This window comes from Electrophorus electricus, chromosome 9 (assembly GCF_013358815.1).
Source record: "Electrophorus electricus isolate fEleEle1 chromosome 9, fEleEle1.pri, whole genome shotgun sequence".
Taxonomy (NCBI): domain Eukaryota; kingdom Metazoa; phylum Chordata; class Actinopteri; order Gymnotiformes; family Gymnotidae; genus Electrophorus; species Electrophorus electricus.
Window position 1 is genome coordinate 16498658 of NC_049543.1, and position 72089 is coordinate 16570746.

General features: G+C 39.7%; 2 protein-coding genes across 2 annotated transcripts; one reads left to right on the plus strand and one right to left on the minus strand.

Annotated features, from left to right (window-relative positions):
* Positions 1-10577: 10577 nt before the first annotated feature.
* Positions 10578-29520, minus strand: npy1r (neuropeptide Y receptor Y1). The gene is made up of 3 exons (XM_027024039.2): positions 29449-29520; positions 15955-16799; positions 10578-11835 (listed from the first exon to the last, which is right to left on the minus strand). Exons 2-3 carry the CDS (start codon positions 16669-16671, stop codon positions 11416-11418), a joined length of 1137 nt encoding a protein of 378 aa, XP_026879840.2. The 5' UTR covers positions 16672-16799; positions 29449-29520; the 3' UTR covers positions 10578-11415.
* Positions 29521-31517: 1997 nt separating this feature from the next.
* med28 (mediator complex subunit 28) lies at positions 31518-33680 on the plus strand. The gene is made up of 4 exons (XM_027024022.2): positions 31518-31689; positions 31904-31970; positions 32059-32171; positions 32556-33680. The coding sequence occupies exons 1-4, from the start codon at positions 31543-31545 to the stop codon at positions 32751-32753; spliced, it is 525 nt and encodes a 174-aa protein (XP_026879823.2). The 5' UTR covers positions 31518-31542; the 3' UTR covers positions 32754-33680.
* Positions 33681-72089: the final 38409 nt, after the last annotated feature.

The window sequence follows — 72089 nt, forward strand, 5'->3', positions numbered from 1 at the left end:
TCCTTGTTGCTAAGCAACAGATTTTGCCAATGAAACCTGTATTCTTCGGTTAGAAAAGATTTTAAATGATCCAATTCAACTTTAACCTTTTTATTACAAAAAAACCCAAAACAAAACAACAACAAAAAAAACCCCAGTAGGACAGAAGTGTCATAATAATAATAATAATAATAATAATAATAATAATAATAATAATAATAATAATAATAATATTTTATATTAAGAATTAAGTGAACAAATAAGCAAATAAATAAACCTATTACATTTTTACAAAAAAGAACCAGATGCATCAGGATAATTGTACTTCACCTCAAAATTCATATGGAGGGCTTAAAACAAGGGTTGTAATAAATGTGTCAAAGCACATATAAAAACGTGTGCTATTGGCAATACACTCTACAGTCCCATGTTACTATAAGCAATGTCCCACAGTGTAAATGTACTCACACTCATGCTTGATTAATTTGTCACATATCTGCTACTTGGCCAATAATATTGCATACCATGCCACCACTATTGTAAGATTCAGCATTATTCAACATCAACTATCATTGCTTTCCTATTATTAATTACCTTGACAGTAGGACTACACATGCTAGTTGCTGTCGTTAGAAGATAACAAAGTGTACTCTGATCTAAGCTTTCTTGCTATAAAAAAGAGCAATTTATTCCTTATATTAAAATCAAGATAGGACTTCATTTTTTAAATGGCTTCAGGTGTTTTGTTATTGTTTTTTAATTTATTTAATGCATAATGTGTCTGAGCATGGATCTGTGGTTAAAATAGATCCAGGAACTGAATCTTCACATTCTGGACTGGAGCCACTTCCACAAATTGTCACTTCTGGAGACACTTTAACCAAAATGCCTGTGAGTAGATGATAATGATGGGAATGTAACACTGTTTATTTTGGGCAAAGCCTCCACATTATGTGCTGTAAAGGTTATGCACAGCTCGAGATTTATGATTTTTATCACTCTCCCTACCATGTCTACATGCGTTCTTCCTCTCCATCTCAAAGATCACTGGCCCCACCCCCCACATGTGTTTCTAATTGTCTTCCCCTATTTAAAGGAATAAGTCATCAGCTCTGTTTGAAATAGCCTACTACATACCACTCGAGTACTGATTAGGCCACAGATCAGTAAGCTGTATGCTGTATGCATCCAAAATAAATTTTTCCAGCATGCAAAAGGTACCAGGATGACATACTACTTCAACCAAACATTCCAGCATGCAACCAGAGCTATCTTCCTGGTGTACTGCATCCCGTCACGCAATGGTTGTGGAAAACCTTTCCCAAGTGGGCGCAACCTTCATACGTTCACATGACCTTCTAGTATGGTTTGTGTTTGTCGCATACTGGATGCTATTCTGCATACTACTATGGGGACCAGTATGCAGTATGCAGTATATACTGAGTGCAGTATGCAGTATACAGTATGTAGTAGGCTATTATGTACATAGTCATTTTTCCAATTGTTCTTCATCACATTATGAAACAGACATTATACTGACACCTAGTGGACTGGATGTTTCAGAGATTCCGTACTAAATCTATTTTAAACCTGGCCACCCATTCTGTGGATCATAAACTGCTTCATTTGATGATTACAACGCAATTTAATTCTTTATCTCATGTGAGCACCATGTTATAGAAAAATATAGAAAAAAACAATTACTTCAAATGTTTACTACATTCTGGTGATAAAAATGACTTATTAACCCTTTACAGCCCTGTTGCATTTGTACCTTTTACAAAGTCATTTGTCTTTGCTACAAATACTGAGCCAAGCCAAAACAAATAGTAATGCTACTAACATTGCTATTGCCTTGTCTGTTTTTGACCTGTGTAATGGTGTGTATGCGTGGTTGGAGTGGGAGGGCCAAGGGTAGGAGTAAATGTTTTTTATAATAGAAAGTATATTTATTTTACAATTGCATCTCCCAGGTATCCAAGTGCCCCAAAAAGAACAAAAATCTTTAAAACATTCAAAAAAGAAGGCAAGACCAGAGTAATTAAACTCCACTTCTAATGTGACCTGGCTCTGCAGTCTCTGTTTCTGTTCCTCAGACCAGTAGCTGAGTTAAAGAGTCCGTTTTCCTCTTTGAAAGTCTGACTCCTATACAGGCGCCATGCACTCTCTTACTGGTCACCTCTAGAGGATTCAATCTACCATTCAAGTTAGCCAACTCGCATAATAGGCTATATGCCTCCTTTCTCCTCTCCTGGCGTCACGGTATGACCCCTCCTCCCAGACGTCTACCTCTGTGCGTGTGTGTGCGCGCACGTCAGTCTGTATGGCCACGCCCTCCCTTTGTTTCACACCTGCTCCTCATTGTGTATCTTTAGCGTGCATGTATATAAGTCTTGTGTTTTAATGTGAATGTTGTCGATGTTTGAGCTCGCTTAGCCTGCTAGCCACACATTCGTCTTTGTTTTGTGTCACAATAAACGTTTCGTTGTGTTTGACATGACTCATTCCTGCATCCTGCTCTGCCTCCTCATGTCACACCCAGCTGACTGGTTGCCTGGCTTTTATATGTTGGTTCTCCTGCCATTTCTTTGAAGGTTGAACATTAAAAACTCCTCATCATAATTATACATTTAAACAGTATTTGAATGTAAGTGATACAGCACAATATAAAAACCGCTTAACTTAACACAACAGTTTTTCTGGCTTTGGTTGCATTTTCTATTCAGTGTTTTTGTGTCCACGTCGATGGTCTCTTCCCCTCCTTTTTAGTAGAGGATGGTTCGTCCTTCGTCGATTAGAGAGAAGACGCAGGTGCACATTCCTGCTTTGGACCCCGTTCTCTGTTGACTGTTGTCATCATGTCATGTCATGTGGTGTCATGTCGTGTTATGTCGTGTTGTGTTATATCATGTCCTGGGACATTGTGAGGTAAGTATATTTTCTTTTCTTTGTTTCATGTTGCTGTCTGCAAGTTAGGGTGAGATGCAGATGATGGCAACTTGATCAGGGCCATCGTCACACCCCCTCCCTTAACATCATCAGTCTTCTCGCTGACAAGACAGGTAGTCCTCAATCAGGTTCTGAGGTCCTGGCCTATACTAGACCTCAAATTTGAGTGGCTCGAGTGAGAGATACCACCGGGTGATCTTTGCATTGGTGTCTTTCATGCACTGAAGCCATTGCAGGGTCCTGTGGTCCATCTCTTGTGTGAACTTATTCCCTGTTAAGTAGTAAATTAGTGTGTCGAGGGCCCATTTCACTGCCAGGGCCTCCTTTTCCATGGTAGGAAGGATTCAGCCCTTTCTCTTGCAGGAAGCTGCCCAGGTATTTGTGCAGTCTCTTGTAATCTCAAAGCTAGAAGACTGCAACTCACTACTTACTGGTCGTCCTCTAAGACCCATCAGACCTTTACAACTTGTCCTGAATGAAGCTGCAGTTCACATGTTACTCCACTGCTGCGCTCCCTTCATTGGCTTCCAGTAGCTGCATGAATCAGATTTAAAACCCTGATGCTTGCTTAAGAAGCAAAAAATGGACCAGCACCTCCATAGATGATGTCAATGGTCAAAGCCTGATCCGTACCTTGAGTACTTCGAACCAGTTACTGAAACTAGCACTTATTGTAGAATATTGTTTATTGTACTGATGTTGACTGCTCCTTTATTGACTAACAAAGTCTAGTAAAACTCTACCCATATTGTTGACTGAGATAGGGCTTATGTATTTTGCACTTCTAGGCATCAGCAGTAATCCCTGTATTTCAAAAGTATTCTGGTTCATTGGTATATTAGACTCTAACCTACTGTACTGGCTAGGATATATTCTATACGTAAATGACAAAGCACTTTTGTAAGTTGCTCTTTTTTTGTAAGAGCATCTGCTAAATGCCGTAAATGTAAGTGTAAATGTATCAGCCGGGCTGGTATCCTGCAATATGTCTGCCTGATGGGTTCTGATGTTTGGAGATGTATGTCGTGTGTGATGATGTCTGTCCTTCCTGGTTCTTGTTTGCAAAAAACATCAGGTACCAGGTATAGCAGTTCCTGCTGCCTTGAGGATGGTTGGTGTTGTAGGTCCAGCGTGTATCTACTGGTGCTCTACACAGGGAAGTACTGTTCCTGTAACTCCTCCTCATCTCTCACCATTCTTGCCCATAATTGTTCTGCTACAGTGCCTGTTCTCTCTACCCATTATCTCAGCAGGTTTATATGGAAGACTTGCAGCTTTTTCCTCCTCTTGGGCATGTTGATTTTATAGCTTGCCATTCCCATCTTCCTTGCGACCTAATAAAGGTCTTGCCATTTAGCCAGCTGTCTGATGTTCATAGAAGAATGAGGACTCTTTGGCCAGGCTCTAGGCTTCTCTTTCTCGAGGACTTGTAATAACAGGTCTTTTGATGTTTCTGTGCCTTTGACAGGTTCTCTTTGACCATGGAAATCATTGAATCAATCTTCTCCCTTAGCTTTAGGACATAGGTGAGTATGTTCCTTTTTTTTTGTGTTGGTGCCTTCCCTTTTTGGGACTACCAATTAATCAACTGTGTCTGTAAAGTCTATTCTCCATGATAAACAACTGTTATTTCTCTGACATACCACTTATTTCTGCCTCATTGATGAATATGTTAAACAGGGGTTTTAATGTCTCGTCCTGCTTCTGAAACTCTGCTGTATTGCCTGGTATTGAATTGTTATTGTTTTGGGCTTTGGACTAGGACCATTCCCACTATACTTCCCTCCAAACTTACCAGCTTGGCTATAGTTGAGGTGCCGTTGTCCTAGCTGGTTGCTTTGGAGGTTTCTTCATGCAGCGATTTGTGACTCAGATAGCTCAGCTGCTTGTCTAGATGTGTCATACTGCCCAACTCTCAACCAGACTACACTACCCAGCAGCCTGTTCATCACCCAGCCAACAACTCAGAGGCATTCAATCAGATTGTCCTCACCGGAGTATTGAACTCACCTGTGTGTTCAGAGAGATTGTGTATATAAGACTGTTTCAAACACTCAATCACTGCGAAATATTGCCTCTAGAATTTTCCAAGCATACAGAGTGTTATTTTTTTTTTTTGACTAGTTTCCTGTGTACCTTACCTTTGCTTTGTTGTTCTCATTGCTGATTTTGCCTGACCCCTTTTGGATATGCTATCTGGTTTTTGTATTGCTCTTTTGGCTTTGGACATGGACTTTGACCTCTTTATGATTTGGATTTTCCCTTTCATTACTCTTTCGATTTTTATACTGAATTTATCTGATACCATCACCTGGAACGTTAATAAAGTTCCTATTCTTAATTTGCGAGCGTCTGATTCTACCTGGCCCGTTACAGGATGATGCTGGGTTGTGCTCTTGGATCCATGTTCTTAATTCTAGGTTGATGCCTTCCATGAACTGTTCTATTATGACAGTGTCATTGATTTCTTCTTTTGTGTGGTGTTTTTGTGTCATCCACTTCTCATAGATCTTTGAGTCATCTGTGAAATTCTTTTAGTGTCTCGCTGCTTGGAACCACCTTTGAACGAAACCTTAGGTTTAGGTTCTCTGTTGATTTTGAATTTTCAGAAAATGGTATCTTTTACTTGTTATTAGATTGTTCGTAGTTCATAGCGACATATGCTGTTTGAGCTTTCCTGATCAAAAGAGGAATAAGATGCAGAGTCCAGTCTTCATATGGCCATCTGCATGCATGTGCTATTCTTTCAAAAGTTGTCATCCTTTTCCTGTAGGGGAGACCTTTTAGGGCCTGTCCAGCCCATACATGGTGTGCGTTGCAGGGTCTGTTTCTGCATAATCTGATTGCTGTGAAGGGACATCATCTTCATCTCTCATGCACCTTATAATGTGATTGTAAGGCTGTGTTTCTTGTAGAGCTTTGCCCCTCCCAGTAGCTGTTGCTCTTGCCTAGCATTTTGTAGTTGCTCAAATTGATGGTGTAATGTATGCCATCTATGCTCCCGTTTATGGATTTCTCTGTCCATTCTTTCCTCCTTTACTTGCTGAGCAGACATAAAATCTTTTAGGAGATTATTAAGTTGCGACACCTTATCTCCTTCTACAGTTTCAATAGCAGTGATTGAGGGCTGATCTGCATTCACGGTCTGGCTTTCTTGAGGTTGGGTGTCAATTGCACTTGGTCCTTGTTTCCTTGGGGGCATTTTCTTTTCTCCCTTTATTTTAAATGGTTCCCTCCTGGACTGGATCCTTACACTGCTGCCACCATATGTAATGGTATGTATGCGTGGTCAAGGGGAGGGGCAAGGGTAGCCACAACTTCAGGGAGTAAAACTTTCTTTTTTGTTTTTATAATGGAAAGAATATTTATTTTATAATCCCATGTACACAGCGCTCCCAGGTATCCAAGTTTAAAAAACCCCCAAAAATCTTTAAAACATTATTCCTTCACTCCCCCTCCCCCCGCCATTTCTCTGAGGGTTGAACCAATAACAACAACTGTACAACCATTAAAAACTCTCCATCATAATTATACAGTTAAATGGTATTCTAATGTAAGTGATACACTGCAGTATAAAAACTGCTTAACATGAATTACATAACTGTTTTTCCAGTTTTGGTTTCATTTTCTATTAGATGTTTTAGTTTTTTTCCCCCTCATTTTTAGTGGAGGAGGTTCATCCTTTGTCGATTAGAGAGAAGACGCGGGCACATGTTCTTGCTTTGAACCCCCTTCTTTGTCGACCGTTGTCGTCATGTCATGTCATGTCATGTCATGTCGTCATGTGGTGTTATGTTGTGTCGTGTTATATCACGTTATGACATGACTACCAAGGACTTGAGTACTACTTTGTTTCATGTCGCTGCCTGTAAATTAGTGTGAGGTGCAGGTGATGGCGACTTGATCAGGGTCGTCATCACCTGTTTTGTTTTTCATCTCATAAATCTTCTTTGGAATACCCTACTTGTTGTTGATTTCTCATCACCTGACCCTCTGCCTTTTCTTTTCAGCTGATCCCATAAAGTCTGCTTCTTGTTTTCATATCCTGTTTGCAAGTGTGATGTTTGACAATCTTTTAAAAAGCAATGTTTACAGACAGCAGACAAGATGACATAGCATCGAGAGACACTGTTTAGTTTAGTATCACTACTGTAACAGACGTTTAATTCAATGATTCAAATGATTTTTCATATCATTAATGATTATTTTGAGTTTATAATATAATTAAAATTGACTAAGGTATGTAATATAACAACAAAAAATACCATTAACAATGTTTCTAAAATGTACCTCTTTAAATAATGTGTCGGTTAAATATGAAGTGTTTAATTTAATGTGAAGTTCAATTGGTCACATGACTAGAGTTTAGTTCATAAACATGTATAACAGAGTACTGTGAGTCAGAACCAACATGGATGCATAGAAAAAGCATACAGATCCAAAATAACCATATTTTTTATATGTTGTAGTTTTCACAGTGTCAGCTGAAGAATGAGAAAGGGAGAGAAAATACATTTTATGATGCAGTGTAGATAAGGTACACATGCAGATATTTCAAGATGTCAGGACTTGTATGTCAATCTGTGAAGTTTGTAGCCCATAATACGAAGCCTCTGTTGGGTTTTGAATGGACCTGTGGCAGTGAATGGAGAGAGACTTTTATAATAATAATAATAATAATAATAATAATAATAATAATAATAATAATAATAATAATGATGATGATGATGATGATGATAATAATAATATAACTACAACAACAATATTCCTATTACAATTCTATAATAATAATAATAATAATTATTATTATTATTATTATTATTATTGTTATTAATATTATTGTTAGCAGTTGTAGTATTGTTGTTTTCCATTATATCTTATGTTTACCAAGTTAATTTCTTCATCAAAGCTTTGGCAATACAAATATTTGCCATGCCAATAAAGCACCATTGAATTGAATGGACCTGTGGTTCCTCCTGTTTCTGGTGGTGACTGTTGTCATGGTTTCTGTTGTTAGAGATGCTACCAAAAGCTTTTGCTCATGTGCTGCTCAAAGACACAGGGAGATTCTCACAATGGAATTTAGCTCCTTACCCTCTCATTTAGCTCCTTACCCTGATCACACTTGCACGCGCACACACACACACACACACACACACACATACATAAACACACACACACACACACACACACACACACACACACACATATATATATATATATATATATATATATATATATATATATATATATATATAAAATATATATATATATATATATATATATATATATATATATATATATATATACACACACACAGGCAGGCTCTCCTGCTCTGTGAGTCTGTCCACACCTTGGTCTTTCTGAACTGCATTGTGGATTATGAGATGGGGAGCAGGTGTTTGATATTTCACAAATTATTGCATACCAACATTACATAATTATTGTAACTGTGCATCTTGCACATGCTGTGACCCCTCTATGGCTGCAGGATTAGTTTTGAGTGGCTTTTACATGTCACAGAATATAGTGACCATGTATCACTCTTACAATGCTGTGTGGATCACTCTTATAATGCTATATTGTACATGTTGCATCACTACAGCATACAGGATTGTGCCTGTTTGTGTGTGTGTGTGTGTGTGTGTGTGTGTGTAAATGCATTTGTCTTTAAAGGGATATTTAATCTGTTAAAAGGCATTCTCTTCTCTCCAGTCACACAGAGCCTGGATAAACCTTTCCTGTGTAAACAAATGAAGGACGTCTGGTCATAGAAAGACAAACGACCAAGACAGAACAACAGGGGAACACACTCAGGGCCATACAAGAGTGAAAGCAGTGGATGTGTACATTTGTATAATGGTTTAATGTCTGTACCATTTCTTTAATATTAGTAACCGCATCAGCGACCTAGGCCATCACATAATGCTTGCTGTCATGCTGTGTTTCTCTGTCAGACTTGATACCAATCTGAACATGGTAAGTGAGTCAGGCCACAGCTGTGTGTGTGTGTGTGTGTATGTGTGTATACTCACCTGTGTGAGACCGATTAAAAATAACCATATTGCATTGAAAAGAGATGTTCTTTATTAGCCTACATCTGTGTGAATAAGGTACAAAGTAACAGAGAGACAATATATAAAGTAATGAGTAGAACATCACTACAGTATCCACAGAAATCTTACACTAGGGGAAAACCACTGAAATCCACACTGTGGTTGAAATATACCGTAGAAATCTGCACTGTGGTATCTCTTGTACCATGGAATAAGAGCCACTGGACCATTCACTTACAATTTCTGTAAAGAGCCTGTGAAAAGACCTTTGAGGGTCTCGTCTGATGAAGACAGGAGATGAAAAACTCAGCATTACCATCAACTACATCATGCTTACGACCTCAAAACATACACATACACATACTACCCCCCTTCTACACACATACGTGCACACACACATTCCCTCCAAAGAAAGTCTGTCTAATATGACAGTATATATTAGGAAACTTTTATCATTGTGTGTCTCAATGTCACTAAGCTCTTGTGGCAAGGATAAACAGCTTCCTAATTCAGCAAGCCATCTTAAGAAAATCATTAAATATATTTTTCATATCACTACATATTAGGAATCATTACCACCTACAGGACGGTTTTGGAGCTACAGAAATAGAGAGCAGAAGCTCTTGGCAAAAAAGCAATACTATAAAGATCCACCACACAGTATTAGCAAAAATTCTGCTTTTCTCTGTGCCAGAGACCCATGGAGACCCATGAAGACCCATAGTTGGTCCTGTAAGTATACAATGTTTGGAGTCATACATTCTACATACTGTGACACTGCTATCTCTACAGCTGATATGCCTTGTTGTAGAGTGAACATTTTGGTCAAATTGAGCCAGTAAGGAGGTATTTATTAAAGTTAAACTGGTTAAACTGGAAATTCTACATTTTATCCTTTCTGAACCTAAGAATTATATAAACATATCTCTAGCCCCAGATCTATATGATACATATTTCAAGATAATGTGAAAAAGTGACTGTAAGTCCAAATTAGTTATCTAAAGGTTTACAGAGTCGACAATGAATGAGATGACAAATAATTTCTGACATCAACTCTCTAAATAACAATCAGATTTCTAATGAATGTTTTTTTAACGACAGCACTCAGTTCATATGTCATTTACATTCATAGCTGGTTACAATAAATAAATACCAAATTAAAACTATTCCACATTATTCCACAGATTTCTGTGTCTTTATAAATCAGTTTTACAAAAACATAAAACAGATTCTTGTAACAGATAATGGCCACGTATTCTTGAGCTTTTACCAAGTTAAATCAATGATAACTGTTGTGGCAAACTGAAACCCACTGTTCAAAATTGATGAAAAGAAAAAAGGAAAAATAGGAGGAACATACACACACACACACACACACACACACACACAGTCACACACACACTCACACACACACACACACACACTCACACACACACTCGCGTGCACGCACACACACACACACACACACTCACACACACACACTTACACACACTCACACACACACACTTACACACAGACACACACACAGACACACACACACACACACACACACACACGCATACACACACTCACATGCACACACAGACACACACACACACACATATTATATAAATTATTCTCTTTCCTTTTGCACTGTACATATATACCGGCTTTAGGTCTGTTCACTTTTTGGTTTTAGGGCTCTGGAAGTCTTGTCTTAAACCCAAATCTGTTTTAGTCAAAACAACCACATTAGTTAATACTAAGGTTGTTACTGAATGTTTAAATCCACTCCTGCATTAGTAGCATCTTCAAAGGACTGATGGAGATTCAGGATGACATGTTACTGTAAGATGTTTGAAAAAAGTCCAACACTGGCACAACAACCTCCTAGGGGAGGCTTTTCCATACGTTTTCAGTGGCCCTCCATGACTAGAAGGCTGTCCAAAGCATTTTTGTAAGGCTCTACAGATTTCCTAATAAACCTGTCCTGTCCCCATGTCTGATACCTTCTGGGAATCATCTTGCCTCTATCTTCTTACAAATGAATAATGAAGTTCAGAAAAAAATAATATGTAAACATGCAGTAGTTCAGTCATAGGGAGTCTAACTGCTTTACATGAGACCCCCCTATATTTTTTTCATACTTAGGTTTCAAGCATTGGCAACTACCACAAAACAGCTTGTTTTTGTACTTTCTCATCATCATTAAAGCCCAAAGAATAATGTGCTATAGCTGCAGTCACGCACATATGGCTTTGTCAAACAATTCTGGCACATTATAAACACTTCAGCCCCTTAAGCGCCAAGCAGGTCATTGAGTTGGGATGGAGATGCCATTTGCCAGAGGTTCAAGGCACCTGTTATACGAGCACCACTGCCTAGCCAGTTGGTGGGCCACACTCTTGGTCCTAGTGCCCTTTTGTGGGCGGCGGGGGGCGGTCCGGCTGCCCTACATATCTGGACTGCCAAGCCTCAAGGGTGCCTTGGATAGGTCAGTGTGAACGGTGGACATGGCGACAGTGTCGCCCTCCTCCTCGCGGGCAGTGGACAAGCGCTTGCAGAGGCGAAATGCGCGCAGGTCCCGCTGGAAGTTCCGGTTCAGGAAGCCGTAGCACACTGGGTTGACGCACACGGAGCACATAGCAGTCAGGTGGCAGAGTGAGAAGAGCGGGTCATGCGTGCAGCTCATGGCCGCCTCGTGGTGCCAGTCAACAACGGCGTTGAAGATGTTCAGCGGCAGCCAGCAAATGGCAAAGGCCACCACGATGGAGAAGAGCATGGCGTTGATGCGCCGTGTCTCATCACTGCGCTGCCTGCTCTCCCGCAGGCGTTCCAGGGCACTTTTACGCTTCCTCAGACGGATGTATATCTGGTCGGAGCAGGGTTGGGTCATAGGGTGGGGTTAGGAGTTCAGGAATGGAGTTGGGTGGAGAAATAGACAGAGAGTTGTGAGTAGAGTTCACAGTGTATGCCAGTTCTGCCTAAGGTGAGGTCTGTACCATAGGCAGACAGATGGGCAAAACCTGCACAGACAGATGGATACAAACACACCATACACAGACACACACCCACACTGTCTGGCTTAGAGGAAAGAAATAATTAAAAACACAAAGAGGAGAAACTTGCTTTGCTGGCATGTCATACTGATTTATGCATGTGTGAAAGTGGGTGTGTGTGTGTGTCTATTTGTGTGTGTCTGCGACTGAAAGAGGGCAGATATGCATTTTCAGTCTCCCTGAATAGTGAGTCACCAGATTCTGATAGCTCTCTCCTCTCTCTCCTTCCTCCTCCACTATCACTCTCTCCATTTCTCTCACAAACCACATAAAGAAATCAAAGATGACTTTGTTTCTTATCACACCTGCCACTTGCCTGACACTCCATGTGAAGCTATTCAGTTCCTCCACACTTTCCTGGTAAATGTCTTAATTTCAGCGGTGTGTGTATGGCTTCATATAAGCATGTGTGAGAATGAGTATTTGTATGGACCACCACATGTTGATGTGTGTCAGCATGTACCTGCTACATGTTTTAGTGCAACTATGCAAACGTCAGGAGAGGCGATATCTGTACTCTGTGCCTTTTAGCGTAATGATCAGAAAGCCTTTTAAAGCTTGTTTCTCACCCAGATAGCTCCCAGCCGCCTTCTGTTTTATACACCCCTCACCCATGCACTCTCACGTCAGTTTGATGATAATTTGAGCGTTGGCCAACCTTCCAGCACTGACAACCAATCTTGTTTTCTGAAAAAACTGCTCAGCTTTGGCAACAGTATGTATCTGTGTTCCTGAAAGTGTGTGGGTGTGTGTGTGTATGTCTGAGAGAGAGAGAAAGATAGACAAAGAGAAATGACTGATTTATACCTCAGGCTAAGTTGTTTCATTCTTCTGAAATCAGCCTCTCTGCATGATGCTGTGGAATAAACAGGCATGCATTTGTGCACTTGTGTGTGTGCAGATGAGACTATGTCTATGTATTTCATTAAACCTCACAATATTTTGGTATCTTCCCCTCAGTGGTATTCAAATGGAGTTAGCCTTGTTGTTGGTATTGTGTGAAGTGATACTGTGTTTTCTGAGTGGTTTTGTATTTTCCTTTAATGTTGTCATTCAGACCTTCCCAAGCTGATTAGGACTGCTTCATGAAGTACCATAATGTGACAGGTCCTGACCTTGGTGGACATTTGGGTCTCTCTGATCAGGACATCCAGAATAACATAATTTGTCAAATTAGTACAGTAAATAAATACTTAAAATACAACAAATAAATAAATGAATGGCATGAAAAGGGTCATTTAAAGTGTGAGCTTGAGGTTATTTGAGAATAAAAGTGACAAACTTCTAAGACTAATGTAAGTACATTCATCACCTCACCTGAATACCAAATATTTCTAAAGAGCACTTAACATTTTGATGCTGTGTTATCAATCACAGTAATAGCAGAAGGCACACTCCTCAACTCATGTCCTCATTTTGAATACTTTCTTGTTCAGTAGCATAATAATCTGCATATTCCACTGATTAATCTACATATTAACAAGCCATATCTTTCCCTCTGTTGTTTCTCACCTGCTCAGAATGGATGTACATTTCAGATGGGGGAAAGTGCCCCTCTTTTCCCTTGTCTGATCTTTTCATTGGTGCTTTCTCAGCAAGCAGTTTGGCTCAAACTTCGCCTTGTGGTGTGTGTGTGTTGTGTGTGTGTGTGTGTGTGTATGTGTTTCAGAATAACTGTTAGTAAGCTGACGTACCAGGTCCATGTTGGCTGCTAGTCATGTTCAGTCAGGAACACACACTCACTCTTGGGTTCCAGCAGAGAACCTCAGCTACATCATTTCTAACAATACAGCAGTCCTTATGATGCTGGCCTGTGTATACTTGTATGTTCTTGTATGGTCTGTCGTATGTATATCTAGCTTCTCTGAGGAGAGTTGTGTGTGTGTGTGTGTGTGTGTGTGTGTATGTGTGCGTGTGTGTGCGTGTTTGTGAGTGTGTGAGAGAGAGAGAAGAGAGAGAGAGGACAAAGAGAGAGAGAGAGAAACATAGAGATTTTGATAGGTGAGTGAAAAAGAGAGAAACACAACACACACACACCACACACACACACACACACACACACACACACACACACACCACACACACCACACACACACACACACACACCACAAGCTTGTTCAGCTAACCTAATAAAAAAACCAAGTCAGTTATGTTTCCAGAGACAGGCAATCGGCTGGCAATCAACAAAAAATACTTATTTAGATTAAGTGTATATTTGGCAAATTCTGAGAACATTTTATAATCCAGCAGTACAAAACAGACTGTTGGTTTTGCAAATGTATTTATGACATGAAAAGCTATTTAAAAATAAGTTATTACACCACCAATACATTTTAAACAAAGCAATAGAGTTTTTTTCCCCTCAATGTCAACAGCCATGTCAGAAGTCACTGCAAGATGATTTTCAGGTGGAAATATGAGTGCATTTGTAGCCAATCTGAATTATGGATATGGATAAATTAAAATATATAATTAATAAAAATGCAGACATAGTGAGAAATGCAATGAGAGAAAGTGAAGTGTTAATGGAACTAAGCAAAATTAACAATTAATGACCATCAAATTAATTTATGCACTAAGTACATCAATTGCTTAGCTGTGAGCCCTTGATGTTTTTAAACACATATTTTTAAGGTTCTGTGACTTCATGTGGACTACTTTATCCCTTTATTTTAGCTTCCTGCGCAGAATAGTTTTCACAAATTAACTCAGTCATCATAGGTGACAAACAGCGTGCTGTTAAAAATAATAATAATAATAATAAAAAAAAAAAACACTTTTTTGCTTTTCTATAGGTTTTAAAAGTGTTTTAAAGTTTTGTTTTATTTCTTGTTTATCAATAATGTGATATTTCCTTGTGGTTATGTTTCGTGTTTGCCTTGGCAAAAGAATATGTCAATACTTTCCTAGTCATTATTTCAATATTGGCAATATTGCTATTATAGTAGGCAACAACATGCAAATGAGCCCTATAACAAGCCATCCAAGTTGTGTGCTGTGAGCATCCTCACCAAACCCAAATGTTCCTGATGAGTGTTTTTGTGTCAAAATAATGCAGGCTTGTTTTTAAGCATACCACATCACAGGTTTTACAATTTCCTAACTGATATAAAGGCAATATAACATTTTGCCCAAATCTTACAGCTGAACTCATTAAGTGCATCATAATTAACTGATAGGATGATTCTGCTTGGGATTCCAGCAAAACAACCATTCATTTTCTGACAGTCCAATGGTTCCTTTCTACTTAAATGAACTTTGAACTTATCAAATCCCCGCCAGGGGAGATTTACACACAGGTCTCACTTTTCAGCAGTAGCTACACTGTGCTAGATTCTAATCACCTTTTATGCATAGTTTTTTCCCATCCTGTCTAGTCTTATCCATTTGCTCATCCTTGCCCGTAGCCAGACAGTCTTGGGCACAAATGCGCCTGCTTGGAGCATTCTAGGAAAAGAGTGTAATCCATTCATTGTCCGAGCATGTCTGGCTGCCTCAGCTTGTAAAGCAAAGTTACATGGCAAGCTTTCTCCTGCTGAATGGGAAATGCACCATTGGCATTTCCTGCTGAAGCCTCCTAACATTTAATTTTAGGTTGTCTAAGAGAAATAAGGAAAAAGCCACTTTTTAGCATTTGTAATGAAAATATATATTGGATACTGTCATTTGAAAACCTTTTTAGGAGAAGTAAATTTGCTACTGGACAAGACTGATTCTGTGTAATTTTGGGCCATTTATATTGTTCCATTCATCAGTAAATTTAACCACAATGGGCAGTCAACATTTTCAAATGTTTAAATCTAATGTGTTAAAAAATGGACAAAAATGAAGGTACAAGGTTTTCTTATAACAACCAGTTTGAACCACAAGACAAAGTCAGCAAATGCTGTTTATTTGGCCACCCCTCCCCCTCTATTGCTCTCCTTCTTTACCTTTAGGTAGCAGATGAAGATGAAGGCGAGCGGTGCGAGGTACTGCAGCAGCAACATGCCAGTGGTGTAGGTGAGCTTGAACTCACGGGACGGCCATTCCTCCACGCACACCACCTTGCCCCGGTAGTGCTCCTGGAAGAGGGCGGGCAGCTGGCGCAGGGGCGCATCTGTAACGACGGAGAATAGCAGGAAGGGCGTGGCTGTGAGCAGTGCCAGCCCCCAGGTGAGGGCTACTCCCAGCCAGGCTTGACGGAGGGAGGGGCGCCAGCCGCGAGGGTGCAGGATGAGCTGGTGGCGCTCCACAGCAATCAGTACCAGCGAGAAGGCGGAGACAGAGACGGAGCAGCACTGCGCCAGGCTGTTGAGCTTGCACATTGCAGCTCCAAACACCCAGTGGTCCATGAATGTGTAGATGAAGGTGAACGGCAAACACATGAGTGCCACCAGCAGGTCGGACACGGAAAGGTTGGCGATGAGCACGTTGGTGACGTTGTGTAGCTCGCGCTGGTGTGCGATGACCATCACGAGTGCCGTGTTGCCGGCCACGCCCAGCAAGGCCACGGCGCTGTAAGCGATGGCCATGACTACAAACAGCGGCTGGTTGCCATGGCACTCGTCGACGTGGGCAATGGCGGAGAGATTGCCGAGCGTGCAGTTGAAGGAGCAGTTTAGAATGGCCAGTGGTGGGATGGGAGGTAGCGGAGCAGAGCCTGGCATTGTTAGCCCTCCTCTTTTACCATGCAAACCTGATTGGCTGGATCGAGGGACGAGGTTATGTCAGGTCATTGCAGTCTTTCTCTCCATCGAATGGCCAGACTTCGAAGTTTATGACACAGCTGTAGGCACTGTTTGTTAAAAAAATAAAATAAATAATGATTGGGGGGCATAAGCAATATTATTATATGCGTAAATCCTTTTCTCTCTCCTCTTCATTAAAGCTTTGTTTGTTTACAGAAGCAATCAAGGCAGAGGTAAACTCATAAAAGTGTCTCTCTGGTTTGTTTGTGAAAGAATTAGCATATCATTTTAACACCCATAATGTTCCTCAATGCCCTCCAGCGCATTACACTCAGTCTCCTTACCCTGTAGTTCTATCTCCACAGTTCATAATCTCAGTATTATGAAGCAAAAAAGAATATGCCACACGTCATGTAGCATTATCTACATTAATGTCCCATCTATGATTGTCAGACATGTAAATAAATAAACAAACAACACAACACAACACAACACAACACACACACACACACACACACACACACACATATACTAATATTCATGGTTATGACATCAATCATAACTCTGGTACCAATGATGTAAGGAAACCTACAGACAAAGACCTGTACAATCAGAACTTTGGAATCCCTTGGAAATGCACATTATATTTTAAACACTTATCAGCTGTTTCACCGCCTACAACTTCAGAAGAGCTTTGTTTGCCCAGCTGACGTGTGTCCAAAATGCTCTGCCTACATATATCTAGCAGATATAACGGACCATGTGGGATTGCACTGTCCTGCTGAGATGGCATTATTAAGAGTCAGATGGATAGTGGGCAGTTCAGTGTCCCTCAAACACTGATGATACAGATGAACAAAAAGGCTATATAAATGTGTTTGTTGTGTACTCCCTTGGTTTAATGCTGAAAATGTGAAAAAAACCTTCTAATGAGAAAAATAAAACCTTATAGAGAGAAAAACCTCTCAACACATCAATGTGATTAGCCCCTCAGTATATAATGCTTTGCTCACCCTCCATCCTATTTCCAAGATTTTTTCATAAAGCTGGATGAAGTGCACATGTAATTACATCTTCCACACAAAATCCCATACATAGTCCCAACCACCCCAATTGTCATCTAATTGTGGTTATAGAAACCTGGTGACCCAAGGATGCCTCCAGCACTTGAAACTGACCCAATGTGATCTTTGGAGAAAGTTTGAACATGAAGAATGTGTATGTTTGGGTCCTTTTTCGGATGGGTTCATGCCTATTGTTTGAAACTTCTTACTTATTGCCCAGGTAGGTATTTTCATGTGTGACGGAGTATTTCACAGCCTTTACCTTATTTATGGAGAAAAACATTTGTATTGTTTAATTTGTGTTTGGTCTGTGTGTCACCCCATATTTATAACCAAATGAAACAGATATTATATATGATTTAATGGTTATTAAAAATGTATGTGTTTTTATACAAATGTAAATATAAATTGGAATACACTGTATTGCCAAAGGTATTCACTCAGCCATCCAAATAATTGAATTCAGGTGTTCCAATCACTTCCATGGCCACAGGTGTATAAAACCAAGCATCTAGGTATGTATACTGCTTATACAAACATTTGTGAAAGAATGGGTTGCTCTCAGGAGCTCAGTGAATTCCAGCATGGTACCATGGTAGGATGCCACCTGTACAACAAGTCCAGTCGTGAAATTTCCTCACTACTAAATATTCCACAGTCAACTGTCAGTGATATTATAACAAAGTGCAAATTATTGGGAAGGATAGCAACTTAGCCATGAAGTGGTACGCCACATGAAATGACAGAGCGGGGTCAGAAAAACCTGACTGGCCTGCACAGAGTCCTGACCTCAACCTAAGAGAACACCTTGGGGATGGATTAGTGCAGAGACTGTGAGCCAGGCCTTCTCGTCCAACATCAGTGTCTGACCTCACAAATGTCATTCTGGAAGAATGATCAAAAATTCCCATAAACATACTCCTAAACCTTGTGGAAAGCCTTCCCAGAAGAGTTGAAGCTGCTATAGCTGCAAAGGGTGGGCTGACATCATATTAAGATTGGGATGTCACTCAAGTTCATATGCGTGCGAAGGCAGACAAGCGAATACTTTTGGCAATATAGTGTATATGTCACCTAGGCTGTCAGTTAAACTGTCTTTCAAGGAATGTCAGTAACTGTCTTTGGGGAAAATGTTTTTAATTCACAACTATTTCATCTTTGAATAAATTTAATCTCACTGAGATGTTACATTTTTGAGCTAATATATTTCTTTCACACATTTCTCAGTCTGCTTTCATTCATCTTTACCAATGTTGCCAAGAATTCAGGAGCATACTATGCCATTGTTGCTGCCAGTCTGTCTGTAAAAGAAACTTGTGTTTTTTCTTGCTGAATGTAAACATCTTTTCTTTTCAGCTGGCTGTAATAGTGCCATTTGTTGAGAACATCAATATACAGAGCAGTGCGATCTACTGTTTAAATACACCAAGATAATTTTGTGTATATACACTTTAGAAACATCTTGTAACTGGACTGTTAGAGTCTATAACCTGTTGCCATTAACAGTCTGCCTTTGCCATCCTCTGGCCTTCTATCACTGACCAAAGGACCAGATGGATATATTTTTTGAGTGCTGTTCTCAACCCAGCATGATACTAAAAAAAACAGTGCCACTGCTTTGCGTATCAGACACTTGTATCAGTTAAACACTCACTATAGTGTCAGTATTTTTCATGTGTTGAGAAATAATATTTGCTGTCTGGTCCTGTGGTGTGAAACTTAGTAATGCTGGAAGAGGTTTGGTGTGTCACGGTTGGTCCCTCCTAGTGTTCATATTTCTATGGTTTCCCTGTCTTGTGTTATTGTTTTGCTACTGTTCCTTAATTTCGTTTTCTTCGCACCTTGTCTTGTTTTCTGCGCCTGTCATTACTTTCACCTGTTCCTCATTTCCAGTCCTTACTTTGGTTTTTGCTGTTCATGATTTGCACCTGCGTCTGGTTTAGTGTTTATTAGTTCATGTATTTAAACCCTGTCTTGTCCCCTGTGTCTTTGCTGTTCATTGGAAGTCTAGTATGTTCATTGTAATCCTTGCCTTGCTTATCAGAGCCTCCATGTATGTAATCCCATTTTGAAGTCTAACTGCTCTATGTAAACCTGTTCTGGTATTAGATGTTTGTATTTTCCTAGCCTTCATTTATCCTAGCTTCTGTATGTAATTTCCTAGCTTTTATTTGTGTTATGGATTCTCAAACTCTCCATATTGCTAAATTTACCATCCTAACTTTGGAGTTTCCCCTAATAAATCTCACTCTTCTCTGCACACGCGTCCGCCTCCTTACCACTAACCTTTTACATGGGGTGACTAACCTCTAACAGGAAGTGGTAACAGATTAGCTAAAGTCCATGACTGTACAACACCTAATAAAATGTTCAATGTTAGTAGGTGATGTAATGCATTTATGATTGTATATGCAATGTGTGTCTTCTTGTGTACAAAGGAGATTACGTGGTTAATAATATATACTTCTTCTCTGTTTATTTATTAGTCTGTTTAGAGTTATGTCATCTTCTCTCACTAAGGAACTGATAAAGTGATTCAAGAATGCATCATGTGCCAGAGAATACCAATTGGGTTGTCAAGGTAACAGCAGTGATTAAAATACTGTTTTTTGTTTTTTTTTTAGGTCTGCAATTCCGTCACTTTCTCTCTCCCCCTTTCTTTGAGCTTGGCTAGGCCACTGTGACTCAGTATGATTCTTATAATTGCTTTGTTTCATACCTTTAAAATGATTAAATTAGGCAACGGTGGTTTTCTTTCCTGAGGTCGCACCAATCCATGAGGTGTCCTGAGGGGCTGCGCATGCACACATTACAGGCTCCTACAAGCTGGCGCCATGGTCTCAGAGTTAGCCATTCGAAATTAATAACTCACACTCAAACGCAACATAAAGGATTCTAATGGGGTTGCATTTGGTTAGATGGTAATAGTGTAAAGCCAGGGCTGTAATGTAGTGTAAAGCAGAGTCCCAGTCTTTACCATCAAAGCCATTTTGGAGCAAAAAAGGCAATGGAAAAACCCCTTGACTATTGATCCCTCTGTATTGTATTAAGGAGAGGGAGGTCTCAGCTACCAAGAATTAACGTGATCGAGACCTCTTCTACTTCCCGTAGGCTGGGCTGCATGCCTGCAAGTTCAAACTTTTGTTTTATGTGAATCATAACAAGGTAGTAATAAAAATAACAATAAAACTATATATATGAGTAATAAAAACATAAACAGTAAAAATAAAATGAAAAAATTAACACAATGACATCTGAAAAACAAAGTGGGATAAAGTAAACAAAAGTACATTAGATATATTAAATCTAATGTCAAATATAACAAAATACAAAAAGTAAAAAAAAAATTACACAAATTTTTTAAATAAAATAAATGATTATTATTATTATTATTACTAATAATTATGTTTTTCTCTTCTGGTTTTAGTTCACTACTTGCTTAGCTTTGTCAATTCTGTCTTGGTGTGATAATTAGTAACTTGTCAGTACTGTGACGTTGAGGAGTTATAGCAGGATGCGGGGATGAGTCACATAGAACTGAAACATACGTTTATTACAACACAAAACAACTCAACACAACGAAGACGTAGCACGCAGGCTAAACTGACAATATTCACATTTAGACAAAAGACATATACACGCACACACTAATGATACACAATGAGGAGCAGGTGTGAAACACAAGGAGGGCATCACCATACAGACGAACACACAAACACACATACACACGCGCGCACACACGGGCAGACATTTGGGAGGAGGGGCCGTACCGTGACAAGTACATGTGCAGTTTAGGTGTGAATTGTAGGGGCAGGACTAACACCAGTAAATTAAGAGTGTAGCCACTCATGAAACAGTCTGCAAAGCTAAGAAAGCCCAGCAGTGACTCCTGAGGAGGCTGAGGAAAGTTAATCTCCCTCCCACCATGCTCACAGGGCCACAACAGAGAGCATCCTGAGCAGCTCCATCAGCTACATGCCTGGTTTGGGAATTGTTCCCAAACTTATATCTCTGATCTCACGCTTAAAAACGTCCACTTGCTTACCAGATTTGCTGCCCCCACACATTGTTAAGGACATTCTACCTGACATTCTATCTGACCTAAATGAAATTTAACAAACTATGTACTTAAATTATTCAAATTAGCAGTAATCAGAACACTTATCAAAACATCTAACCTCAGTCTATGTCAGCTGTCAAACTACAATCTCAAACCTTCCATTTATTTTCAAGATCCTAGAAAAAAGCTGTAGCTCAGCAGCTAAGCTCATACCTGAATCAGTATCAGATACATGAAGTCTTTCAGTCAGTGTTTAGGCCTCATCATAGTGCAGAGACAGCGCTGATTAAAGTAGTTAATGACCTGTTGTTGGCTTCTGACCAGGGTTATGTCTCTTTGCTTATATAGCTTGATCTGAGTGCAGCATTTGACACTATAGATCACAACATTTTACTAGATTAATTTTACCTCAAAAATGTTGTTGGGGAAAAGCTTTTTCCTGGTTTAAATCTTATCTAGCCAATCGCTACCAGTTTGTCAACATAAAGGGAGACTTTTCAGCCTTTCTCCACCTTAGGAACATTGCAAAGATTAGAAACATACTTTCTTCACATGATACAGAAAAAGAAGTTTTTAGAGTTCCCTACAGTTTCCATGTTGGCTCTATGACCCTGGACTGCCTAAACGACAAAATTTTGGATCTGGCCATAATAAAGCCTCTCTGTACGTGCGTCCGCCTCCTTACCGCTCAATGCTACAGTCTCAGCTGCCATAGCGCCTCCCGCCACCCCCAATGCCAATGACTTCTCCTTGCCCTTGACAGACATTCTCATGGAGGATAGGTTTCGGATACGCGCACACCGTCCAAACAGACATTCATTGCTTATTTCTTCATTTTTTTATTATTATTATTTTCTCTACCACTACTTATTCTGCTCTTTATTGTTTATATTGTTACTATTGTAGTCTGTTGTGGGCCAAAGTAGGATGTACCCCCCCCCCCCCTTGAGTCTTGGTTCCTGTGTAAAACACCCCTGTAATCCCATAACATGTAAAAACACCTTGTCCCAGTGGGGACAGAGGATGATCACAGATTATCACAGATGATTGTAATCAAAACCAAGCTCCATATCTGGGACCTCTCTTCTCCATAGTCTATCACATGGAAGACCTTTATAAGAAGCTATGAGTAAGTATTTTGAAAGTATGGTGACTAGATCTTTAGGACCTTTGTTGACAACGCTTAACTCACAGCGTGGGTACCATGGTAACAGCTTATTCCATGAAACCCCATAAGTTTTGAGAGTTTGCCTGTGACCATGTTTGCTGTAGATGTCACTCATCACAAGAATGCTCAACACTGGTGGTAGTCCAGCTACTTCTCCACTGGACTACCACCGGTTAGCAGCTTCTTGTTATAAATGTTATATTGTTATATTGTGTTATATTGTTATAAATGTTATATTGTGCTGTGATGTCACAACCATTGAATGAAAGCTTTTTCTGTCCACACGTGACCCAACTGGGCCAAGCTGTAGCCGATGTTGTTTAAGAGAAATATTTGCATATCCAACATTGTGGTGTTAGAAACTATGACATAAGCTCAAAATTTAAAGTGTTTGCGACATATGCAGATGTTTCTTAGTATATCTAGTATTGTTTGCTAGCAGCTACCAAAATATTATTTCTTTTAAAGTATTTCAGCCATGGAATTTCAAAGAATGCTTTGAAAAGTGCCTGGGACTAAAATGTGGACCGGGTGTGGCATTCAAGTCAGCTCCCAATCAAATCAAGTCCTCAGGCATGCACATTCACTGAAAAGAAATCAGTACTGGTCAAGCCTATCAGCATTGAATAATACAAGCGCTATAGTTTAAAATATATTTGTAGTACAATTGTTTTCTATTTATTTTGATGAAAAAATTCATTTTCATATCACAAAACGTCAGTTGTGCAGATGTTTATTATGTGACATAAAATATAACCTAAGCACAAATGTTTTCTTATTCTGTGATTTATTTTCCACAGCTGTTTGGACTAGTATCTGTAGTTAGTTGTTATATGAAATATTTTCAGAGTACACTTTCAAAACATGGAGAAAACAAAGTCAGCCATTTGAGAAAGTGGTTGGATCATGTCCCCAGCATCCACTGTATGAATGAAGCTTATGATATAAAAATATGCATATTTACTGACTCAAGTAAAGACATGTACTAATTAGCAGAAAAAGTAGTTTAGTTTTTAACTAAAATAGTGGCTCAGAGGGGGCGAGAAACCATTCAGAAAAGCCACGTGCCAATTCATCAGAAACAGCATAAAGGAACTCTAAAAGACATAGGAACTAAAATATTGTAGTAAGTAAGTCAGTATGATTTTATTATAGAGCCAATATAAAACCAAAGTGATTTACAATCGTGGTTTTCACGTGTTCCCACTTTGAGCAGTCCCTTTTCCCCCAGTGACATCACTACATAGAGTCCTTAACCAGCAAAGAACTTTCACCAGCTGCTGATTGAGACTTGATATAAATTTGTTCGAAGCTTGTATTTAAAACCAGACACTCATGATGGGAGTGATATATCAGCTGCTAGACTGTTCCAAAGTCTCAGCACACCCACAGCAAAGGCCATGTCCCCTTTAACTTACACCAAGACTATGGAACTGTCAGAGGTGACTGGGAGGCTGAACTTGGACATCTTGAGGGGGCATACCAACAAAGCATCTCCACAATATATGCAGGGGTAAGTCCATTTAAATCTTTAAAACCAATGAAGGGCAATTTATGTTGGATTCTGTAATGAACTGGGAGCCAATGCAAGTACCCCAAAACTGGACAGATGTGCCTTCTTTTCCTTGTACCCCTTAATAATATGGGCACAGAACTTTGGAGCTGTTGTAGACGAGCAAGAGGAGTACTAATATCTCATGTGGTAGAGTATGTATAAGTATGGAAAATAAAATGGAAAATGAAATGAAAAATGTAAGCAGTTTAGTCTAAAAAACTCCACATCATCATTCTTTTTGAACATTTGTTGAATCGACTGAGTAATTAATCACAATACGATTTGGTTGCATGACTGGTACCCATTAACACTTGCTCTCCCCTCCGGGACTAGCCTTTTCTATATTTATGAATAATCAAACAAAGTGTGACATGGCCCTGGGAGACAAATGGTCTTGACTACATTATTACAGACACAGCTCCACACTCCTCCACACAACTCCACACAGCTTCATACTGCTCCACACTACTCCATAGTTCCACCCTGCTCTGCGCAGCTTCATACTGCTCCTCACAGCTCCACACTCCTCCGCGCAACTCCACACAGCTCCACACAGCTTCATACTGCTCCACACAGCTCTACACTGCTTCATAAAGCTCCAACCTGCTCCACACAGCTTCATACTGCTCCACACATCTCCACACTGCCCACTCTTTCCTCTTGGTCTATTTCAAAATGACAAGCAGCTTACACAATCTTCAAACACTTCGAAGACTGTTCCCTTGATAGTGGTGTTCTACAAATTTAAATGTCATGTTAACGAGAGCCTATGGGTGTGAACCAATGTAATAAAACAGTCTGAAGCTCCTCATGGTGGATCTGAATACACTGTATGCACAATTATTAGGCAAGTTGTATTTTTGAGGTTTCATTTTATTATTGAACAACTACAGTGCTCTAGGTCCAAAATATAAATAAACCTCAAACCTGAATATTTAAAGTAAAAGTGAGGTTTTGGCTTTCTTAGGAGAATAACTATTTATGCAATTATGCAATTATGTGTGCATAATTATTTAGCAACTAAATGAAAAACAGAAATTTTCCCATCTCATTTGTTTATTTAAAGTGAGAATAATAAACAAACAACTCAAAATGTATAAATAAACATTTATGACATTTCAAATAAAAAAATAAATCAATGACCAATATAGCCACCCTTCTTTTTAATAACAGTCATAAGCCTTCCATTCATGGAGTCTGTCTGTTTCTTAATCTGTTGACGATAAACTTTTTATGCGGCAGCAACCATATCCTCCCAGACACTGTTCAGAGACCTATACTGTTTTCCTTCATCCTGTCTAAGAAGGGCCCACATGTTCTCAATAGGGTTTAGGTCAGATGAGGAAGGGGGCATGTCATTATTCTTTCATCTTTAAGGCCGTTACTGGCTAGCCACACAGTGGAGTACTTCGATGCATACAATGGAGCATTGTCCTGCATAAAAATCATGGTCTTCTTGAAAGATGCAGACTTTTTCCTGTACCACTTCTTGAAGAAAGTGTCTTCTAAAAACTGCCAGTAGGCTTGGGAGTTGATTTTGAGTCCATCATCAATCTGAAAAGGTCCAATTATGTCATCTTTAACAATACCCACCCATAGCATTACCCCACTTCCACCTTGCTGGCGTCTGAGACAAAGTGGAGCTTTGTGGCCACTACTGATCCAACCATGGCCCATACAACTGGTCTGTCAAGAGTCACTCTAGTCTCATTGGTCCATAAAACCTTTGAAAAGTCTTCAGATATTTCTTGGCCCAGTCTTGATGTTTTAAAAACTTTTTACAATTTTTGACTTTTCAAAGTCAGTTAAATCTCTTTTTTTGGCCAATTTTGCCTGAGGAAAAGAAGCTGCCTAATAACTATATACACCTTGATATAGGGTGTTGATCTCCTTAAGCCACACACCCCCTCATTACAGAAATACACATCACCTGATATGCTTAAATCCAATAACCATTCAAGTTTATACAGCTTGGAGTTGAAAAATATGCATAAAATTATTATATGGGCAAAATACTCTCTTGCCTTATAATTGTGCACACAGTGCAAGAAGGAAGTCAGTCATAAAGTATCCAGCTGTGTGTATACATGTGTGTATGCATGGGTGCGGGGGGGCACACGTGTACACAGACACACACACACACACACACACACAAAACTAAGCAGCAATAGTACATTTTATTACTAATAGAAGAAAATGGAGGCAATGTTTACTGTATTTTATTAGCTAGGAACAGGTACAGAGTCAGCTGACATATTATATATTTTATAACTAATATTACTGTCCACATAGTTCAATGTTTGATGTTCTTACGAGACTGACAGTTAGGCTGCATGAGTCACATTTTCATACTTTATTGTGTATGCAGCGTATGTGGGTCATGCAAAGGCATGCGCATGAAAGCATTGTGTGTGTGTGTGTGTGTGTGTGTGTGTGTGTGTGTGTGTGTGTGTGTGTGTGTGTGTGTGTGTGTGTGTGCTGGCTATATTAATTAGGCTAAAGAAGGCACCAATCCTTTTTTTCAGAGAACACAATACATTACTCACATCATTCCAGGATTAATCTGTTGACAAGGCTTAAAAAAAAGACACTTTTATTTGACTTACAGTATTACAGTGCACACTGCATGTGTAGATCAAGTGAAAATGTGACCATTCTGCTGGAATAATAAACAAGCCCAAAAATAGCTCACTGTTGCCTTACAAGAAAGTAGTGCAACCTGCTATGTCCTTCCTCCCTCTCTCTCTCCCTTCCTCTCTCTTCCATCTGATCAGTCCAACAAATCACTACCCATTTGACTTCACAAGAACACAAGTGAGCGTGTGTGTGTCTGTCTGTGTGTGTGTGTGTGTGTGTGTGTGTGTGTGTATTACCAGAAAGGGGGTTATATGTCTTACTTCTGAAATATGTTCCCTTAAACACCATGACTGTGACTGTTAATGCTTGTGCAGGCAATACAAATGGTGAAAATGTCCCTCAAGCAACTATTGTCTTATCAGCCTCAATGCAGAAATTGGACGTTGGATTAAAACAGACTCAGCCTCACATTACAGAACCAGATCAGAAAATACAGCACTAGAGCCAACAGCATGCTCATATGAGACCATTCAAAACATGATAATACAATGTGGAGCAAGATCAAACAATACTACCCAAAAAAAAGGAACAGTACAGCACTAGCTCAGTCTGTATTGAATGACATCAGACAATTCTGAGCCAAGAAGAAGCAAAACTGAATATAGGCAAGAAGAGTGAGAAAGGGAGAGAGGGGATAAAGAGAAAATGAGAGCAAAAGAGAGAGAGAGAGATTAGGCCAGTGATGCTCAGCTGTGGAGACCTGGAGAAACAGCTCTGGAGATTATTCTCTGAGATTGGTGTAGGTGCCTCTCAAAGCCACATTTTGCTGCGAGAGCACTGTGTTCTTGGAAACTGAGGATTTTTCATCGCTTATCTATGGCCTCATTCCAAACCCATGCAAATGTGCAGGAGGATGTGTGTGCATTGTGCCTCTATCTCTTCATGTTTTCATGGTGACCATCTTGAGGTGATATCCAAGCCTGAAGATTTACATAAATATACCATGCAGTATTCCTCCTTTTTGCCTCCTGTTCAATATTTCTCTTTCTCTCTCTAGCTCTCTCTCTGTGTCATTCAATCTTTCATAATATCCACAAGACCAAGAACAATCCCTCTTCTAATGATACTCAGAGACCTTTGGTATTTTGAGCCCATGATGAGATATGTTTATAACCCATAATAAAGCAGGAGCCCAAGAGGCCTATCAACAATTACATCCTTATTTCATTTTGTCATGTAATGTTCTAATATATCATCAAGGCATATTGCTTTCTCCTGAACAAAACTGAACGCAGTTCACATTGTAACATAAACACAAACTATCGCACGTGAAAAGTGGTCAGGAGTATCAGGTGAATTTTTAGAAATGTCAGAAAGATGCAGCGAATAGGCGATCATACACGCTTTTCCAAAGCCTGTTGTGCATAGCCTTATTATCGGTACTTGACAAACTTTTCGGTGATTTTGTTAATTTGTCTCTGTAATTTAGCATGCCCTGTTCCATGAAGGATTTATTTCCAACGTATAAACGTTATTAGAGCAGAGTTGTGCTGTTCTGCAGTCAGTTTGAACACAACTGCATGGACGCGCGCAGCTGCCACTCATACGTCCGATGGCCACGAGCCCTGTCACTTTGCTAAACATCCACTTATTCTTGTGGGTTATGCCTTAAAATAATGAAATATAGATAATACTATCTAAAGGACCTGTACGTGATATATATGAGTCTAAACCGCCGTGAGCACACATTTCAGCACCACGGTTAAAGATTTCGGAAGAATCCGCTATTTAAGAAGATATGTCCGAGCGTGTAGAGGCGCTCCTCTTTGCCATCAGGTTCCCCGGAAACTGGCTCGCGATTATTTTAATGTGAACATTAACCACGCGCGCAATTCTTACTTAGACATGCTGTAAAACTTCAGAGGTAAGTGTTTCAATGCGTCCAGTCACAAACAGGTCAAAGTACGCACGACACTTCTTTCTCAATACACGAATTATCAATTTCTTTGCTCGGAAATATAAAGGTGCGTCCCGGTCATTGCGCGTTTAGCGAGGTGGTTTATTTCCCGAACAGCTATAGTGCCAACTGTCATTGTGTGAATAGTCGCACTAAATTGCTTTAAAATCTCCATAAAATAGTTCAAACAAAGCAACACCACGCGACATGTAATTATTTGAACAGTGCAAACTAAAGCAAAATGAGTCACATCCCGCTGCGCTATGTAAATAGATTTAGCCTTTTATCGTCATATTAACAAGGCGGGAAATAAAACTGAGGATAGACTTGGCAAACCTAAACCTGCACGTGAGAGACATTTTAATGTGAACTTACCTGGAGCGCGTGGCGCACGGCGGCGCATATAACGCTAGTCAGTAGAAGAGAAATGCTTTAGATGTTTTCTCAGATAGTGTATTCGAGCGTATGGTTGTCATAACACTTTCCATAACACAATAAAGTGACAGCGATCCACGAGTGGGCTTGCTCAACCCCGCCTCAACCCGATTAAACTAACTCGTCATACCGCGTCACTCTCAAATATCTCTGTGAAGGCTCTACAAATGGACCAAAACGCCAAATTTACTGTGTGTGTGCACGCACAGGGCAAATGAGATTGTTCTTGGGGAAAACTGGTGGGTGGTAGCTCTGTGGTTACTCATAAGGGACATTACCAGGAGGAGGGTAAATGGAACTTGAATTAGTGATGAATAGGGTAAATGGAACTTGAATTAGTGATGATTTCACATTCTTCAGTTCCTTACTATTAGCAGGGCTTCCCTCCTGTAAGGCTGAGCTTGCATACAAGGCTAGCAGGCCTGTGCTCTCAGTGCTATTACCCCAAATGTTATTTCAGATCTGAAACAGCACGTCAGCCTTGTATTAGCTAACTAGTGCGCACAACTCTTCAGGGGCCAAACATGAATTAACCAAAACCCTACCGTACACACTCTGTGTCCTTTTTTGTGGCAGCTGCTGACTGGCAGCTGCTAGTAATGCACTGTGCATGCCTTTACAACTTGTACAAGAGTCCAGAGTGTATCTAAAGATTTAGATACACGCAGCCCACATCTGTTAAGCCTAATTTTATCAAGATGAATCAAATAATACCTACATAGTAATAAATTTGAACTTTACGTGAGTAGTACTTGTTAATTTTAAGTATAGTAAATACATTCCTACAGTCATCTACAAAGTAGTTGCCTTATTCAGTATGTAGACTGGCACAAGTTTTTTTTTAAAATGTTTTTCTATTTTAAGATTATTATTGAAAACTATCTCTGATCTCTGTGGGTTTGGTCATTTTTTTGTAGAAGAATCAAGGGCAATATTTTATGTTTTAGTGGGCTGAAATACCTGAAATACCTAATTATTTGTAATGTCCAAATTATGTCTGTGTGGCACACAAATTCAACATAAAATTACAAAATTGCAATGTTTTCAGCACATTAAAAAGGAGAATTTCATAGAAAATGCAGATTTATTTATTTTCTTGTCCTAATGAATGGATAGGAATGGATAGGAGATGGTCAGTTTAAATACGCTTGGGTGAAATTAGTGTGCCATGGTTTGTCGTGTTACAATGTGACCCTCTTGTGGTCCAGTTTTAAACACAATTGCGATCTTAATATGTACCATAAGGGGGCAGTGATGTAGCGTGGCAAATCGAAGGTCACGTTTACTGCTGTATGAATTAGAAAGCCATGTATGTCGTTTTTTTGTTTGTTCGATTGCTTCTCTAGACAGCTCGGCAATCAAATCCTTTATTTGCTAATGTGACTACTGAACAGTATCTCTGTAACCTGCAGTGTAATTAATATGGTAATAAGTGACTTGATGAAATTACAAGGTGTTTGTATAGCTTATTCTTTGTTTCTATTACTCATAATAAAATAGTTTTCTAACTATCTCTGACAAAACATCCAACTAAAATTAAACAAACATATATATGGTCGATTTTGGTTGAATAGCTTGCTATAGCCTATATTTACCTCAGGATAACTAACATTAGCTAACTAGGTTAACAAATTAATAAATTAACTTTCTTGCTGATTTGGAAACTTTTCTGAACAAGTAACCGCCACATAAGTGAGCTGATATATCCCGCTTTATTTGTCGGTCTCAGATAATCAGCCAGCCACCAGGCTCAAAGAAGATTGTGACGAGAAACACAATGATTGGTGGTTTAAAATCTATTTGATATACAAATGTTCTCTATTTATTTCGAATTAAAAGTTTTATGAAATGTCAGTTGTTCCATATTTATAGTTAGAAATAGTCTAAAATCTAAGCGCCAATATTATCTGATTCTGTCATAAGGTACTATTCACTACTATTCAGTAGGTGGCAGTATATACCGCGGGGAAAGCAAAGAGTGTAAACGAGGAAAATGTATCGGTGGCAGGGATACAAAGCGGACAAACACAAAAAATGGCGTCCTCCATGGGCGGAATGTTCCCAGGGCAGCAGCCCCCTGGTCCGCACCCTCCGGCTGGCGTTCCTGGACCACTGGCAGGCCCTCCGGGGAGTAGAGCTCCGAACAGTACTTTGGTGGATGACCTGGAAGCTTCTTTTGAGGTAGATGGACTCTCATAAGTAATTACCAGTTAGCTAGCTAGCTACCTACCTGGCAGCCTTGTTAGCGTTCGTGAAGCTGATTGCTAGGGTGGTTAACTAAGTAGTTTACTTTAAGTCGTTTGGATATTTAGGTTTAGCGTTAGTGTCATAGTTAGCTATCTAGCTAAATAAACTGCTAGCTCGTCTTAGCCATGTGATTTACGTTCATCTTTAGGCATGTTTCGCATCTCTCGTAAGCCAGGACTATGTGAATGGCACAGATCAGGAAGAAATCAGAACAGGTAAAACGTTGTTAATTGCGGTTCATCAAATTAACCTTTGATGTAGTAGAGAGAGCTGACTTTAGCGGATTAATTGTTTTTCTCTAAGGGGTTGATCAGTGCATTCAGAAGTTTCTCGATGTGGCCAGGCAAACAGAGTGTTTTTTCCTTCAAAAAAGGCTACAGCTCTCAGTACAGAAACCTGAACAGGTAGAGAAAGAGGTATGTTTTTTTTTGTCTCACGTGCATTCACTCCAAACACATCCATGCACTTTGCTGAATTGCAACCTCACTTAAAGTGAATTATATCACACCATTATCCATCTTCTAAGTGTATTAAGGCTAGGTGCAATATCAGCAAAATTTGATTTGTGCTCAAACTAAATGCAGAACAGCATAGCTCTTTTCTAAGAGCAGTCATATGGCTCCTACACACACACACACACACACACACACACACACACACACACACACACATATATATAATTTTTTTTTCCCTGGAGGTAACTAAAAAATTAAAATGTCACATTGTTGTAGTAACAGGGTGTAAAAACAGCCTTCTTTTTTCCTTGTGTGTGTCTGGTGTAAAAAAATGTGCTGATGCAGGACATATCGGAGCTGAGGAATGAGCTTCAGAGGAAGGACATGCTGATCCAGAAGCACCTGACTAAGCTCCACCACTGGCAGCAGGTGTTGGAGGACATCAGTGTCCAGCACAAGAAGCCCACAGAACTTCCACAGGGTCCATTGGCCTTCTTGGAACAGGCCTCTGCGAACCTGCCTGCTCCTGTCAAGCCCAACTGAGCATACTCGTAAAGATGCAGGGCTGGACAAAATAAAGATCTGTACTGTTATTGCAGTACTGCAGTATTGGAACAATATTTTTGGGTAACGTCAGGCCACAGTAAAGTCCTGGTAAGATGACTGCTATTCATCTGAACAGTGGTGCTTGTGATGGATGTTGTTTTTTTTTTTATATCCAGTGTAAAGAAAACATGGTTAGACCTGTAGGAGTGAATTTTTTATTTAGGGAGTAATCTATTAATTTAGAAATGAATATTAGTGTGGTTACTTGTAAGAAAGCTGTATAGTTCAGGATCTAGTGAGGTTTTTTTTGTAGCTGACATCAGAATTTATAAGAAATGGTTAATGGTTAAATGAGTAATTCGAAATACCTTAACATTTTTGATTGTGTGCATAGTATACAGTTATGTATGATAACCTGACAAGTTACTCTTTTAATAAATGGCCATTCAAGAACTTCAAGTAGAATTTAAACTAGATTTTTGAATGAACTTTTTAAGAGAATTAAGTATTTTGTCATTGTCAATATTTCACAATCATTGTACGCCTTTTTTTGAATAAATATCTGTATCTGTACTTTGTGTGTTTAACACTTTTGTGTGCTAAAAACTATTCATACAAAACAAAACTTGGCCTTTATCAGTTATCTATTATTTTTATGGTTGTCCATTTAGTTAACATTAGTTTGTTGAGTAGTTTTCTGTCAAGATAATTGTCAAGCATTTGCAAGGTAGCTTGCTGTTGCTGAGAAATGCATGCTACTTGGCTAACTTTAAATCTTATGATGAAATGGCCTGTATTTTTGTTACTTTTAGAAAGTAAAAAAAAATCTTGTATATGTACCTTATTTTAGAAACTTAGCAAAGTAAGCTTTCTCCTGTATTGTTCATCAGTCCTGAATGCCTAATATATTAAGATATGGCTGTCTTTGAGTGCTTCCTGGTCATGCTGTTTTGACAATGCAAGGAACCTGGATGTCGTCCAGGGCAATCAGCTCGTGTTCTCTGCTCGTACTAATATGACTTTTTTTTCATCATTTAAAAACAAACATTTCTCTTGTACTTGTGAACTCCTTTCTTTGTGGCGTCCTAACAACAGATATGGGTTTAGTATGTGTAGTAGCTATATCCACATATGTGTTTTTGTTTTATTACTCTTAGAGCTCAGCTTGTCTGCCAGTTTAATGACTTCAGGTGGCTTGCAAGCCAAAATAACAAGTACATTGTTAAACAATTTCAACTAACTTGTAAAAGAAAAACAAAAACAATCGTCTACCCTACATACTCTCACCATAGACAAGGACAAAGTAAAAATGAAAGGTCAGGTTACCTATACAAATCCCATTCAAAAATATCTACAATATATTTTCATTGTATCTATAATAGATACAAAAGAACATGAATTTGCTCTGTTGCTGGTGGGACAGCCAACTGGCATGTCTGCCTGAACAAAATTCCTTTTAAATTTCCTGTCATCAAAACAGGCTCACAGAGACTGAGCACACACTGCCAATGCCAGTGGACATTTCTAAAAATGTGTTCCATCTCATCTTCATTATGCTATCTTCAAAAATATTAACCCTCAAAGTGAACTGTGTATTAGCTATAACAAATGTCTAAGTTATAATCTCATTTATAAAGTAATTTATTATCTACTCATTTCAAATGATGTCTATGTGAACCTCACCAGGTCTCTGAGTGACCCCCTGTAATGTGCACAAATTAAATCTAGCTACTGCAGCACAGATACAGTAACATAGCCAGAAGGTTTCACAGACATGAGGGCTCCCTGTACAATCACTGCTCTCAGATAAACTTCAGTGACAAAAGAGAAATCATCCCTGTTTACCATATCTCTCACTGGCTATGAACCCATAGATTTGACCAAAGATGAGAGGTATTTAATAAAATGCCTGACTTAACAAATAGGTTTTCTGCATAGTCTTAAATATTGAGTGTGTCTGAGTTTTGACACATTTATAGGAAGGTTATTCCACAACATGGGAGCTTTATAGGAAAAGGCTGTGCCCTCTGTGCTAGATTTTCTTATTTCATGTACTAATAAAGAATTTGTACTTTTTGACCTAAACAGACATGGTATATTATAATACATCAAAAGTTACTAAGGTGATCTGGGGAAAGACTGTTCAGTGCTTTGAAGGTCATTAAAATATAAAGTTTTACTGGGCGCCAATGCAATGTAGCTAAAATAGGAGTAATAACTCTGGCTGCTGCATTGTGAACTAACTGGAGCCTGTTTATGCACTTAGTAGTACAACCAAATAGTAAGGCATTACAGTAGTCCAATCAGGAAGTGGTAAATGCATGGACTTGCTTGTAATACTATATTTATCTTTGCAATATTCCTGGTATGGAAAACAGCCTATAAATATAAATATTTACATTATTTATTTACCTTATAGAAATAGAAATATTATTTACATGAGCTTCAAATGAGAAATGGGATCCAAAATTACTTTCCAGCAATGGAAAGTAGCACAGTGTTTACGAACAGTTTCACCTAGAGGTAGCATATATAAAGAAAAAAACAGGGGCCCAAGAACAGATCCTTGTGGGACACCAAACCTAACCTTGGAATAAAAGGTCTCAATTTATGTTCCTTCATTATGTTTTGAGGGAGAAATAGGTCCCCCTGCTTGTCTTCTGTGGCCATGCAGCTCATACTGGGTGAACAGGATACTGTGTGATGGATGTCTTCCTGCTTTGGGCAGTGTATAGTGCAACTTCCCTTGCAGCTCTGCTACTACTGCTGCTTAAGCTGGTGCCAGTGTGTTTTGGGTTGCCACTCTTTCACTAAAGTGCTTTTTCTTGTGACTTTGTCTCCTGCTGTGAGCAAGTGGAGTGGCAGGTTGACAGGTGCCTGAGCAGTTGCTAGGTCTTTGTGTACCTAGCTGTGTGTAAAGCTGCTACAATAGTCCTCAATGATGTTGGCTAATTAACAGGCTTCTATATCTTTTGGATTTGACTGCCTGGTTTTGATTGCCTTTTGGATTTATACCTGGACTGTTTATCTACTTGTTTGCTATTAGCCCTGGCTTTATCCTACTGGTTCTGACCTTTGCCTGTGCTCTGACTATCATTCTGGATTATCCTGTTCTGATTAATTCTGCACCTCTTTTTATACGTGAGCATCTGAATTTTTCACCAGCCGCCACTGGGTGCAATATATAATGGTACTCTACAGATTAATACGTAGTGGTAGACAGAATGTTGGGAAATCTGTAATAGTGACTTGTCTTTGTAAATGTAATAATATACAGGGAACAGAGAAATTAAAATATGACAGAGGCATGGATTACAAAGACCAGGAAAATCAGACAGAAAACACGGGGTATATACACACAGCCAGATGAGGGCTAACAAGGAACAGATGATAACTAATAAACAGTGAAAACAAATACAAGGAGAGGAACAGAAACGGAGAAGATGAAACTAAGGAACAAAGCAAAATAAAGACAAAAGACAGGGTAACCTGGGAGACAGGTTGCTAAGGAGGGCCAATCGTGACAGCACCCCCACCCCCATCCCCCAAAGTGTGCTGCACTGATGTGCACAAAAAACAAACAAACAAAAAAAACCAAACAACAACAGATGAAGAACAAGGATAGACACTGACAAGGCTGACAGGAGCAGAACAGCCAAGCCAAGGAGTAGGGACAGGAAGCGGACAAAACACAGGAACAGACAGACCAGAACACAGGACATGATGAGGAGCAGGGATAGGAGCAGAAAAGACAGAGACCGGAGACACAACAGGAGCAGACAAGGGAACAGATGTGGGAACAGACGCAGGATCTGGGGTGACAGGAGCAGACACAGACGTGGAAGTAAGAGCAGGAACACAACACTAAACAGAAGACCGAGGATGACAAATGGGCCAGAAGGGAGGATGAGGAGACACAATAAAAGATGACAAATGACAAGAGACAACCAGAGGCAAAAAAGGATGAGGAAAACAAAAATGCAACACAGACTAGGCTATGGACAATGGGACAGAAACAAAAACAGACATGGGCACCAGAACAGACATGCGGACAGGCACTGGGACAGAAACAAAAAGACACATGAACATGACCAGGCACAGAAACAGGCAAGGGACAGACACCATAACAGGGCCAAAAAGAAAACCAGGCACATGGAAGGCAAAAACAAAGGAGCAGCAGGAGCAGGCAACAGTGGAGACACAGGAACCCATGGAGGCCCATGGAGAACGGGAGACACAAGCTGGAGTGGGACGAGTGGGAACCATGGGTGGAGACAGCAGGAGACACAGACCAGGGTGGGATGGGTGGGGAACATGAAGAAAATGAGTCGGGAGTCAGATCTGAGGGTGTGACATTGACTGGCAATGGGTCCGGGAAGTCCAGATGTGCAGCAGTGGCTGGCAGCGGGTTCAGGTGTTGTGGAGGTGCTTCAGCGCTCGGCGGTGGTGGGTATTGGACGTCCGGAGGCATGGCTGTGGCTGGCGCAGGTCCAGGATGTTTGGAGGTGTGACTTCATTAAATTGCGGTGGGTTGAGGAGGTCTGGAGACTCAGCTGTGGCTGTTGTCAGGTCTAGGAGGTCCAGTGACATGGGGGCGATCAACGAAGGCCGGTCTGACAGGTCCAGAGGCTTGGTCACAGGAACAGATCTGGTATAGAACATGGGAACAGGAAGAGGTAGAGCGGCATCTTCCATGCTGGGAATAGGAACTGGCTGAGTGGCTTGTGGGACAGCCATTGGTACAGGTGAATTGACCCTGGAGGAACATACCCCACTCGGCAGGTCCCAAAGCTATAGGAAGCTCGCAGTTGTGCTTGTGAGCACACCAAGTACCATACCAAGGATTATCTGTTCTTTCACTCCACCTACTCATGTCTTCTGCTGCAGGTCGCTCCACAATGCAGCACTGATCAAGACAGGCAGACTGCATAGCACTTACCTGGGGTATCATCGCAAAACCTGGCTGACAATGAAATTACATGAGAGTCTGAGTATACATAGCAAACAAAATTAATCAGAACAAATGATGACAAAAGGGGAAGAAGGCTATAACAATAATACAATTTACAGAAAGAACAAACAACTATCATAACATGAAGAACAAGCAGAGCATACACGAGGCATAGAATACAAACAGAGGCTAGAAATAACAATAGAGACATGTGAAACACAACCCTATAGTCTTTGTTTTATACACCCTTAGGAAACAGAATAGATAGCTCAATTTCATCTACAAATGCTAAAAAATGGGAAAAAAAAGTTGGTAGTCCATAACAATTACAAGAGTGGTCTTACAGTCACATTCCCTTGTCTACATTTCTCAGTCAACAAATTTTATGGTAGTTCATAGTTAGGTTACATGAATATTTTCATCCACTCATTTTTCCATTTAATATCTATCAGTGTGTTTCTTTTTAGTTAGTTAACTCTCTATTCACTTATGGTAGCCTATTTCGCATATTAAATTATTTGTGCGATCCGTTAAATTAAGCAGCTGATTATTAGCCTACTAATTGAGTTATATTACAAGTTAAATCAAAAGTTTTCCGTTAAGTCAAAAAGTTTCTATTCTTGAAATTGTGTATTCTAATTTTAAATTAGCATATTGTAATGGTATGCTCCCCTATGCCACACATCACATGGTCCGGCGCGCCATGTGCTGTGTGAATCGTGTTTGTTTACTGTTTTCACTGTGACTGCTCCTTGCTTGTAATCACGCCCCTCTTGTTATTTGTATCATTTATGTATGTATATAAACTCCTGTGTTTTGTAGCGTTTTGTTAGTCATTTTTTGTGTTCATGCTAGTGCTCACCTGTATGTCCGTGTTCACAGTTCCACAAATGCACTCAAGTAATATATGAACTGTGCTCTGAAATCCAACTTTTAAAATCATTATGCTGCTATTAGGTAGGATGGAAAAAATAAATAAGTAAATTCTTCAACAGTAATACAATTTTAACTGAAAATTAGACTTATGAATCACAATACCATTTTCAACATTATAAACCTTATCTTTACTCTGGTATTTCGATACCATAAACGTGCAGTTATGCAGGGTCAGCGAAAGGGGGTAGCTGGGGGTAGGGGGTACTTCAGAGTCAGCATGACGAGAGCACATAGGCAATAACATAGAATGTGTTAAAGGCACAGCACACGATTGTCTGTTACATTGTGTGTATTTTATTGTTAGACACTGTGTGACATGCAGACTGACTGTCTCTCGCTAGTATTGAATGCAAATCCAGTTTAGGTTTGCTCCAGCAGTTAAAGCTGTAAGTGATTCTGCAGTTCTTGCTTACTTCTTCCAAACTTAACCACTGAAGGAGTCCATCCCTTTCTTCAATCCCCCATCCTCCATCCCAACCTTCTACCTTAGCACTTAGCTTATACCTTCCTATGTACTGAATGCACATGCCTAAAAATTGGTGGGCAAGCAATACAGAGTCCCTCATAGAGAAAGATGGATAATGTTAACATTTTAGTTGCTTCTTACAAAGCCAAGACAGTCACAGACACTGCTATCTTTCAACAAACCATTTTTCAGAGAATTTCAGTGATAGCTATTAGTATATAAGGGCAGTTTAGTCTAAGTGTTACTAAAATGTTTCTTGAATCAGCATTATATTCTTCATGTTAACTCAATAGTTAAGTCAGGACAGGATATGAGCCATCAGTCAGTTTGTTACTGGAGACTAAGCTCTCAGGTTTAGTTTGAGTCTGTTTGGTTATTTGTTATTGAGGAAGGAATGCTGAGCCTTCTCAAATTTTTGCTCTAAATAAACAATGCATTAAATCATTTTTTAAAATTTATTTCTGGGTATTTTGTAAGGATTCTATTTTATTCTTTCAGTATTTGTATTTTGTGTTATGGTTTATATCTTAGTAGTTTAGTAGTCTTTGGCATTGTCAAAAAAGGTACAAATGAGGTACAACTGTATTATCAGACTTGTTTTTGCCCTACTTCTCAGAGTTTGATCTCTTTCTCACTCATAAACCATTTGTACCTTTTACTTATGTGATATTTCTGTTATGGGAAATAGGATAGGATGTTTGCACACACAGATTGCATTTTAGGAAAAACTCATAGACACACTAGATCAGAAGACAATCCCATCACCAATGTACTTGTGATTCAGTTTAAGAGATGTCAGTATGTTTTTGATTTACTTGGTTTGATTTTATAAGGTTTGGGGTCTTATTTAACTTGTATTTTTAATTTTTCTTTTTTACTGGCACTATCTGCTTCCTCATCATTAATCTGTCCAGCATGTAGCAATCATCAATACAGAAATTTGACAGTTCATAGTACTTAGCATGTGCCTTCTTCATTGTTCCCAGTTCCAAACTTTCCTGCATTTGAGAGGTCACTCTATGTAACAGTGAGCAGTAAGGAGGTGGATACATTTGCAGAGAAGAGCAAGATTTATTATGGGCAAATCCAAAATCACAGTCATTGTAGCAGTCCAGGGTCATAGAGCCCACACAGAGATTACAAGGATACATTACAAACAAACAGAAACACACAAAGGCAAATAAGGGAAGTAGGATACAACAGATGCTAGGATAACAAAACATCCAGACATTAAACCAAAGACAATGAACCCAACATAACCACCAAATAAACAATGAACAGCCAAGACACAGAGCACACAACAGGGTTTAAATACATGAACTTATCAAGGTAGAAATGAGGGACAGGTGTAAGCAATCATACGAGGGGTGGAGAAAACAAACTATGGCATGGAACTAAACTACACAAGACAGGGAAAACATGGAACACAGGAGCTGGGCGGGACTAATAGTGACACTCTAAGATTTGTACAGCCCATATGCTGTTGGCCCCTGCCTATTACAAGTGATGAGTTGGCATGAGGTGGTAACACTCTGGCATGGAATAGAAATACATCACTCAGACAGTAAACCATTACGGTCCAGTCTAGAGAGCAGTCACTTCATGCTTCCCTATCACTTCCCTCTTACACTATGACCTGTTTTGATAATGTAAGGCACTTCAGATATGTGGGTGAAAGTTGGCTGGTGTCTTGAACACATACAATGGGTATATGTGGTGATGATAATGATACCAATTCCAGTTCACCATATGCCTAGAAGTTATTTTACACAAGTTACACAAAACAATCTATAATTTACAATTCACAGCACAAACACAACTCCAAATCAAACCAACCAGGCAAGCTAAATAAAAAAAAAAATAGTAATACACGAAACACACATATATCAACTGGCTGTTCATGTATTCAATACAAATAGCACTTGTTTAATACCAACAGCATATATGGCTTGCCTGAAGGTAGCCATCATAACACTCTAGCCCAAATTGTAAGAATGTATAGTGTAGTGTGAGTTTAGTGCATCTCGTAAACTCATGTGTTTCTTTTCTTATTTTAGCCAAAAGCAGTAAAAGGGAAGTGAGCAGTGGAGAAAAAGGTGAAGCAGGGTACCTGGCCAGAGCAGCTATCAAACAAGAAAGAAAATAAGAGCAAGTACACTACTTTTTAGTGGATTGTTATCAGTAGGCTAGTTGTTAAGGAAGTGCCAAGTGCCAAGAGACAGTTTGAGTGGGGACAGTACGTCAGCTTCTTATCTCGCCTAAAATATACAGCCTGTTTTTGCAACATAATAACTTGTCTGAGATGATAACTATCACGAATAGTCACGCTCCTACTTTCCCTGTCGTGTCTGTTTTCCTTTGGTTCCTGGTTGTTCCGCTCCTCGTTTGGGTTTCCACACCTGTCCCTCGTTTGTAGGCTTGTTAAGTTTATGTATTTAAACCCTGTCTTGAGTTCTAGGTCTTGGTTGTTCATTGTGTTCGATTAGTTTAACGGCTGAATGTTTTTGAAAGCCTGTCTCGGTATGCCCATAAGTTTGTACTTCGTGTTTCTTAGCCGCGAGTTTTCCCTAGTCTTTGTTATAGCCTGCTTCCCTCGTTGTGTGTATAATATATCCTCGTATTCTCCGTGTTGGCTCTATGACCCTGGACTACTGCATCGACTCTGATTTTGTATTTGCCCCTAATAAATCTCGCTTGCGTCCGCCTCCTTACCGCTCACCGTTACAGAATGACAATTCTGACGTTCATGACAATGCTCAATTAGCTGGCGACATATTCGGGGGGGGGGGGGGGGCGAAGCCTTCATTTTATTTTTCTTCTGTCTACATGTACACCAGCCAACTGTGCTTTATTTATGTACTATCGAAACCGTCATAGCTACTGTGGCTAAAATCCATTAAGTTCATAAATAAGCACCCACATTTCTGGCCAGACTAAATATCTTGAATACTTTCCAGTCTGGCTTCAGCCCCAGCACCATCATAGCACCATCGCATGTTATTCAGAAAGAGATCTTATTTTACATTGACTATATTTGGTAATAACATGTTTACACACCCCAGCCCCAGCCCAGAACATTACACTTCCACCTCTGGCCATGTTAGGTTTGTCTTCTCTGTTTGGCCAGGTGAAGAGAGAAGTTCCCTCCTAAATGTAAGAAATCACCTAGTTGGTGAGACACATTTGAGTAATGTTTGCTGATTTTAATTTTCTTTTTCTATTTTCAGGTTAAAAAGTGAAAAGGCCCAGTATTTAAATATAATCAGTAAGACTTAAGTCTTATACCGCTTCCTTTTAATTAGCTTTTGATTAACAGAGACATCATGGTGCAATGACATCTGAATTCATTACAGTTAGTCTGGTCAGTCTGGCTTATGTGGACTTATGTGGCTAAAATTATTTGCTTGCTAGGAGCCAGCATGGTCAGTAATAGACTCCTCATTATATAGATAGCCTATTTAACATGAGTGAATCTGTGGTTTGTTTAAAACTGATATCTGAATAAAGAACTGCAGCAGTGTCCAATAATAATGTTACCAATTCCATGTTGAGCTAGGAGTAAAAGCATGAAAGTATACATGTACACACAACATCTGTCACAGACATTTTTGTATGGATCACTAGTGTAAAGTGGCATTATTTGCAGTGTAATAAGACCTTTCTGCTTGGTTGTATTTACTCCTTTTATTCTTACAGAGATCCCAGATATAATGAATTCTAAACATCTGAAAACATTCTGGTGAGAATTGTTACGCTCCCTAGCATGAACTCCAACTCCAAGCATTCACCTGTTTCCAGCTCTCCTGTGACCCAGTCTGGTTCCACCAATCATCACACCCTCATCAGATCTGCATCCCTGGATTTCTCATTAGTTCTGTCCATTTATATCTATCCATTTCCGTGTGTAATTTGCAAAGTATTGCCATGACATGTATGTGTGTATGAAGAGTTACTTCTGCCTGTCTCTCTGGTTTACAACTTGTTCTGTTTTTAGATTATCATCTCAGCCCGGTCCCTATCTGGTTGATTTGCTCTACATGAACATGAATCAGTCTACCAGGGGATTTTGCTTAAATTTTGATTAGACATAATTCTTAAGGTTTTAGGCTTTTGTTTGCATGTAGACCTATGCCAGAATGTAATGGTGAGTGATAAGGAGGCAGATGCATGTGCGGAGAAGAGTGAGATTTGTTAGGGGCAAATCCAGAGTCATAGTCGTCAGAACAGTCTTGGGTCAGTTTACCAACATGGAGAGTTTGACAATCTATAACACAAAAACAAGGGCTAAGAAATTATGCACATTATGTGTAAGAGGCCATGAGTAAAACTTTAACATTTTGGAAAAATGTTAAAACAATAGAAAACAGCAAAGACTTTAGACCTCTTAAGACAATCGATTCACTAGGAGACTCTTAGAAGCAGACATATTTTAAAGGTTTTTGTAGATTTTTCTCTCAATTTAAGACTTGAATATAATGTAGTCTTTTTTATGATATGCCTCTCAACTGCAGAATAAGACCATGCTGGTAAAAGGACATGGTCATGTCATAAACTGTGCCCATTATTTTATGATCCGTCACAGGACAAGTGTGAAAGTTGGCCGAGCTAAAAAATACTTTAATTTCTGATTACAAATAGCCATTAGGATGCCTTTATGCAGCATCAGTGTTCTACCAGGGGACTACACCCCTTCATAAATTCTTCTCCTCATGACAGGCATAATGGAATTTTATTAGTGCGGTCCATATTCCCTGTGCCTACAATAATACTATTTTAAACTCTGCCCCTGGGTTAAAACACTACCGCTCTACCACTGCAGCAGTGCACCTAAAAAAAGTAGTGCACACTAAGTAGTGAACAACCACAACTAGGATGCAGCTGCCTTTATTTTAGTCCCGTCAGTTCTGAGTGCCAAAAATATCACGCCACCATTTCCACCCACTTCTCCTTTTAACAGGTGCTATCTCTGCGCATCCTGGACGGGCAGGGAAGGAAGCACCTGTTTGGGTCTGGGGAGCAGGGAAGACCGATGGCTCTGGTATGCTATCACTGCCGAGAGCTGGCGGGACCTTGTCTCCTGTGTGGCAGAGTCGGGGCAGTTCTACACAAAGATGACATAAATGAATTCCTTGAGGGGCCTCCACAGCTGCAAGTAGAGTTTGCATTGGATGTACATAAAGATGAGGCCTCTGGCAAAGTTGAGGACTAGCACGGTTAGCTTGGTCCAGAACAGCCGCTTCAGCACCCCTACAGCATGGAGAGAGGAGTAAGGGCATGTCATAGAGCAAGGATGGGTGAGCAGTATTGTTTCAAAATGACATTCCACTAAGTGGGACCCCAACTTCACGTGAACAATGTGCCTGTTGCCAAGCATTGCAGCATGACAACTGTATACAGCTATTACAGCATGCCTCTGCCATAGGGTGGTAGCATCATAATTCCATTTTCTATCATAGAATTATAACTCAACATTTTACAACATTTTAGATCAACATTTTAGCTACAGTTATGAACAGTTACATTTTACAGTGATATTGTATCTGTGTGTATGTGTTTTGTTAAACTACTGCGTATAATGCATAATGTAACAATACAGGACATTGCAATCTTCTGGGTGACATTGGCACAAAAGTGCATTTTGTACATGTTAAAGCATGGCTACAGTGTGTGTGTGTGTGTGTGTGTGTGTGTGTGTGTGTGTGTGTGTGTGTGTGTGTGTGTGTGTGTCAGTCAGTGTGTGTCAGTCAATATATATGCTTATATAACGCTTTGTCGCAAAGCAGCTTTACAAATGTTGGAGTCCAAGCCCCCAGTGAGCAAGCCAAGGGAGACAGTGGCAAAGAGCATGAGTCAGAAACCTTGAGAGGAACCAATACTAAAAGGTGGGGCCCATCCTCCTCTGGCCGGTGTGTGTGTGGATTTAACAACCTTCTTGTCTTGCCGAATCTCCTCAGCAGTGGGGTTAATGAGGATGCGAGGGACCAAACGACACATGCCACAGGCATGAAAGATCTGCAGTTTCTCCCACTGAAAGAGAGAGAGAGAGAGAATCTAGAGGAAAGGATCAGAGAGATGGAAAGGCAGCAGAGTTCAGTATACTTACAGTCAAAGCAAAATGAATGAACTAGCAAATCTCACGTGAACCAACTCAATCTCTTAATGTCATTCAAAATCCACAAGGTGGCAACATTAAGCCTCTGTATTCCTGTCAGAAAATGTATTTTATGTTGTTTAATTACTCTGTTGATTATATACAAGTATGTGTGCAACAGGTGCGATGACCAGATAAGCCACTTCCTCCTACATGGAGTGAAAGACAACTCCTTATTTGGACAGAAAAGAACAAATGACTCAAGCCTGGAAAAAGAAGAATGAAGACAAATGAGAAATTGACTATTGACAAAATTTCCCATTTTTGAGCCTGTTACCCCCGCACAGTAAAAACAATCAGGAAATATTGTTGTGTTAAGCCACACTGCCTTTATATCAGTTTCATTACCTCCAGCAATGTGATGTGGTATGGAAGAAAGGATGCGATTATACCTGCTTAGGAAGTGCTGACATTCTTTTCTATTTCCCACAGAATAACTGACACTGCCCTTGTATATTAAACAACAAAAGGCACAAGGCTATATATATATATATATATATATATATATATATATATATATATATATATATATATATATATATATATATATTTCCTTATGCACCCCTGTTTCTTTCCTCAGTTTGTACAGAGCAATCACAAAACCATTTCACTGCGAGTTATACCGTGTATGACTATGTACGTGACAAATAAACCAAACTTGAACTTGAACTTAATACATGTAGTAGAGTTGAAAGGGGGTGGCCATATAATTGGGGTGAATATACCCTTTGGCACACACTATGCAATTGTCTCTTGTAATGGGGCGGGCAGTGTAACTAACATAAGGCAACCACCACATTATCTGGATGTTTGGACAGTGTACACCTTCTGCTCTCTTAATGTGGATTTTGCATTGAAGAGACAACACATAACTTGGGACATTGGTCTGATTGGTGTAAGTAAAAGCATTTGTATGATTCAAACCTCCTGCATGAGTGTGATTAGAATATTAAAATATGTCATCACAATCAACTGAGTTACATCTGTGTGAAAAACAAATAGTTGTAACAGTACAAAAAAGAACAAATAAAAACAATATAAAGTTAATACGTTTCACCCCATGCAGTCCAGAAATGTCCACAGGATTCCACATGGCTGACTTGCAGTTCTTGATGATCCTATAATCCAATTGTAACTGGATGTTCAATGGAGACAGTAAGGGTAGCACTTGGCTCACACCCTTACTCTGTTATCTGCACTGGAGTCTAAAAGGCTATTTACCAGCCTTAGTCAAGACTCTTAATAAGAATCCTCACTGTCTGTTAGTGGTCTCACAGGTGGTGTTTGTTGAGTGACACTTCAAGTAACTGGCCTGGAAATTCCACTATGTTCTGCCTCAGCAGCTTGATCATTTAGTCTGCTGTCACTGTCAGCTGTTTTAAGTTAGGTTCTTTAGTTGGTCTCCTTAAATAAATAACAGGCATGGGTGTCCCATGAGCATTTCATGTGTAGTGAGATGAGAATTATGATTCATTGTCATTCTCAACAAAGTGAATGGCAAGGCATTCAGCCAATTAATTTAGCTTTTAGGACACCATTTTTACCTTCAACTGTACCTTGTGATTGAGGATAATAAAAAAAATCCAAGTCTATGCCTTACTCTAAGTGCGTGTGCTATGATATTAATTACTTTGTTAACAAAGTGTTGGCCATTATCAGAACTCATTTTATCAGGAATACCAAATGTAGGAATAATCTCTCATGTTAAAAACTTGGCTGCTGATCCTGCATCTTCTTTTGTCATTGTTTGTACTTCTACTCAATGACTGAACACATCTGCAACCACCAAAATGAAACTTTCCAGTGGGTTTCACCATATCTACATAATCCATCATTATTTGTCTAAAGGGTCCATCTGGGACAGGAATATGCCCCAGTGGCATAGTTAATGATTTTCTGTAATTGTATTTACACATACTGCACAGTTAGGTAAACAATGATCTATTGTAGAAACTAAATAAGGAGACCACTTTATTTGCTTAATTTTCTTTATCACTTCCTTTCTATGTACATGTGTTGGTTCATGAGCATCATGTATCAAAATGTTCAACAAGGTTAATGAAGCTACATACATGCCATTTGGTCCATAGCAAAGATCATGAATCTTCTTTTCCAGTCACCCTTTTCATGCACACTAGCAGACGTCTGCAGCTCCTTAAGACTTGTCACATCTGCAATTAACTCTGGTTCCTCAGTTTCTGACATAGTATAACTTCTACCTATGGGGCCAACTGGGCACTGGACTACAGCTGTTGCTGCATCTTTAGCCTCTTGATCTGCAAAATTGTTACCACTAGTAACTATAGAACCATCTGTCTTATGACCTGCACACGTCACTATTGCTAGCTTACTAGGAAGTTGTATAGCTTCTATCAGGTCTGATATTACTTGTCCATGAATAATTTGGGTTCCATCTGTTCTTACAAAACCCCTTTGGCCCAAGTTGAACCATATATATGACAAACACCACAAGCATATACAGAGTCCATAGGTATATAGTTCCTTGTTTTGCTTTTGCTAATTGACAAGCAGTTGTTAATGCTTTCATCTCTACCAGTTGTGCTGATCAGGGTTGTGGAACAGATTGCCCTCTGGTCCTCTAAAACATCTACAAACAAAACCTGATCATTGTATGGCAATGGCTCACACTATAAATCCTGTCTGGGTTTTAGAAAACTATTAGTTGTAACTACACAATCATGTGTTATTTCCTCATAACCATTCTCTCTGCTGGATTTACTCTTGAACATCTACATATTGTTAGCTCAGGTGCTGACAAAATAACATCATATCTTGTTCTTCTAGCATTAGTTAATACAAATGAAGTGGATATTAATAACATATGTAGTGCATGACTTGTAAATAAATCAATCTTGTTTCCCATCGTTGTAGATGTTGCTTTTTCATAAGCATAAGAAGCTGTAACCAAACCCTGTTAACAGGGGGAACATTCCCTGTTCAATTTTGTTGAGTTATGTACTAAAATAAGAAATGGGTTGGCGTTGACCATTATTCACCTGTGTTAATACTGCATTTGCATAGCCGTTCCTAGCTGCTGCGATGACGGGCGTGACGATAGACAGATACACACACACAAACAGGGAGGATTTTAGGAGAGGGGGCCATGCCATGACAGTGGGATGATGTTTGGCACTTGATACCACTGGGCTATTTCTAGTGTTAGCTCTGCTTCCTCTGCAACTCCATGTGGGCCTATTATCATATCTCCTGTAGAGAGCAGAATAGATCTTCTTTCCAAGCACTCTTTCCAGGTCACTTCATATGCTTTATGAACACTGTTAGGATCATAGAGTAGTGTACAGTTTAAATCATCAGACACTTCTTCCATTTCTGGTCTCATAGCCTGTATCCATCGTTTCCATGTAGAAAAGTCATTATGCAAATTTGATTCCATTGGTTTCAACCAGTAAACCATTGGGCCAGCTAATTGTGATTCTTTTTTCACTGTGGTCAATATCATCTGCCCTACTTGAGTTGGGAAATCTATTATTACTCCATCTGGTGTACACCTAATATCTGCTTTTAATCTACATAACGGTTCTGTAAATTTTAATGTTTGTTTTCCCAGAGAACCCTTCGAATTCTTTCTGTTGAAAGGGGTAAGTGTGCACCTTCTGGTACAATTACTGAGTGAGTGGCTCCCATGTCCACCAGGAAAGATAGTTTTCACTGACCATTTACAGAAACTTGCACTTTAGGCTCCCCTACAGGAGCAGTTGAGATTACCAATTGCAAATGCTCCCCCCTTGGATCCTCTGGGCATCCTTAAAACCATTCTCCAGCAGGGCAGTCATTGCTTATGTGTCCTGGTTGTCCACATGTCCAGCAGTATATTATTATTTGGCCCTGCTGCTCTTCTGGTGCTTGTTGTATTTTATGACTTCCTTCTTGTTGATAGGCACCTTTAAGACACTAACTGTTCTTTGCATTCCTCTTTGTCCTCTACCTCTTCCTTTTCCTCTGTCTCTTCCTCTTCCACCTCCATTCACATAGAAGTTGATTGGAGGTATTACTGGAGCTGTAGCTGGAACTGTGACTGGAACTGCTAGTACACTTTGTGGATTAATGTTTGGAATAATAGTCGGTTGAATTACTACTGCTGCCTGTATGATAGCTCCTTTTCATTGTGGCATGCTTATATCATTAGATGCTTCACTATGCTTTTTAGTTACCACTGCTGCTTGATTTACCATATCTTCTTTTTTCTTCTCTTTCTTTTTCAGCTCTGTGACGCGATGAGGCACCCAGGATGCAGAGAAGTGGCATGATTAAACTTACACTTTATTTTTATACACAGACAACACATCTATCATTGCACGTACGCTGTGCACACCTCAAACACCAACAAAACACACTACGACACAGGAGACATATATATACTAAAGACGATTACACATAATGCGAAACAGGTGAACAACACGAGGGCATGGCAACATGGATGAACACACACACACACACACACACACACACAGCAAGACGTTTGAGGAGGGGGCGGGGCCATAACGTGACAAGATCATAATCCAGGTTTCGGATCTAGACTATCTAATTGACTTGGATCCATTTTTGATGGAAATTCTTGCCTGATGGCATCCCATATATTGTTTCTGTGAGGATCCAATGGTGCGTCATCCCATTCTGGCTTTGCATATCTTTCTATCTTAGCCAATGAGAATGTTTTCCATTTTTGTCTTCTTCACACTCTATGATAGAATAGCCTTTAAGTCTCCTATGGCCAACTAATGTCCTGCTGTGCGTAATTCAAAGGCTGTTATGCATCTATTTATGTTTGGTAGTTGTATAGCAGGTCCTGTGTTAATTTGCAGCTCAATATAACACACAAATGAGGCATAGTCTGGAATATGTCTAACAGTCTCATGAGGGTATGGTCTTTATACACTTTCTTCAAGGACAGTTACATACAACACTTTTCTTTTTTACCTAGTACTTTTCAAGGTTTCCACCATTATGTACAAATCAAGCATTATATAACATATGCAAATTCATATTTGATAATTATACCAATTAGAGTTTGGTACCATTATATCCAACCATTTTATTTTTTTTTAAATATCTCATTCAAACCACCTGGTGCCCATTGTGATAATATTGCTTTTTGCGGTACCAGGCCGAGATGTCCCGGCTTTAGACATCTTTGACTGAGACCTCTAATGGCCTAACACAGAGGCCTTCTGAGGCCTTACACTGAAGCCTTCATAAGCCTTTTTCTACATGAACCCAGTTTATTTTAAGACATCTGCATTTTTCTGCTTACAATATAATTTGATTACCTCAACGTCCCCAATGCCCAAATGTTTTGAAACTATACACAATCACAGAGAATCCTTACATATCCATATCATTTAGGTTTTATCATGACTGGTCAATGTTAATCCTGACAAATGCCTTCTGGATTCTGATTGGCTAATGGCGATCGCAATCAGTTAATCTTTAATTATCCTTGTATACTAATGTGAAATGATGCAGGATGCTAAGTTTCAGCTTGATCTGATGTTGGGATGCTGAGATACAGTTTTCTGGGGTTTATAGCACCCCCTATTGACATACATTTGCAAAAATGAATTGGACACCCCAGCATTTGTGGCCTAAGCTGTCTATGAAGTTTCATCAAAATTGAGTGATGCATTCATGAGTTATAGCCATTTATGCAAAATATATGCTTAATCAGAAGGGTTCATTTGTGTATGGTGGCCATATTGTTTTGAAATATCGAGATGTTTTGATAATTTTTGAGGTTTGGACTCTACTGAGCATTTTGACACCAAAAATGTGATGTTCAGGTGAAAAACTTAGGACTAGTTTGCAAAAGTAGCTTTTGCATATTATGCAAATTATCAAAAAAATCTGTGGGCAGAGCAAAGTGGTACTTGAGGCTTTTTTTATTTGGCTTGAGACAAGAAATTCAGTTGAAATGAAATTTTCTCAGCCTTATAGTGTGTGAGTTGTGCATTGAAACATGTTTGGGTGCACCATAGCGCCACCTATAGTCCAATCAGGCTGGCATCATGCACCTGAGTAGTGGGAGGCGTTACTACCTAATGGCCAAGTTTCATGTCTGTAGCACTTACAGTTTGGTCTGCATGGTTCATATTAAGGGACTAAACTAAGAAGAAGAAGAAAAATCCTAACAAAAACAAAATACATAGTGCTTGGACCCTAAATAAAGCTGCAAACAGTGATTACAGTCAATTACCTATTGACTAAGTTTCATGACTGTGGGATTTATGGTTTAATCTGCATGATGCATTTTAAGGCAGAAAAAAAAAATCTGAACAATTTCAATAGGGTTCCTGCACCTTCGGTACTTGGACCCCTACATATAGCCACAAGCAGCAATTATGGGGTCCAAGCACAGGTCTGAGCATTAATTTGCATGTCTTACCTGACCACACACTAAGCAGTAACTCTTGCCTCTGACATGACTGCGAACTGTAGATCCTTCCAGAAGAATAATTAAGATGAGTTGATCAGAGAACTGATGAGCTGTTAGCATATATGATGGATGTGGATGTAACAAGTACATCTTCTTAGAAGTATATTTCTGTTTGTTTGTTGGCTTATGCTCAACATAATGTGCTGCATGTCCAGAACAGTCAGGAGAATATGTAACATTGATGGCTAGTGCTACATGGCCACAGAGCACCTTCTGTCAGGATGGTCATAGAACATTCAGGAGCCGCTGGATTTCACATATTGCATACAGTTTTCAGGCATCATCACATACAGGTAAATTTCCATCTAAAACATCAGTGTGAAAAGAGGGCACCAGTGGTCATTTTGGGGTCCTCTGACTTCTTGAACTATAAAGTATTAGTGCAATCAGGTATTATAATGTAATGGTTTGGTAATTTTTAGATTTATCATTTGTGACATGTTCAGAATACAAAGTGATATGTTCATTTCAGATGAACTACAGTGTTTGTAGGCAGAAAAAGGAAAAGGTTCTATAATGTGTTGTAGAATGTAAAAAATATTTTAGTGATTTTTCCCCTTTGAATGCTACGTTGAAAACTAGCTTCATAATACCAGTTTACATAAATAAAAGACTGTTTTTAATATACGCAACTGTTATTGTTTCCCTATACTGTATAATTGTGGTTTCTCTATCTATCTATATATTTATATACAGTGGAGTGAAAGTGTTCCTTATATTTTTTTTTGCATGTTTGTCACACTTAAATGTTTCAGATCATCAAACAAATTTAAATATTAGACAAAGATAACTGCATTTTGTGTTTACTTGTGTTTTTAAATGAAGCTTTTTATTAATAAGGGGAAAAAATGGCCCTGTGTAAAACCTACATGGCCCTTTGTAAAAAAGTGATTGCCCCCTAAACCTAATAACTGGTTGGGCCACCCTTACCAGCAATAACTACAATCAGTCATTTGCGATAACTGGCAATGAGTCTTTTACAGTGCTGTGGCCCACTAATCTTTGCAGAACTGTTGTAATTCTGCCACATTGGAGGGTTTTTGAGCATGAACCGCCTTTTTAAGGTCATGCCACAGCATCTCAATCAGATTCAGGTCAGAACTTTGACTAGGCCACTCCAAAGTCTTCATTTTGTTTTTCTTAAGCCATTCAGAGGTGGACTTGCTGGTGTGTTTTGGATCATTGTCCTGCTGCAGAACCCAAGTGCGCTTCAGCTTGAAGTCACGGACAAATGGCTGGACATTCTCCTTCAAGAATTTTTGGTAGGCAGCAGAAGTCATGGTTCCATTTACCACAGCAAGACTTCCAGGTCCTGAAGCAGCAAAACAGCTACCACCACCATATTTTACTGTTGGTATGATGTTCCTTTTCTGAAATGCTGTGTTACTTTTATGCCAGATGTAATGGTACATACACCTTCCAAAAAGTTCAACTTTTGTCTCATCAGTCCACAGAGTATTTTCCCAAAAGTCTTGGGGATCATCAAGATGTTTTCTGGCAAAACTGAAACGAGCCTGTTCTTTTTGGTCAGCAGTGGTTTTTGTCTTGGAACTCTGCTGTGCAGGCAATTTTTGCCCAGTCGCTTTCTTATGGTGGAGTCATGAACACATGAACACTGACTTTAACTGAGGTAAGTGAGACCTGCAGTTCTTTGGATGTTGTTGTGGGGTCTTTTGTGACCTCTTGGATGAGTCGTCACTGTGCTCTTGGGGTAATTTTGGTCGGCTGGCCACTCCTGGGAAGGTTCATCACTGTTCCATGTTTTCGCCATTTGTGGATAATGGCTCACACTGTGGTTCGCTGGAGTCCCAAAGCATTAGAAATGGCTTTATAACCTTTTCCTGACTAATAGATCTTAATTACTTTGCATCTCATTTGTTCCTGAATTTATTTGGATCACGGCATGATCTCTAGCTTTTGAGGATCTTTTGGTTTACTTTACTTTTTCAGGCAGGTCCTATTTAAGTGATTTCTTGATCGAGAACAGGTGTGGCAGTAATCAGGCCTGGCTGTGGCTAGAGAAATTGAACTCAGCTTTCCAAAGATGTGATAAACCACAGTTGTTTTATGCTTTAATGGGGGGTGGGGGGAATCCCTTTTTACACAGGGCCATGTAGGTTTGGATTATTTCCCCTCTTAATAATAAAAACGTTTATTTAAAAACTGCATTTTGTGTTTACTTTATATAATATTTAAATTAGTTTGATGATCTGAGACATTTAATTGTGACAAACATGCAAAAAAAAAAAGAATAATAATACGAAGGGGGCAAACACTTTTTCACACCACTGTATGTATGTATGTATGTATATCTCTCTCTCTCTCTCTCTCTCTCTCTCTCTCTCTCTCTCTCTCTCTCTCTCTCTCTCTCTCTCTCGTGTGTTTGTGACGAGCGTACCCGGACTGCTCTGAGAGAGGCAGGGAAGCTTCCTTTCTCCCTCTCGCCACGATGTCACCTGGCCCGCCTGGTCCCAAGGGGCGCGGCTCCCGACGTGTCCGTCCAATGAACGCGAACCTCCGGCCGCCCTGTTCACGCAAACACAGCACGGCAATGCCCGGCGCCCGGAGGTTCGCGTTCATTGGAGGGACGCGTCGGGAGCCGCGACCCTTGGGAGGAGGTTCTGTCACGAAACGCTCGCCTCCCGCGAATTACGGGGTTTGGCACGCCACGTCACTTGGGAGGATATGTTTGTGGCCACGCCTGGACACACCTGTACCTCGTCTTGTTTGTGTATTTAACCCCTTGTTAGTGTGTGCAGTATCGTTGGCTATTGTTTGTGTAGCGTGTTGATGTCAAGATTAGTCTCGTTATTGTTAGACGTATTCGTATTCATGTTCATGGTTCGTGTTATATGTGACTGCCGTTATGTTGTATGTAATAAATGTTCGTCCATGTCGATTGAGTTTGTGCGTCCTGCTCCACGCCCTTCGACACTCGGGCCACCGCGTTACCAGACCACTACAAAATTATCAGTATTTAGTTTTACAATTGATGGGTATCCGAGCAGTTGTAACGTAGGAGGTGTGATGAGCGAACACACTTGCGAAGTGCTGGCGCCTTTAATGTAATGCGGAACGGAACTCACTAGGGATGCCATCAAGAACGTGACTAATAGAATATCATCAACAAGAGATTTAATAACAAACATACAAACAAGAGCAGACAGACAAGACAGACAGAACGGAACAGCAGGCTAACAAGGTGAGTGCGAGAACTGGATAAAAGGGGCGTAAACACTTAGGGAAGACTAACGGAGAATAACGATGAATATAACTAGATCTAAAGGGGAATACACAGAACTGGGTTACTTATGACTGACCAAGAAAGTACATGGGAACTAGGAACGAGATCAAGCGGGGAAATACCTAAATATATGAGCGAGGACAAACGGAATCGTATCAAAAACACAATGACCGACAAACAAGAGACGCAGAAACAATGTTTAAATAGAACTACAATTAGGGACAAACTCGGAACCGCTGGAGATAAAAAATATTTTATTTTAGAGCATGCTTTTTTTTAAATGAAAATGTCTAATGTTCAAAATAACAAAACAATTATTTGTGTAACAATATTTGGTGGAATAACCCTGATTTTTAGTCACAGCTTTCATGCATCTTGGCATGCTTTCCACCAGTCTTTCACATTGCTGTTGGGTAACTTTACGCCACAGTGGGTGTGAGACACCTTGGCTTGTAGGCCTCTAGGTCTCCGTCTAACCATTACATGACCAGGTGTTGGACAAAGCTGAAAATTGCACACATCAGAGAAAATGACCTTACTCCAGTCCTCTACGATCCAATCCTTATGGTCTTTCGCAAACTCCGGCACCGGAATGCTTTGTCTGAAATTCAGTAAAAATTCGCTAGCGCTCCTCACCACTGCCGATAGTGTCTTATTTTGAATATTTTCGCATTCTGTCTCTGATGCTTGATTATTCATATTTGGTATTTTTATGTTAGGCTACTTGTATTACAAAGTCTGCAAAGTGGAACCATGTTGTGTCCAGATAGCAGTTAAGAGTGTATAATATTAGATTAGCACATCTCATTCCTTAATTAAGCAGGCACTGTCAAGGAAGGTGTCGAGTCTTTCAGAATGGTTGGGTGAAAGTAGGTGTGACGCTGCACTAGTGTAGGGGGCAGTAAACCTTATTGATCTGTATATCCCACAACTTTCAACAGAAGAGAGATGGTGTACACCATGTCCTCACAGTTTAATATGACTAATGAACAGTAGCAGGGCAAACAGTGGCAAATAGATGCTTCTAAGCAGCAGTTTCTCTTCCTGCCCACTAGATGGCAGGGAACGCCCACTAATGCAAATAAAAATTCCAACTCCAGTTAAGTGATTTTAAAAGAGAAAAATGCACAGAAATATATGAACGTTGTCACAAATGCTCAAGAACAGTTTAAAAAGACACACTTAAAGGAGATTTGAGTTTGAATATTATAAGAACAAAGTTCTCTAATGTCAAGAAAGCCTAAATATTACTGATGTGAAGTTTCCTGTTTTGTCTTTACCATGTTTTGGGTTGGCCAAATACAGAACATGTAAAATGCAAACTGAAGCCTTGAACAGTAATTGATATGTGAGGTATATGAGTCTTTTTGCCCCCATTTTCAGCAAACGAGAGATGGTGACATCATGGCCCCACAGTTACAAATGAAACTAACTAATGAAAAACAGCATGGCAAAGCGTGGGTAATTATAAATATGTGAAGTAAAGAAATTGCCTAACTAACTACTGATGTTTTGGCTAACTAAACATGATGCGATGTGATGTTTACCATTTCCTAGGATCGCTAGATGGCTACTTAGCAAATTATCTGTTACATTCACTGTCAGACCTCACTGCCAGTATTACAAATACAACAATGCAAAAATAAAACCTTTTAACAAACAAACAAAAATCTTTAAAGAGGCCATATATCAGCATTATTGTGTGACGGCCCGAGTGCCGCAGGGAAAGGAGTAGGAGGGAGCAGCGAGTCTCGACAAACACAAACATTTATGGAAAAGGAAAGTAAAACACTGGTGACAAACACGAACAATAAACGGTATGGGACTCATTCAAAAGGCCAGTGAACAGCCCAGACAAAAGCGCAACGCGATGCAAACGAGGAACAGGAACAATGACCAACAAACACACCATAAACACAAGGGATTAAATACATACATAAATTAAACGATTTAACAGGGTGCAGGTGTAACAAGTGATACACAAACAAGAGGAGCATGGTTACAAACAAGGGATAATCATTAGCTTTGTTGCATAATACTGCCTATCATAGGTTCCAAGTTCAACTGTGTGTAAAAGATTTTCACTCTGCAACAAAACGTTTACGTGATCTTGATGAATAAAGCTATGAACATTTTAAAGAAACCTTAATCTAAAAACATATTAATCACAACGTGAAAACTCTAAGAATGTGACTTGACTTTCAAATTTCACCTATAAAAGCTATGAGAAGCAACGTTTTATTTAACTGACCATTCGCCAAGTAGTTATCTAGTCTACCTACTCAGCCTAGCTAAAAACATTTTTTAAAAGTGTACTATCAACATAAATGATAATTTAATAATATTTTTTCTAGCTATATAGGTGCTAGACACAGGTTATCTAAACCCATTTCATTAAAAATAATTAAACTAATTGTGTAGAGAGGAAAATCTACAGATTTCAAGCTGTGAACAGCCAAAAATATTTTTGCCTCCAAATGTTGCTTCCTCAGTATTGCATTTAAAGTATGAGGCTAATACAGTAATAACACAATTGTAACAACTGTAAGTAATAATTGTACTGCAGTAACAATTGCAATGTAGCAATATTTGTAATGTACTAATAACAATAACTGTAATGATGTAATAATTATAGCAGTACTTGTACTAATAACAATTGCAATGTAATAATAAGAATGATAATTTAACAATAACAATTGTAAAATAGTAATAACCAGTGTTTGAAACATATGACAACCAGTTAGCATTTTGGAAATTGCATGTTAAAATTAAAGCCCCAAAATTAATTTAGAAAAAAAAAAAAATCAAAACTGTATACATAAAATCCTTTACAATTTATGTAGTTCTGAAATTGATTTGAATTTTTTAAATGTCTATCAACTTCTGATTGATTTTTTGTGATCTTTCCAAAAGGTTATCGGAGCTCATTTTATTTAAATAATGAAACTGTTTAGGAAAGAAATGTAACAACAATGTAATAACACCAATATTAATGTAATAATAACAACTGCATGAAACTTATGACTACTACTTAAAATTGTGGAAACTGCATGTTAAAATTAGTGTTAATAAAAACATTTGGAAGAAAATATATTTGAAATTTTAAAAATGGCCTATTAATGACATATATCAACATGTTGTATGTATATATTGATAGAAAGGTCTATATATCTTGTACATAGTTTTACAATTTGTTATATTTTTTGAGTTCATTTGTTTATTTAAATGATCTGTGGCTCTCGGATCCTTCTAGGGGAATTCTGATGACTCTATTGGCTCCAGGAGGGCCCCAGGGGCCAAAATATTGGACGCTTCACAATTTTGCGTGTCATCTTTGCGCCCCCGGCGGCACATTCTTCGGTTCCAATGTTGTTCCAAACTGTTCCAAATAGTTCTAAAAGGCCTGCGTCCTCTCATCCTCTCCTGTTCCAAATTCTTCTGCAAAGTCAGCAGAGCGCCATTGGCCTGTTCCAATAGGATTCGTGATTTTTCATTGGCTATCCCGTTGCCGGCTCGTCACACTGTCACAGTCGTTGCCGGCTCGTCACACTGTCACACTTCTAACTGCTGTCGCTTCTCACGGCGTGCGGTGAGTATCGCCGGCTAAGGAAGTTTCCCTTCCATTCGTTTTTCAGACGTTTTACGCTCTTTTTCTTTACCTGGCTTTTATTCCCCGTCTACCTACCTCGGGAATATACTGTAAAAGTGACACTTCATGGGCCCGATTAGCGGCCAGAACCGACCGATCTCGCTCGTTCGCTCGCTCGGTGGTTTATGTACGAAATACCGGGTGTCCGACCATCTGTCTGGCTAGATGGCATTAAAATGACTGATAAATGTGACCAGGTAGTTTGCGTGCTCGTCTGGAGTGGTACTTTACAACTCTAGATCGACCGTGTGTGTTGCTGTATTGTATGTATTGCGGACGCGCAGCGTAGTACCGCGTTCATTGTAAGTGTTCTCTGTATGTGACACTGATGTGTGTGTGTGTGTGTGTGTGTGTGTGTGTGTGTGAGAGAGAGAGAGAGAGAGAGATTTTGTGATGGAATAATGTGTGACCTGCTGGTTGATCTGTGATTGTGTTGGCGTTCTTTAGGCTGTCCTGCGACAAGGAGGTCGTTTGCCTGATGCGGGGTCGCACTCTGGGGAACAGTGTGACCTCGCTGTACAGGCACCTGTGCGTCAGGCACAGACAGCAGTGGCTGGACAAGTCCTCCAAGTACCTCTCTGTGCTCAAGAAGTTTCTGGCCCCGGGCACCGACCCCAGCACCATCACCCTCCAGCTGCCCCCGATGGTGCCGGTGCCCACTCCAAAATGGCTGCTGACAGTGTTATGCGCAGGACGTGCTGTCACGGCTTGAGGAGATGAAGGCCAGGGTCACCTCCATCTACGGAGCCGTTTTGAAGATGGACTCCACAAAGAAGGTAAGCTTGGGGACAACCTGTACGCACACGCGCCGCTGAACGGTAACTGCTACGATATGCTTGATTGTCACGTGTGCGACGTGCGTCGTGTGCCCTTTGTTCCTTCAGGTGACCAAGAAACTTGCCGGCGCCGCTGCCAGCATGGCGGCATGGGCTACAAACGTGGGGAATGAGTTTGGGCAGGTCCTCATCAGCGTCCTCACGGCAGCAGAGGGCGAGGGCCTGCTGCCACGCGGTTCCACGTCCCTAGAGTCGTTCCACCTGCACCTGAACCGCTTCGAACCTGGTAAATGAGTTTCCTTGAGTTTCACTTGTAGCTGTGTGAATAATTGATTCTGTCTGTCTGTCTGTCTGTGTGTGCTTTTGTATCTTCACAGCTGCTTCCTTGGACAAGGCAGCGGGCCTGCTCAGTGGCCGCCTGGTGGAGGCCGTGTGCCTGGTGCTTTGTTGGCTTCACCCGGCCGGGCAGACCGTCGCCGGCGTCAGGGTGAACAGGTGGGCTGCCGTCATGAGGGACTACGGTGTCATCAGGGACGTAGTCCTCGGCAGCCGTGGCCTCATGACCCGGACCCGTATTCAACTTTTTCAGTTGAATCAGCGGACACTGACCCAGTGGTGAGTTTAGGGGGTTTTATATTGACCTTATTGGCCTTGTGGACTATACATACTGAGTACTAATAGGCTGTGCTGCTGTTTTTGTTACAAGTACCACACCAGGAAGAAAAAGCAGGAACAGGATGTTCTGCACCTGAGCGTTGGCCAGTTCAGCACTCCCATGGTGGCCCCGGAACCCCTCACTCCCCCGCTGAGTAAGCTCCCGGAGCGTCCGACTCACGGGCACCCTGCCTTTGACTTTAACATACAGCAGGATGTGTCCGGGCAGGCTTCTCAGCGCGTCTGAGGCCAACCTCCTCTTCCTCCCGGTGAGACCCCGACGAGCTCCGGTCCGGAAGGCGATGCGGCTTCTGCCACTGTCGCCACTCCTACTGCCCCTGCCGCGCCGGCCGGGCCCAAAGTGCCCCGGACCATGGCGTGGTGTTGGAAGAAAAAGGCAGAGGCCAAGGCTGCCGCTGCTGCCGCCGCCGCTGTGGATGGACAGGCCGTCCCCACGAAGCGACGCAAGCATGAACACTACGACGGCAAGCAGTGTGGCAAACCTAAAACTAAAGTGTTGGGCCATAGCAGGTTTCGTGGGGTGCACTTCTGCGCGGCGGCAGCGGGGAAGACCGTGGAGCAGTGGATGGAAGAGATGAAGAGAGGAGATGCTGGACAGGGTCAGTGATCTGCTGACCACCCCACTCACCACATTGTTCATACTTGTACATAGTTTTATATGTATTCCTGCTTTAATTATTTATTCTGTGTGTATATTTATTCCTATTTTAATTATTTATTTTGTGTGTTGTTCATAATCATTTGTACTTTCAAAAGTGAAGCAGCACTGTTTAATACTCTGTTATACTTCACAAAGTGAAGCAGCACTGTTTAATACTCTGTTATACTTCACAAAGTGAAGCAGCACTGACTTATTCTGCTTTGTACTTCACAACGTGAATGAGCAATGACTTGTACTCTATTTTAAATCTGACAGTTATTCTGCTTTGTACTTCAAAAAATGAACGAGCACTGATTTCTTGTGCTTTGTAATTCACAAAGTGAACGAGCACTGATTTATTCTGCTTTGTACTTCACAAAGTGAATGAGCATTGATTTATTCTGCTTTGTACATCACAAAGTGAATGAGCCCTGATTTCTTGTGCTTTGTACTTCACAAAGTGAACGAGCACTGATTTATTCTGCATTCTGCTGCATGAAGTGAATGGGCACCGATTTAAACTACTTTAAGAAAGTGAATAAATAACTTTTTGGTAATGAGACACAATCTCACAAATGATGCACTTATTTTGATTGATATTATTTATTTCATGAACAATAAACAACTATTCAAACAGTTCGGTTTCCTGTGTAGAAATGATTCGGTTAAAATAACTTTATTCAATTAACATTCAATTAAGTCAACTTTATTAATCTTATTTTTAAATGAACATGCAATTTTAACAATATATATATATATATATATATATATATATATATATATATATATATATATATATATATATATATATATTAGTGGGAGATATTTTTAAAAATGCGGAAAACCATTAGAAATGCGGAAGCCAATGAAACTGACATTCTGTGAAATGTCTGCTGGATTTTCGCATGCAATCTTAATCATGATTAAAGTGAATATAATTAGACACAGATAGAAGATATTCAAAAGCCAGTCTAACAGCATGAAACACAGCTACTTGACATGCATGCTCAACTGCACGTGGCTACTTAATATGCGAAACAACAACCGACCCTCTATCGCTATAGTCCCGCCTCCTTGCCAGAGAGGTCACAGAGGTCACCTGGCCAGGAATTTGGGCAGATTCTGGGTTCTGGTTGAACCATGGGTCCGGGAAGGCTGGGGATGGTGTGGATGGGGTTGGGCGCCTCCGGAAGGGCCAAGGGGAGGCTGAAGCGGCTCCGGAGGGGCCCCGGGGCCCTGGACTGGCCACAGAGAAGATTGGCCCCCAACCTCTATTATACCATCATGGTAATCTTTTCTGCTCATGGTCTATAATTTTGTTCTATGTATTTCCATAGTTTCTGATGTTTACGAGTTCCTTGAATCTGTGGAGAGAATTGCCGACCAAGGTAATTTCTTATTTGTGAACTTTTATACATTTTAATTTTATGTATTTTATCATTTAAATGTTTTGTTACTTTTTATTTGCAGATATAAGGACACAAGCTGATGAAACAGTTCAAATACTGAATGAGTTGTTACAAGGTAATCTTTTCTAGAGTGTGTCTTCCATATGTTAAAAGACCGCTTTATGTCTAAAAGTTTATGCAATGCATTAATTTGTCACACAGAGGCAGAAGGGGTGAATCCCACTACCGTCATCCACTATTCATCGAGCTCTCCGGCGGAGCTCGCAAATTTTTGCGACGTCTATAGAAACATATACAGAGGTCACTGTGACTTATAACATATGTCTAAATAACTCTAGGCCTATTCACGCTGTTCAACCACACTAACCTGTAGGCCACCATCTGTAAGTAAGTATATTTTTAAAAGCATGTTTATTAATCACATTTATACTAGAATAAGCGAATCAAATATGTTGATTTTTTCTAAGATGGCTCCGACGACGGGGATCAGGAGTTGAGTCTGTTCGACTGGGAGGCTGATTTAACAGTGCCTCCCCCATCATGTGAATGGTCTGATAAAGAATTCTAACTAAGTACTGAAAATAATTAATATTTTTTCCACTCAATTCCTAAGGCTGTAATCAATGTTTCATCTATATCACCATTATTGCCAGTGTAATGTCTAAAGTAAACTCCAGTAAACAGCATCCTATCATTGTTTGAAAAGAATACAGGCTACAGGAGGCAGCTTTGGAAACACTAATAAAAAGCCCTGACCTCTTTGCAGGCAGTGGTTGGGAATCTGATATATTCATTATTTGGCTGGGTTATGGCTGCTAAAAAAAATACAGAATGTCACAGAAAATAGAAAAACTGGAAATTTTATTAAAATGCTAGAAGTCTTGAAATCTTTTTGAAAAAGTCAACATTTTTGATGAGAAAAAAGTAAGAAGAAAATGTAATGAGAAAAATTGGAAAACAACTGCACATCCTGGACCAGGATGGGATCTCTCAGATCCCTTTTGGACATTCGGATCTAAGAGATCTGCTGGTGGACAAGTTCCCGTAGATCCTGAAATGCCTCATGAGCTATCATGGTTGCCCTTCAAGAAAATAATCGCCCAGTCACAGAATACTGGCATGCAGTATAAATTTTAAATTAAAGATATTTAATGATGAATAATAAAGATGAATTTTATGATGAATTCAATGTGAAAATATACATACGAGAAATAATAAGCTATAGCTGGGAAATGTCTTAAATTGCATTTGTACATATTTTCCATGTGCATGCTGTAAAAGTTGTGATTATCAAAATCACAAACTTAGAGTCTATAAGATAATGATGATGAATTCATGGGTAGTGTTTTCTGAGTGATATTTCATGGAATGATACATAATCAGATAACCAAATATTCACACAACAGATATGTCCAATAAAATATTCAATATAACAGTTTATTTCATAGTTTGTCTTATACAACATATTAAGTCATAAATTTTCCCTATAACTATCACGGTCATTTAAACTAGAGTTGACAGACAGATCAACACTGAGGACTGTTTCTATGAATGTATATTACCAATAACAGTTGGGAGGGATACTAGTGGTTACTTCTGTGCCTTGGTTGTTGTGCTGAATTGTGTGTGTCTGTGTGTTTGTATGTGGAGGTGAGGTAAAATGTATTGAAGTGGAGCTACTGTTTGTGAACTATGTTTTTTATTTTATCTATGTAATTTATGTGTTGTCTACAGACTTGTTATGCTGGTCTATTTGCAATTCTTCCTTTAGCTTTTTGTTCTAAGGGCAGGGCTTAAAACAGAGGCTCTTCATTTTTCAGCAGATTTGTTAAATGAGCCATTTCCATGGAATCAGCCTCAACTCTCAACCACTGTCCAAGCAGACCACTACATAAGCCTGATCTACCCTAATCTACAAACAAAAAGCTTCAATGGTCAGATCTTTATTTTCTTAACTGCTCCGATCCAAAGCCCTTGGTATCTCAGAGGTCTCTGTCAAATGGCTTTCTGAACAGCAAGAAATAATGTTAGAACATGAGCTCTCTGCCCTCCCCAATTTCATCAGAAACTGCAGGATCCACCAGAACTAATTACATCATATGTAAAACAGCTAACTCAACATCCTGCAAAACAACTTTCCTTCAAACTAGAGTAGTGTGCAGAATATGTTTGTGCACATTCTAGAGTCTCTTTCCCTGGAACAGTTGGCAGTGGCACTGAGTTGGACATAAATATCAATTCAGCCTCAATTTTTAATGGAAACCTCTCTCAGACCTTATTCATGTGGGTTAGATATTTTGTTTCAGTGCACAGTAACAACAACATAACACTTTACTCTGTAACATTGGAATCATAATTATGCAAATATATGCATATAATTATTGAGTATATGTGTATAGTAGAGATTGTGTATACTGTATATGAGCTTTGCTCATCAAAGCTGGGAAATGCCTTACATGTAGAGCTTGATTCAAAATTTGTCGCCATTATTGTCCTGAATATTACAAACACAGATCTGAATAATATTTAAACCCTACAAATCCTTCTGTGGCCTGCCTCATGTTTGATCAAGTAAAAGGATTCAATTTTATTTCATTGCAACCAGAAAAATGTACAAATGTAAATATTACTCAAGGTAATAATTTAAACACAAAGCTCTTGTGGGCTGTTTTTGTATGTCTGCCCTTCAGAATTGATCTTTAGAGCATTTAGCTGACACTTTTATCCAAAGCAACTTACAATTACAAGTGAGTACAACTTGAGCAATTGAGGCTCAGGGGCCCAACAGCAGCAACTTGGCAGTAGCCTTAACCACTGAGCTACCACTACTCACACAAGTCACTGATATTCTATGCCAATGTAATGAGAGACGGACCTTTCAGAGTACCTGGAAGTAGGGTACATGACCACTGCACCAGCATGTGAAAGAGTGCAGGGCTGGTGAGGGGGTGTTACAGTATGACACAGTAGAAGACAATGCTGTACTAGTATTACTAGAAGTCAACACTGCACTAGAATGATTAGAAATCAGCACTAAACTAATATGACACAATAGAAGCCTTCCAGTGCTCACTTTCAGCAGCAACCACTGCCTGCAAAAGGTCAGAGCTTTTTATTAGTGTTTCCAAACCTGCCTCCTGTAGCCTGTATTCTTTTCAAACAATTATAGGATGCTGCTTACTGGAGTTTACTTTAGAAGATACAGTGGCAATAATGGTGATATAGATTAAACATTGACTACAGCAAGAATCAACTCTCAAGACAAAGGTCCCTTTACACTCCACATCAAGCAGCTATGTAACTGATTGAGAGTGAATCAGGAATTATTTGCAATTCCAACCTTATGAAGCAATGCTAAACATTACATTCACATTTATACTGATTACATTTATAGTGTTTAGTAGACACTCTTGGCCAGAGTTGCATACATATATTACTTACATAAGATAAAATAAGATATGAAAATACATAAATGAAAAAATACACAACACATACACAACACCAAATCTTTCCAGATCATTTATCCTCTGACAAAAAGTCACATGTACCCATTTTCCATAATCATTTACATGACCATCAGTTCCTCATTGCACATCAACATCAGTGTGCACAGCCAAAAACTTTTATTTTTAGAAACATTTTAAAGTGGGCATGTAAGATGGACCATTTTGAAGTTAATTAAGTGAAATTCCTTGAGAAAGTCTTCTCAGTACTACTCTCAGTGCTCTCATACAACCAGTAAAGCACCGTGATTCTTCCTGCACTGCACTGCATCAGACTATGTAGTTCATAACTGACCCTTCATTTTATCACTTCAATTAAATAATCAGATATATTAGTCATCTTATATCTAACATGCTCATCCTCAAAAATTAAATCTGTAATATATTAGGCGTCCCAGAACGCTCGCCTCCCACGAGTCATGTGGTTTGGCCTGCCACGTGTAGTGGAAGGGTTGTTTTGTTTGTAACCACACCTGCACACAGTTGCACCTTGTTCATCTTTGTGTATATAAACCCTTGTCATTGTGTGCAGTGTGTTTGACATTGCTGATGTAGCGTGTCGTTTGTGACTATATGTATCAGTCATGACTATGTTTGTTTAAGATTGTGTTAAATGTTAGAAGTTGTTAGTGTTTAGTGTGCTTATGTACAATGTTTGTGTTTACATGTGAGTGCCACTTTTGTCCTTTGTCTTTTACGTAAATAAATGTTCATCCGTGTCGAGAGAGTGTGTGCGTCCTGCTCCACGCACTTCGGCACTCGGGCTGCCAGGTTACATTATGACTCATAAATACAAGAGTACATTGCATGACTAGATGGCAGGACAGCAGTTTTTCACCTGCACTAAACTGTACTAAACCATATATTTGCTTTGACCCAAACTAGATGATTGACTAACCTTGTCTTGGCATCATGAGTTCTTTAACGATGGCAGAAGCCATTGGAATATTACTTTAGAATCAAGTATAGTCTACAAGATGAATGACATGGGAAAATTAGAAAGTTGCCAGGGTTAAACCAAAGTATCTACTCACTGCATTTGTGTACGCCATATGTAGTAGCGTCTGATCCTGGTACGACATGTCACTGCTGACTAAACACATTTGATAACAGCTTTAGGAATTGAATGGGAAAAAAATGGATTATTTTCAACAATTAGTGAGAATTCCTTATGAGACCACTCACATGATGGGGGAGGCGCTCTTAAATCAGCCAGTCGAACAGACTCAATTACTGATCCCCGTGTCTGAGCCATCTTAGAAAAAAATCAACACATTTGATTAACTTATTCTAGTATAAATGTGATTAATAAACATGCTTTTAAAAATATACTTACGTAGAGATGGTGGCCTACAGGTTAGTGGTTGAACAGCTTGAATAGACCTAGAGTTATTTAGACGTATGTTATAAGCCACAGTGACCTCTGTATATGTTTCTATAGACGTCACCGGTTGCAAGCTCCACTGGAGAGCTCGATGAATAGTGGATGACGGTAGTGCGATTCACCCCTTCTGCCTCTGTGTGACAAATTAATGCACTACATGAACTTTTAGACATAAAGCGGTCTTTTAACATATGGAAGACGCACTCTAGAAAAGATTACCTTGTAACAACTCATTCAGTATATGAACTATTTCATCAGCTTGTGTCCTTATATCTGCAAATAAAAAGTAACAAAAAATTAAAATGATAAAATACATAAAATTAAAATGTATAAAAGTTCACAAATAAGAAAATACCTTGGTCGGCAATTCTCTCCACAGATTCAAAGAACTCGTGAACGTCGGAAACTATGGAAATACATAGAACAAATTTATAGACCATGAGCAGAAAAGATTACCATGATGGTATAATAGCCGTGGATCAAAAGAGTTTTAGTCGATCAAAATGTTTCACGTACTCTATGGCACAGCAGTCATATTACATATTGACCAATAATCATCAGAATAAAGACATTGACAATATCCTTTCCTAGATAGCACGCAAAAGAATAGTTACGATAGCTTGTACATAATACATATTGATTGTTAGATAAAATACAATTAAGTTACGCAACCGGTAGATATCCAATCGGGTAATTCATAAAATACCTTCGTGAAAGAACATTGCTATTTCCCCCCTGGTTTAGCTAATATGTGGCGGTGAAAAAGACGACTGACCAATGTATTCATTTTCTAATACGATTAATAATTTTCAGACCCTGACAGCGCAGGTCTTGAATATTTTATCTAGACCTGAAATTAATTACGACGCTAAGCCCCACCGAGTTAAATCATACAACGCACGATATAGTATTTTAACCATTAGCTAAATAAATAGCTAAATACATGGCGGCCTTTTTAGTAACTTATACTAGTATAACGTATAGCATGAATTACTGAATTGCTTACCTGTTGATAAAAAATTGGATAACGGTTGATCCATGCCCTACGTCTGTGAACTAAAGGAGTGAAGTATCGAAAACACGGCTTTAAGAAAAGGTCGGTGGGGAATTCGGATAAAAGTTGTAAATTACCCCCACCCCCAACACCACTCTCAGTTGTGGAATGCATTGAAAGTGGTATGGGTACAATGTGTGATAATGGACAAAAAACATGAGCGATAAAGCTTATAGAGTAACCACACTGATTAGAGATCAGAGTAAAAATAAATAAATGGAAACTTTGTAATGTTTTCTGAAAAGTTTGCTTATTGCCCTGTTTGAGTACATCTGGCAGATAAGATGTGAAGAGGTGTCAAGGAGAAGTGTGTGTGTGTGTGTGTGTGTGTGAGAGAAATAGAGAAAGAAAGAAAGAAAGAAAGAAAGAAAGAAAGAAAGAAAGAAAGAAAGAGAATGAATGATCTCTGACAGCAGAGTGTGTGTTAGAACAGACAGAGAAAGTGGAAAAAGACTGGTGTAGTATGAGACTGAAAACTTTAATTTTCTTTAATCATGTTAATATTTCTCAATTAAAGAAACCTGTGATACACAGGTCTGGTTGGTTGGGTAGAAACAAAAGGTGGCAAAATTTGAACTTTCTGGCCTAGTGTATTTCTGCCCCTGGGAGGAGTTTGGTTTTTGGGGGATTGACACCTTACATCATTTTTTGTCAGAATGTGTATTCCTGTATGGGGTAGGGGAAGGACTTGGGAGGAGGTGTGACTTTCTTAGGCAATCATCCAATGGGAGGGGAGTGGGTTGGGTGAGGGGCCTTATATAAATTTGTGTCAGAAAGTGCATTCCTTTATGGGTAGGGGGAAGGACTTTGGAGGAGGTGTGACTTCCTTAGAGAATTAGCCAATGGGCAGGGAGTGGGTGAGTGTGAGAGAGAGAGAGAGAGAGAGAGAGAGAGAGAGAGAGAGAGAGAGATGCCTGAGACCCTTACGCATGTTTGAGTATAAGTACGTGACCGGCAGCGGAGCAGAGCAGACATTAAAGACTGGGTGGTATGTATAAAACTCATAACTTTTATTTACTTTAATCACTTGATTATTTATCAGTTAAAGAATTCTTTTAAATGTCAATAAAACTATTTTGAGAATCCCTCATTGTGTTTTATTTAATTTTAATATATTATTATGTATTTGCAATTGGTAACCTCAACCTCTCCGGTAGGGGAGACAAAAGTGAAAGTTTAAGTGAATGGTCAGCAAAAACTCTTTCTAGGTGGATATGGGAGCCACTCATTTGGTAATTGGACCAGAACATACACATTTACCCCTTTCAACAGAAAGAATTCAAAGGGTTCTCTGGGAAAACAAACATTAAAATTCACAGAACTGTTAGAGCTGACCATAAGGACAACAATGCCACTGTTGTATTCAGAGTCCTGATAACAATGCCACTGTTGTATTCAAAGTCCTGTCCAATTAATTTACTAGGAAGAGGTACGTTATGTAGATTAAAAGCAGATATTAGGTGTAGATTTCCCAACTCAATTATGGCAGATGATATTGACCACAGTGAAAAAAGAATCACAATTACCTGGCCCAACGGTGTACTGGTTGAAACCAATGGAATCAAACTTGCATAATTACTTTACTACATGGAAATGATGGATACAGGCTATGAGACCAGAAATGGAAGAAATGTCTGATGATTTAAACTGTACACTACTCTATGATCCAAACAGTGTTCAAGAAGCATATGAAGTGGCCTGGAAAGAGTGCTTGGAAAGAAGATCTATTCTGCTCTCTACAGGAGATATGATAATAGGCCCACATGGAGTTGCAGTGAAAGCAGAGCTAACACCAGAAATAGCCCAGTGGTATCAAGTGCCAAACACCATCTCACATGTATTCTTGATGGTTGCAAGAGAAAGCCAAGCCAAAAGTTTGGGACCAATGATGAAAGCCAGCAAAGAAATAAACTGCATAAAAGCAGACAACATTTACACTCATAGGTCATCAGATGGGTCATATAAAATAGCTATGAAATCAGTTGACAGGGCAATGACAGAAAAGGTCATGGTAGATAGGGTGAAAACAGCTACACAATACATCTTATGTGCAGAACATGAAGAATGATTAAAACAGCTACCAAATGAACTGTGGACTCAACATCATACAGATGTAAGGGTACTCATTTCAGCAGGTGAAGTACAAATTCTGTACAGAATTCTGTACAGTCTGAACATGATGATATGAAGTCATGCATGTCTTTATTCATTGTCTCCCACCAACACCTACTCGACAACTAACTCCTATAAAGCACTTTTCCGATAAAATGGGTGAGGGATCAATGTCTTGTTCCTCATTACTCACATCATAGATCCAGGACAGGGGATCTGGCTTAGCATTCTTTGAGCCTGGTCTGAAGGTAATCAAGAAATTCAATCTTGTGAAGAATAATGACCATCTGGCTTGACGAGATGTAAGTCTTTTAGCACTCTTAATATATTCTAAGTGCTTGTGATCTGTCAAGACAGTGAAAGGATGTTTAGCCCCCTCCAACCATCGCCTCCACTCCTCCAGTGCCAGTTTAACTGCCAGTAGTTCCCTGTTACCCATATCGTAATTCCTCTCTGTTGGCAACAATTTCCATGAGAAGTAAGCAGTTTGGTGCAGATTTAATGGCTTACCACTGCTTTGAGAGAAGATGTCTCCTACTCCCACCTCTGAAGCATCTACCTCTACAACAAATGGTTTGTCACAATTAGTTCCTCCCAACTTCCATGTTCCGTGTTTTCCCTGTCTTTCCCCTGTATTTGAGCTCCATGCCATAGTTTTGTTTTCTCTGCCCCTTGTTTGATTTTCCACACCTGTCCCTCATTTAGTTCATGTATTGAAGCCCTGCCTTCTGGCCTTGGTCTTGGCTATTCGTTGTTTGATGGTTACTGTTCAGTGTTAGATTCATTATGTTTGATGTGTTTATGTGTTAGGTTCATTGTTTGGTTGTATTGTTTATTTCAATGTTGGTTTGAACTCCATGTATGCTAGCCTTCATGTTTATTAGCCCTGTGTTTTTCCTAGCATCTTGTTATTGCCTGATTCCCTTGTTTGCCTTCGTGTTTTTTTGTTTTGCTCATATCCACATACTCTACATGTTGGCTCTATGACCCTGGACTGCAACAATGGCTCTGATTTTGGATTTGCCCATAATAAATCTCACTCTTCTTCGCACATGTGTCTGCCTCCTCACTGCTTGCTGTTACAGAACAAAGCCAAACAAGGATGCAGCGAGACTCTGGGAAGTGGTTGTTCTGCTGGGATGAAACTCTGGCTGTTTCCGCACAGTCCGAGTTCCTCACATCTCAGTGCCACCAAACCAGAGAGAGCAAATCCCCTTGTGCTGCGAGTACACAGGCATCACTTCATTCCTGGAAAAAGCAGGATCCCGTTTATTTTGATGACGACAAGATCCAAGGTAAGCGCCAAGAGTCTACCCATCTTGAGCAATGCTGCAGGGGGGAGCTGCCTGCAGTGCAAGATGTGAGTAGGTGGAGTGAACACACAATCCATAGCTAGGCACTTGGTGTTCAATTAAGTGAAACTGCAAGCTCCCTATCACTTGCCTTAGCCTTGGGAGCTGCCAAGAAGGTTCTGTCTGTGTGTTCCTCCAGGGTCACCCCACCAGTGCATGTGGCTATCCCACAAGCCACCCAACCTGATCCTATTACCGGCTTTGTCTTTGAAACAAAGTCAGAAACATGTTGACAGGTTCCACTGAGAGCTGAACTCTGATCAATGGATTCAGAGTTTCCAAACACTACCATTGAAATGAAAGCAAAGCTTCGGGTCTACTGTATTGCAGAATTCATAATGAAGTATGCATAAAATTATATAATGGAAGGAAAAAAAAGATGGATTGTCTTCTGATATTGATAGTGAATCATTTCTATGACTTAAATTCTGTTTCCTGAATGTCATCAGCAGAAAGATTTCCACAATGACAGGCAAGTAAAAAATGTGGGCAAAAAGTTCATTCAGTCTGGTCCCCCAAAAGAGGTTCCAGCCATTTAAAAGAACTAGCCATTTAAAAG

What these genes read in the sequence shown, in the direction of transcription:
- npy1r (XM_027024039.2), bottom strand. Translation starts at nt 16,671, where the DNA reads ATGCCAGGCTCTGCTCCGCTACCTCCCATCCCACCACTGGCCATTCTA. An exon ending in TCTTCATCTGCTACCTAAAG is followed by an intron (nt 11,836 to 15,954) that starts GTAAAGAAGGAG and finishes TGCTCCGACCAG; the next exon opens with ATATACATCCGTCTGAGGAA.
- med28 (XM_027024022.2), top strand. Translation starts at nt 31,543, where the DNA reads ATGGCGTCCTCCATGGGCGGAATGTTCCCAGGGCAGCAGCCCCCTGGT. An exon ending in ACCTGGAAGCTTCTTTTGAG is followed by an intron (nt 31,690 to 31,903) that starts GTAGATGGACTC and finishes GTTCATCTTTAG; the next exon opens with GCATGTTTCGCATCTCTCGT. An exon ending in TCAGGAAGAAATCAGAACAG is followed by an intron (nt 31,971 to 32,058) that starts GTAAAACGTTGT and finishes TTTTTCTCTAAG; the next exon opens with GGGTTGATCAGTGCATTCAG.